The sequence below is a fragment of the Lactuca serriola genome, chromosome 6, assembly GCF_051521515.1.
Source record: "Lactuca serriola cultivar US96UC23 chromosome 6, Lser_US96UC23_V15, whole genome shotgun sequence".
Lineage (NCBI taxonomy): Eukaryota > Viridiplantae > Streptophyta > Magnoliopsida > Asterales > Asteraceae > Lactuca > Lactuca serriola.
The window spans coordinates 43,063,550-43,134,977 of NC_136413.1; the positions used below are offsets into that span (position 1 = coordinate 43,063,550).

Here is a 71,428-nt window from a genome sequence, read left to right on the forward strand (position 1 = left end):
AACCGGCTTAGATTTCATATTGATATACATATGCGGACTGTGAATACATAGCTTGACATGAGGATACGTCTTCGATGATTCGATGTGATGAAAATCGGAAAAGGAATTAAACAATTTGAGAACTGTATATGGTTTTTTCTATGGCGATGGTGTTTGCTCATATTGATTGAATTTGCAGAAAGACACATGGAATGGGAGCTGGACGCAAGCTGAAGTCACATCGCCGCAGACAAAGATGGGCTGACAAATCATACAAGAAGTCTCACCTTGGTAACGAATGGAAGAAACCATTCGCTGGTTCTTCTCACGCTAAAGGCATCGTCCTTGAGAAAATGTAAACCCTAAATCCTCAAATTCGTCTATTCATTTCTCAATTCCAAAACCTAAACTTTCTCCATTTTGACAGTGGTATTGAAGCTAAGCAGCCTAACTCTGCTATCCGAAAGTGTGCTAGAGTTCAACTCATCAAGAATGGAAAGAAGATTGCTGCTTTCGTCCCCAATGATGGTTGCTTGAACTACATTGAAGAAAACGTTTGTACCCAATTTTGTTATTTCAATTACAAACACTTGTGTGAATTCTTTCATGATGTGTATAATTTGTGATTGTTTGTTTGACAGGATGAAGTTTTGATTGCTGGATTTGGACGTAAGGGACATGCTGTGGGAGATATTCCTGGAGTTAGGTTCAAGGTGGTGAAGGTTTCTGGTGTTTCACTTTTGGCTCTTTTCAAGGAGAAGAAGGAGAAGCCAAGATCTTAAGTGATATTTCTGAGGAGGTTTTACTGGTGACTTTTGTCTTAGTTTTGATATGTTTGTTGAAGAGTTCAAATGGAATTGTGGTTTTAGATTTGTGTTTGCAGAGGGCAGACGATTTGTTCTTGTTTTGTAATGTGATTTTGGTAAACACAATTTATTTAGATAACTGTTTTTGCCTACTTTTATATCACTTTCTATTAGTGAATGTTTTTGCTTTTTTTTTGTGTTTGATTTGTTTGAAGTTTTGAATATCAGTATCTTGGTAGAAAAATTTTATATATTATATAAAAATATGTAAATACTACTTTTCTTTAACTTACAAAATGATGTTTTTCAAGTTCTTTTACCAAAGCCTTATTGGTAATTATCTAAACAAATTATCGATAAACAACGAATAAAGGTTAATGATATGTTAAAATATTTTAACCAAAAAACTTAACTAACACCAAAATGAAATGAATACAAAATGTTTTTGATATGTTAAAATATTTTAACAGGATATGAAACTTTATTTGAAAGTATAGCATCAGATTTGGGTTTAGACCTTTTTTCTAACAAAACAAACAACAATATTTGTCAATTTTCATCTAAAGAACTATGGTTCAAACAATAGTAAACTAAACATATCCTTACTAGCAATACAAAATCCAACATGACTTGTTACATTAAAAAAAACACTAGTTCATAACCTCTCTCTTGTTATAACCTTAAGGCTACCTAATTATATATAATTTGTAGCTAAAAGTACATTACCTCACCTTAATCATCAAACGGAATCGCCTTTTCCATTCTTTTTCTTTCCCTTTCTTGTATAGATTTTCCTTGGTGTTGGTGAATAATCAAGTCTGTAACTAATAAGAGAAGGTCCAAAAATACCAAACTTTCCAGCACTACTAAAAGCAGCTTCTGCATTTGTTTTTTCCTCAAACACAACTTTAGCACAACTACTCTTCTTCAACACTTCAGTCTCTGATTCCATCAAACTCCCATACACCCTAAATATCTCATTCAGATTTGTCACCGATGGAATGGAATCCAAATTTGTAAACTTTAGAATCAGTGCAGCAAACTTCTCTTTGCTTGTGGTTTTCAGACTTGAATCACTTATCTCAGATTTGGTTGACACATCATCAGACTTTGTTGACTCCTGAGTTTGGTCAACACGCTTCTCATCAACAGAATTGGAATTGGAATTGGAAGCGGAATCGGAATCCTTTGATACCTGGGACTGGAATTGGGATTCCGATTCGGATTCCTTCTTGGGAATGGGAATCAAAGGCGACAATGATAGTTTTTTAGCAATTCTACAGATGCTGTCACCAACCCCAAAGAGTCTTTTTGGTGTTGGAATCGGAATTGGAGCTGATGGCTTTCTATCTGCAATTCCATTCCGACTTTTTTTGCCACCATCTTTTGTCAGTTTCTTTTTTGGGATCGTATCAGTATCACCATTACCATTACGCATGCGTTTGTGTTTATGTTTCTGTGAATTCACACTATCAGAACCATTTAACTTTCTTTTTTTAGAAACTTTCTCTTCTTCGCTTACAGAAGCTGGTTTTTGTTTTTCATCTTTAACAATCTTCTTATCTTTCAACTTCCTTTTTTTAGATGAAACCTTTTCATCTGAAGAAGATGGTTTTGCAATTAGAGGAATCTCAGAACAATTCTCTTCTACTTTCTCATCTAATCCATCTAAAAAATAGCGTGTAGAAAATTGATGATACCCTTTCCAACGATAGTATGAGAATAACTGAGTATTAAGTGACAAAACCTGCAATTTGTTGAATCCATCAAACTGTTCTCTAGCTAAATCTTGCACAGATTGAACAACATTAGCAGGTTTGAAAGTGGCAACAGTAGAAAAGCGATCACCACCATTGATTCTACTATCTTCTTTCTTAATTCCAGCATTAACAAATGTTTGGGATTTGATTTTCTCATATACCTCTTTGGACAAGCAAGAACAGGATAATCCAAACTCGATTCGCCTCAAAGCTTCATCCAAAGCACAATCAACAGCATGAAGAAACTTTGTGCTGTTACTTTGGTTCACCATTTTTGAGAAATTCTTCCTAAATGGCTTGATTTTTGACTTCTCATTCCAAGCAAAGCTTTGGTCACCAAAATATGCTATGAGAAACCCTTTTTTCTTTGAGTATTTCCTTGCTACATCTGTTGAAGAAGATGGATCAAATATCTGTCCAGGCCACCATGGATAGTTCCTTACCTTTGCCCAAACCAGATCGGAGACCTTATACTCACCTTCCTTTTCCTCATCATTAACTTCTTCTTCTTCTTCCTTTTCCTCATGATTAACTTCTTCTTCCTTTTCCTCGTGATTAACTTCTTCTTCTGCCTTTTCATCTAGAACTTTCTCAACATTTTCTCTTTCAGCTCGAGAAACCCTAGAATCATTAACCGAATCATGAGCAACAGTACCACCTCCATCATGATCAGAAGACGGTTTCGTCGTTAGGGTTCCAGTATTCGATTCTAACAATTCATCCCCAACAGCAACCGCAACGTTAACCTCGTTACTTAACGCGGCATCACTGTTACTCGGAAGTTCAGCTGAAACAACAGCATCGGAACTCGATTCAATGGTATCAAGGTTCGTAGACATTAATTGACAATAACCTAAAAATCATAAAATGAACGATAAATCTAAAACGAACATATCAACGAATCAATCATAAGAAAAAGCCTGCAAGTAGTGTGTGTCAATAGCTGATAACAGTTGCGATTAAGCATACCTGGTGTGAATCGACGCGCGAAAATCTTCGTTGAGAGATCGAGAGAGTAACAGAGGGGTAGGGCTGCATCCACATCAACAGTGGAGACATTTGGACATGGCATTTAAATCAAAACTATTTTCGGACAAAATTAAATAGTGTATTTGATTGACTATTTTTATTTTTATTTTAAATATACCGTTGGTTAATTTCAAAGTGATATTTCAACAGCTTCGTAAATAAATTTTTTTATTGATATCTCGTAATAAACTAATAATTAATCAAATATGTTTGAAAATTTTTATTGAGAAATAATAGATTAATACAATATTATGACAACTTATTTCAAAAAACGTTTATGAGCTTTTGTGCATGATGGGTATTAAAAATTTAAAAGCATATTAATAAATTTGCAATAAGTTAAAGCTAAGACATAGTTGTTAAAGCTAAGACATAGTTGTAAAGAGGCAATAAAAACTCGTTTTTCCCAACAAAGTGTTTACGCGATTTAGAAAGGGGTTGAAACTAATGTTATCTGATTTTATTAAAGGAAAAATGAGGAAACGACACCACTATGTATTTTGATTTTATCATTTCAGTTTCTAAAGTCTTTTTCCTGCTTTTTAAGAGAATAAACTGTTTTTTGTCGGCTGTATTTGGTAACTGTAGACAAAACGAATGGGTAACCCAGCTATCCTTTTGACACATACAATGGCGTTTTAGTGGAGCAACCATTTGGTAAGTGGGGTATATGACACCACTTAAGGTACGTTGGCTCACCTTAAATATATATAGGTAAAAATATATATATTTTTTTCTATTTTATACTCATATATCTCCATTCTCCCCATTTAATAAAAGAACGACACCTCTTACTTTTTCTTCTGTACCATAAAAAAAACAAATTTCTTCTTTTACCGACTTTCAGACCAAGAAAAGTAGCCAGAGACACAATCGGCCAGTCACCGGAAGCCGCTCCAATCGGCCAGAAACGATATAGTGGACCCCGGTTAACTTTCGGCCTGGATCTGCCACTTGACACATAGGCATTGACTTTAGTTTTGGTTCATAGTCATTGATTTTATATATATTGTATTAATTCTTTTCACTTTAGAAAAATATATATATATATATATATATATATATATATATATATATATATATATATATATATATATATATATATATATATATATGTAACATCCCAAAATAAGGTACAATTATCATTCTTGAATCTTTCCTTTTTATGTAAAAATCAGTCCCTTAAAATGATAGGTTGGCAAGTCAGTAAGTGGGGCGTACGCATGAGTACGCACATCGTACTCATTCACAATGCAAATTACATTGGGCGTACCAATGGGTACGTTAAGTGTACTAGGCTCATATGCAAAACCCTGATATTTTCTTTGGTCCCTATACAAAGAATATTATGGTCTCATTTCTAGCCACCCTTATTAGCCTCCAACCCTCTCTAAGACCCTAATTTTGTTTTGTGTAGCCTGAGTGTGTGTTTTTGCAAGTTTTGAGTGGTTCTTGACTCTTGTAGAAGAAAAAGAAGGTTATAGAATAAGAAGAAGGTGTCATCCAGCTTAGAGATCCAGAAACTCCCCCCCTTTGTGCATCATTTTCAAGTATAAAGTTTATACATTGGCTAGTATTCTTCTAGATCTCTTTAGTGTAAGATTCATGAGTTTAAGTCCCTAAGTTTGGACCTTTAGGATATTGAGACTCTTCATAGAGTTTAAGTTGTCCTTTCATGAATCTTAAGGCACCTAGGTTAATAAAAATGCTTGCTTGATCTTTCTTTTGACCTCATGCATGAGTAAAGTACTTTAGAACAGGTAAAATGGTGTTTTAGCCTCTCCTAGACATGCAAAGGCTTAAAGCCCACAACTTTATGTATTAAGAGGTCTTAAATTAGTCAAATATATGGATGGAATGGTTGTCTTAACGGATTAAGACCTCAAAAGTGAGGAAATGGAAGTCTGTAGATTACGTTGTGCATACTCACAGCTAGGCGCAACATAGTCTGGAGGATCCCCATCGAGTGTTTAGTCTGATGGTACGCCCATCGTACTTGTTGGGTGTTGACTTTTGCTGACTTTGTCTTTTGGTCAAACTTTAGGGTTTTGGACCTAGGGAGGGGGGAAATGGTCCTTTTTGCCCCTATAAGGATTAACTGTTGACCTTGGACTTGTGAGTGGTTTGGACCTTAATTTTAATTAAGGTTAATTATTTTGTTAACTAGGCAGACTCTAGATCTGGCACTTCGGGTGCTAGGTTTTCGTGTCATCGGTACTAGGTGAGTCTCCTCGCTTACTCTTACCCGCGTGGAAGGATAACAGTAATATTATGACCAGTTAGGTCTAGTTGTTATGTTATGTTATGATATGTTATGTGTTGATATGATGTTTGTTGTAACTGGGGCTACTGACAGCCAACTGGGGGTTGTAGATAACCTCTCGAGCATGTTGTTAGCTCACTGGGACTACTGATAGTCCTAGGGTTGTTGATAACCCATAACTATTTATTTTACGCCGTGATGTATGTGGTATCTTGGGGAACTCACTAAACTTTGTGCTTACAATTCTTGATTTGTATGTGGCAGATACTTTGCAGGACCGCAGGAAGGCGAATGTCTGATTGTACACATACACTAGGAATTTATTACTGGGACATGATCTTTTGTACTCTGATAACTATGACACTTATGTTTTGAAATGATTTGTAATTGATCTGGTTGTAAAACTCTGTTTTTTGAAGTTTTAAAATTTGAAAATTTTGGTCTAAAATTTGAGGGGTTACAATTTGGTATCAAAGCCCTGGTTTGAGGGATTTGGATGAACCTTTGGGTGATTCCAAACTCAAACTGAGGGTTTGAACATTTTAAGAATTTAACAAGGAATGAAGACTTTTTATAAGAGGAAAACCCAGAGAAGCAGTGTGTACAATCGACCAGCGCTCGAGCGACAGTTTCCAAAAATACCTCATTGTTATCTTTAGTATTGCAGAGCAAAAATGTTGTATTATGAACAATTAGGATTGCATGTTAGCTAGGTGTAGGCTAAGGAATCTTGCCGAAATAGTATAAATGTTGCCTGATTATTGATGCCTTAGCCTAGGAATTCATTCCTTATGAAATGTTGGTATGTTGTTATGACCTGTTAGATTGGTATCCTGGTAGATAGGATGTTGATATGCTTAGTGATCTATAGATCTTTTTTTTTTTGCTGTAGACTATCATAATGTCATCTTGTATATGTGCACATGGTTGGTTGGTGGCTGAGGCTTCACTACTTTGTGCGTAAGTCAACTGGCCGAGATATTCATCCGAGATTCGGAGTTTCCTGGGTTTGGCATGCTATTATCGGAGGCTCATCAGAGATTTCTGCAAGATTGTTGTTCCTATCACCAAGTTGACCATGAAGGACGTTGCCTTTAGGTTGGGGCCTGAGCAACAGGCACATTTGAGACTCTACGTCAGAGGTTGTGTGAGGCCCCAGTGCCTTTCCCTCCCGAAAGGAGTTTAGATTTTGTAGTCTATTGTGATGCATCCATTGCAGGTATGGGCGTTGTGTTGATGCAGAGAGGGCATGTGATAGCCTACGCTTCGAGGAAACTGAAGCCCCATGAGACGAGGTACCTCACTCATGATTTGGAGTTAGTGACAGTGGTCCTTTACGAAGTGATATCGAAGATCAATGTGTTTGGTTTCCGAGTGTTGGACCGGATTGTGGTAGATGCGAATGACACTTTGAGAATCACAATACAAAGGAATTTTCTTCATATTGATTGCATAGTCTCACAATTGTTTTTGAATCCAAATTACATGTGAGGTGCATGCAACAACAACCATGTATTCTGCTTATGCAGTCGAAATCGAAACACAGGTTTGCTTTTTTTTTTATTGCTAGCTTACAAGCTTTCCATCCAATAATTGACATCCGCCAGTTGTGTTTTTTCGATCAAGTTGACATCCACCTAATCTGCATTTGAGAAAGCTTGTATAAAGAATCTTGTCTTCATTGGATACCATAATCCCAACGAAACTGTTCCTTTGAGGCAGTGAACAATATTCTTAACATCATTGAGATGGGGTTCTTTTGGGTTCGATTGGTATCTGGCACAATTACATACAACAAACATAATATCAAGTCGGCTTTCAATTAAATACAAAAGCAAAACTATCATGTTTCTATATGAGTTAAGTCCACATTAGGCTTATCCAACGAAGGATTCAAGCGATTGTTAACAGCCATAGGTACTTTCACTTTAGTATTATTCGTCATTCCAAACCTTTCCAACATGTTCCAAGTATATTTTTCTTGATTAATAAAGATTCTTTCCCTACTTTGACGAATATGCAAACCCAAAAAATTATTAATTATTCCCATCATACTCATTGTGAATTGACTTTTCAAGAGATCCTCAAATTCCTTAGATAACAAAGGGTCAGTCGAACCAAAAATAATGTCATCGACATAAATTTGAAAAAACATCAGGTGAAACCCTAATTTCTTTCGAAATAAAGTGGGATCAACTTATCCTTGTTTAAATTTAGCAAGTTTCAAAAAAATGGTCAAAGTTTCATACCAGACATGAGGTGCTTGTTTCGACCCATAGACTGCCTTATTTAAAATATAACGGTGATAAGGATACTTATCATTGACGAAACCAGGTGGTTGTTTGACATAGACCGTTTCCTCCAGAACTCCATTCAGGAATGCACATTTGACATCCATTTGATAAACATAGAAAACCTTATGCACTACATAAGCAAGAAAAAATTGTACTACCTCGAGTCTTGCAACAGGGGCATATGTTTCCTCATAATCAACACCTTCTTGTTGAGAATAACCTTTCACGACTAATCTAGCTTTATTTCGAATCACATTGCCTTCTTTATCAGTTTTATTAATAAAAATCCATTTTAAACCAATTAATGAAACATCCTTTGGTTTAGGAATTAACCTCAAAACTTTGTTTCGTTCGAATTCAGCCAATTCATATTGCATTGCAACAACCCAATCAGAGTGTTCTAATGAAACCTTTACTATTTTTGGTTCTATTTTTGAAATGAACATGTTAAACATACAGTATTCCGAATGAACATTTATCACTTCATTTTTGGCTCGAATCTGGGCTCATGTCAAGACACCGGAATTTGGATCACCAAGAACATGTTCTTTTGGATGATTTCATGTCCACTTATCCAACGGTGGATATGTAGGATCAAAATCTAAAGGCGTATCTTCAATAATATCAACCGCTTCTGAACCTTCTCCAGTATTCAAAACATTATATGTGACATCATGAAAATCATTAGTTTGAATAATGATGTTATCAGGATTCGATCCACTTGGCTCCTCATCGACCAATAGATTTGAGTTCTAATGCTCCTCCTAGACATCAGCATGGTCCAACACATGCTCCCCCTCGACTTGAGATGTAGTTCACATATGAACCCCCTTAATAGTCGAATCATGATTGTCATCATTAAATGTCGAACTCAAATGCTCCCCCTCTACTTGATCATCAGTCAAAATCAATACTCTTTCAACATTCACTCTTGAAGTTGATGTAGAATGCATGTCATTTTCTTCACCTGTTACAGTCAAATCATCAAATTGTTTCGATGCTTCAGGAACACGATTATCATCAGGATGGGTTTCAGCATCTATGGCTCTATCTGGAATTGCAAAAATCAAATCATAATCAATATCATAAGAATTCATGATTTCAGATTCATTATTTGTTTTAGCAATTATAGGTTTTTGAACGAAAGATTGTTCAACTCTTTTAACATAATAGTCATCGAATGTAAGATTGAAAATTTCTTCGATCTTCCTCGTTCATTTGTTCAACACCCTATAGGCAACAAAGTTGTGTGACTATCCCAAGAAGAATCCTTCATCAACTTTCGACTGAAATTTAGAAAGACTGACCTTGAGATTCATGATGAAACATCTGCACCCAAAAAATGAAATAATTTAACATTAGGTTTTCTTTTGTTCAGTATTTCATAAGATGTGATGTTAAAACGACGATCAACAAAAGAACGATTTTGTGTGAAACAAGCGGTTGAAACAGCTTCTGCCCAAAGATATTGAGGCGAATTCGCATACGTAAGCATGGTTCGTGCATCTTCACATAAAGAATAATTCCTCCTTCCGACAACACCATTTTGTTGCGGTGGGTAAGGAGACGAAAAGTTATGCGAAATTCCCAACTCAGACAAAAATGAATCAAAAATTCGATTTTTGAATTCTGATCCATTGTCACTCTTAATCCTTCGAACTTTATTCTTAGAACTAAAATCTATGTTTTTTATGAAGTTAATCATCACTTGGGCAATTTCAGACTTCTGTCGAAGAGAGAAAACCCAAGTAAACCTTGAAAAATCATCAACAATGATTAATATGTACTTCTTCTTATTGAGAATCTCAACAGTCGAAGGTCCACATAAGTCAATGTGAATAAATTGCAAAGGTTCAATGATATTTGAATCTATGGCAATTGGATGACCTTGTCGATGTTGCTTTCCCTGTTCACAAGCAGCACACAATGAATCGTTATCAAATTTTAAGATAGGTGAGCCTCAAACAATATCATTTGAAACCAGTTTGTTAAGATTTTTGAAATTAAGATAAGATAGACGTCACACATTGATGGAACACCCACGATAGGTTTCATTTCGAGAGTGAACATGTCACCTTTTCATTTCAAATAAAGTAACACCTCATTTGTCTATTTGTTGGAGATAATACTTCCTTATTCATTGAAAAGAACCTGATTACCAGTGTCCACAACAAGTTGCGAAAACACTAATCAGTTATGCTTTAAGCCTTCGACATACGCCACTCTATTCACTGTGAATTTTCCATTCGTTACATGGTCGTATCCTTTAACTTTACATTTATAGTTATTGCTAAACTTTACGACTCCTGCATTGTCCAGCTTTCGACAATCTCTCAAATTCTCCTTCCTCCCAGTCATGTGACACGAGCATCAACTATCGATGTACCAATTTCCATCATATTGATCATCGCATAATACATGCGATTAATCAGAATAATTTAGGTCCCCAAGACCTTTTGGGTCCTTGGACATTAGTTGGAAATGCATTGTGAAATGATGAACCTATAACACAACTACGAACTTTCGATTTGAAACTGTCAATTAAGTCAATCTCATTGGCTTTAGGAATCGAAATGTAATCATTCAATGAGAAAGGTTCAACATTGATTTTCACTTATTCATCCTTTTTTCTGAAATGCATCATTTTTCTTCTTAGGAATTTCTTTCAACTTCTTCACAACCAGATTTGACTCATGTGGCGAAGAACTTCCACACATCGAATCATTTAAGTAAGTCTCATAAGTAGTTTGAATTTGCTCTTGAGAGTACTTTCCCGACTGAACATGTTTTCCTTTTCCTTCCAACCAATGATTGATGTTTCTTACATCACTTATCCCTTTCGCAAATGATGCCTTCACCTGCTGCTTCAAATCAATGTTTGAAAAGTGTGGTTTTTTAGGTTTGAAAGGTTCATTTTTCTTTCCTTGAACTTCCAATTTCTCAAACTTTTGTTTTGAAAATAAACCTTTTTGTGGATTTTAAAAACGATTTTGGTATCGATTACTATAACCAACATTGTTATGTTGAAAAACTTGTTGATTTTGTTGAAAACATATTTGATCATAAGTTGGATTAAAATTCATTTGACCTTTGTTTTGAACAAAACGTTCATTTTCATGATTTTGACCAAAACCTTTTTGAAGATGATTTGAAACATAGCTTCCATTTCCATAATGTTCAACATTATGTGGTCGAAATTGATTTTGAACATTGGTTCGACCTTTTGGAAAACCATTTTGCTTTTAGGATGGCTTGTTTTGAAATGACGTCTTATTTTGAGAAAATGTTTGAACTTGTTCAGATGATTTTTGCTTAAAAACTTTTACATTTTTCCAATAAGCTTTGTTTCGTGCTTTGGTATTCGAAATACCTTCCTCACAAACCGATTTTTCTACTTTTTCTTTGAAAACTTGTGTTTTGGTCTTTTGAGGTTTTGAAACATTTTCATTGTTTTTATTATCAACACTTGATTTTTCCGTTTTTACTTCCCAAACAAGTTTTGGTTTTGTCGTTGAAAAGTTGTTGAGTTTTTGTTCAAACCATTTTCGACTGTGCTTTGATTCGAATAAAAACCATCTTTTGTCACTTATTTATTGTCTTCCTCAACTAGTTTGTTCAATTATCTAGATTCACCTTATCACCATTACTGAGGTGACAAATACTTGATTTTGAAATATAACATTATCTATACACTTGATTCTTGGATAGACTACTGAGTATGATTCCAGATAATGTTGACATTTTTCTTTCAACACCTTTGTGTACTCTTTTGATTCTTCATAGGCCTGTTCAACTACAACTCAAGGAATAGGTGTTTCATTCGAAACGTCATCCTCATCTCTCACATAGTCTTCTACCACAACACGCACAAACATTGGAAGTAGAAAGTTGATCACTGTTAACATTTGACATTGAATCATAACATATTTCTTTGCATTTAGCTATCGAATTGACATTAATAACAAATAATTATGAACAATCAACATTCTCATCTGCCTTAATTTCACTGATATTATCATAATTATCTTCAATATCAGTAAAATTTTGTTGAGAATCAGATGTCGAATTTTCAGTCATATTCAAAATTTTAACTTGTTCACTTTTAGTTAGAGTTTCATTAACACTATGCACAACATCATCAACATTTAAACATTCATTAATATTAACTATTCGACATGCATATGAATCATTAAGAACTTTGTCATACTCAAATATTTTCTTTTCACAATCATAAGAAGTTGCATCTACCTTTTTCTTTCTCATAAGCTAAGAAAGGAAGATGTTGTTCTTTGCATATATTAGATGAATGATGCAATTCAGTCAACTTAGCATACAAACGTTTAGCAAAATTACAGTAAATATTCCTCTGTTTAACTAACAACATGTTATCAGTCATAATAAAATCTCTATCTACTATAACATTCCTTGTTGAAACTCTAAATTCTCAATAACACTCTTCTTCACTTCCAATTTGTTTCGAACATCATATAGTAATGATTTCGATTGTTCAGCTTATCTACTCATGGAAATCAACATATCATTAAGATAGAAAGAGTATCATCAAAATTTGTTAAAATTGCATGATATTTATTTGAAAGAATATTAATAGATTAAAGAAGATTACGTACATTCGACGTCAATGGAGATTTGTCAGCACCTGTCGAGACAAAGCATCTTCTTGAGATTTTATCATCATCAGAACCACCTTCTTCGAACTGAGCATACATTGCACCATGCGTAGGATTCTCTCACTTCTTCATCATCAGACCCGAAGACCATATCTAATATGTAGCATCATCCTCGTCTCTTCTTTTAGCCATCAAGGAGATTCCTTTGGTTTGAGCCGTTATCTCCCCAATCTTTCTTGCATAGTATGCTTCGTCCTTCACTCTTTCCTTTTCAACATACAATCTTTTGCTAAGTGATCCGACCCATTGCAATAATTGCAACCATAACCCAAATCACCTTTGACCTTCATCTTTTATTCTCAACCACATTCTTAACTTCCTTCTTTTCCACTTTCGACTCGACCTTTACACTTCTTCACGATGAGTTATTCCCCTCAAACTCATTGTTGTTCTTATATTTAGTTTGAATGGCTTTTTGAAGAACTTCTTCACTTTGTTATTCGAATAGTAAGTCACCGCTTCATCTCCAGAGTTAACCAGAAAGCCTTCTTCCTCAGGTTTTTCTTCTTCATCATATTCGACTTCAGAATCCTTGGCAGTCACTTTTGACATCAGTGCCAATGGGCCACCCAATCTCAACTTTCCTTCTTCATCAATTTCGTTTATCTCACTTTCATGGGCTTTGGTTTTGATCATTATACAGATCAGCCAATGAATACCCATCGAAACTCTTTTGAGTTTTGATCATAAGGCTAATGTTTCTCCATTCTTTTGTCAATCCCATCAGATGAGTAAGATTGTACACTAGAGTCGAACGAGGAACACCATGTCGTGTGCATTTGAATATCAATTCGTTCAAACGATCATAATAAGACTCTATTTATTCATTGTCTTTTTGCTTGAACTCATCCATTTCCAATAAACATTGCTTCACAAAGCTTTTCTTTGTCTTTTCATTGCCTTGATATTTTTCTTTCAATGTGTCCCAAATCTTCTTTGCTGTTTTACAACTCCTGACGTAGTTGTAAACTACTGATGGAAGAGCACTGCGTAGTTCACGAAGACATTTCTTGTCATTTGCTTCTTGTTTACTCTCTCACAAAGCCATATTAGCAGAAGAACCAACAATTCCAACTTCTTCAAGCATGTTAGGACGATAATTTCCACTTTTGATGCATCTCCAAAGATCTTCGTCTATTCCATCGAGATAGTCCTCCATTATGTCGGCTCGCTGCTTGTAGTATTCATGAATGAGCATTGGAATCTTCATAGATTATCCAAACAAGTTCGAGAAACTCGACATCATGTCATAATGTTTATTAGATGTCTTGGACTGAAGACTTATACTAGGTCTTTTTCATTTATTTTAAAATACATGTGTACATTAAATACAACAAACACTGATAATACAGAGAGATAGTAATTAACTTACTAGTTAACACGCTCCGCCCCCTCCAGGAGAAGTCACAATTTTGACTATTTAGAAGTTTTTAGTTTCTTAATAAATATATCATTAGAAATAACTAATTGTTTATTAGATGAGTTATGAATGAATTAACAATTTTGATTAGCTCAAAGATTAATATGTTATATTGTTTATTAGATGTCACGAACTCCTAATTTACACTAGGTCTTTTCCATAATTTTAAAATACACGTGTATATTAAATACAACAAACATTGATGATACAAAAAAGAAAGTCATTGACTTAGTAGCTAACACGCCCCACCCGTCAAGGAGAAGTCGCAGTTTCAACTCTTGCCTTCATATTTTCATTTTATTCATTTTAAGTTATTACGTTTTAAAATAGTTATTCGTGACTGGCTAATGACTAAAATGATTTTTTTTTTCTGAAAAATTGTAGCACCTGGTTTCCGGTATGTGAATTTTATTTGAGCATTGCCCTAATTTAGCCTTAGACTCGGCGAGTCATAGGGTCCGACTCGCCGAGTAGGGACGAGACTCAGGACGCGTTTTAAGTAGGCGACTCGACGAGTCCATATCCTGGACTCGGCGAGTCACCGCTGCGGGATGAAACCCTAAGTTTCAAGGGTTTGCACCCTATTTAAACTCTCATTCTGTCCCAACTCGTCCCCATTCACCCCCAGAACTCCCCCTACATCGTTTTCCCTTGTTTCCTTGAGAGTTTGAGGTGTTCTTGGTGTGTTCTTGAAGGTTTTGAAGAGTAAGAGGAGTAGATCAAGAAGAGGAGAAGGAGATCAGCCATCCTTGTGTCATTTCAACATTTCCCTTGAGCCGGAGGACTCCCGGAGCAGCAGCAGTCAGTCGGTTCCCGATCAGTTCAGCAGCTACTTTGAGGTGAGTTACCTTCCAGTAACGGTGGGTCTAAGGCCTCAATGCCGACCCACCAGTAGGAGTTGTATGATAGATGATTGTCTTTGTGATATCATCTAAGTTCGTTAGTACCTGACATGTTATATGATAGCTTGATATGTTGTATGTGATAGTAGTAGAGTTTGATTGTTCGGACCGAAGGGTAGTCAGACACCCCAGATACGTCTGACAGTATGTGACGATATGTATGCATGCTGGCTTGTTATGTTATATGTGATAGTAGTAGTAGAGGTGAAATAGTCCCCGAGGATCGGTTGTTAGGACCGATGGGTAGTCAGCACCCCAGAATGGCTTGACACGGGTAAGACGGCACCCCAGAATGGCTGTATGGGTAGGTCGGCACCCCAGAATGGCCGTACCGGGTAGTCAGGCACCCCAGAATAGCCTGGCAGTATATGTGTTGTGTGTTTGTATGGTATGCGGTACGTTGGGGGAACTCACTAAGCTTTGTGCTTACGTTTACGGTTTTGTTTTCAGGTATCTCTGCATCGAAGGGGAAGGAGCCGGCGCGGTAGCGGCACGTCATACACACATTCTTCGGTTTCCGCATTTATGAGATTTACTGGGATTGTACTCTGATATTTTGATAGGATGTACGGTTTGGCTTTTGAGAACGTGGTTGCAATGTGTTATGGTGTGAACAAACAATGTTTCTTTTTATTTCGACAATGTTTTTATTATTAATGTTTTTCTAAAATAATATCAAAAAAAAAAAATGGGTCGTTACAAGTTGGTATCAGAGCCCTGGTTTGAGGGATTCGGACACGCCTTCGGGAGTGTTTGGACTCAAACCGAGGGATTGAAAGATTTTTTTTTAAAAAGAAATTATTCTTTAAAACCCGGAAAAGAGTCACGAGAAAGAGTAAAGTGTGTGACGTGCGCGACCGGCCGAGCTCAAGTAAGTATTCCCCATAGTACCCATACAAGTTTATGTTATGTTTATCAGCTTATTGAATATTGCATGCTAGAATTGAGCAAACAGCAGTAGGGTAGCCTGTTTAGGTTATGCCTGATAGTATGCGCTTAGCATCCTATCTTAAGTGTCGTTTCTTGTTCTAAGAACAGTTTTGGCTTGAGTCTGTTTTTCCTTATCCGAATGCTGCTTGCTTTGTGCTCGGTGGGATTCTGAGTAATGGGAGTGAGCCACTAGGTAAACACGTCACACCACATGTAATCAGGGTTGAATAATCCCAAGGTGTTGGGACTGGCCCTATTGCGCAGCTCTTGTTTGAGTCCAACCGTTGTAGGGACGGGCCTTTCACTTGAAGGATGATCTAATCCTCATCACAGGTGGTGGTGTTTAGGTGGTGGCTAACTGGCATTATGAGGAGACCTACAGCAGCTGAGGACCAGTTGTGTTGAACTTGAATTCTCCCTAGGGCGAGCCTAGGGTGAGAATATCGGAGAGTAGCAGTAGTAGAGGGGAGTTGGTGGAGTCGAGGAATTCCTCGGAGAAGGTACGGATAGATGTGGAAGGTAGTATGGGCCCGTACTACTGAAACCAGAGGATCCGTACCCGAGCCGAGGAAGGCCAAGACGAGACCAAGGAACCTGTAAGTAGTTGAGATCCCTCAGAAAGTAGCAGTACCACTAATGATTATTATTAATGTTTTGCAGAATGGTGGTACTTCGTCCGAGACCGGCAGATGGCGGGTCAGGAGAGGGGTCAGGTTCGGGACCTGGCACCGAGCCGATTGAGGAGAGGCTACGTGAGTTCATCACGTCGGAGATCACTAGGGGCATCCTTGAGTCGACCCCCATCATCTTTGGGTCGATCAAGGAAGGGATCGTGGAGATGATGGAGGATCGTCTACGGGCATTCAGGAGCGACTTGGCCTCTAGCCAGTCAGGATCTCGCACACTGTCCTTCAAGGACTTCAGGAGCAGTGGTGCGCCGGATTTCCATGGGGTGAAGGACCCCATTGTCGCCAGGCGGTGGATTGCGGATATCGAGTCCGCCCAGTTGATCAGCTTCTGCCCCGAGGGGTCGAAGGTGAGGTACGCAGCAGGGTGTTTACGGGACCGGGCCCGAGATTGGTGGGAGTCAGTGGGTGACTCGATGGGAGCCTCGGATATCGAGGCAATGACCTGGTCGGACTTTGTGGCTAGGTTCAGGGCAGAGTATGCGCCGGCGGTCGAGCTTCAGCAGCTGGCCAGGGAGTTCTTAGACATGAGGCAGACGACAGAGACCGTGGCGGAGATCACCGCCAAGTTTCGGGAGAGGGCTTTATTGGTGCCCCAGTATGCAGGTGACGAGGATATGAGGAGGACTCGTTACCATGATATGCTACGAGCTGACATTCGGGAGCATGTTAGTTTTTCGGCTTGCCCTACCCTGGACTCCATGATTGCCAGGGCTAGAGAGAGAGAGATAGATTTGGAGCACATCCGGAAACGGAAACTTGAGAATGGTCAGTCATCGGGGGCTTCGGGGAAGAAGCCCAAGGGATCAGATGGGAGGCCGAAAGGCCAGTCGGGACCGAGCCGCTGCGGGAGGTGCGGCAGGCCGCACGAGGGGGCGTGCAGGATGGGATCGTCAGGCTGCTACAAGTGCGGCAAGTTTGGGCATATCAGCAGGGATTGCACTGCTCCTGCGACCGTTATTCAGACATCGGAGTTGCTGTGTTTCCACTGCAACCAGAAGGGCCACAAGAGGGCCAATTGCCCCATGTTGACAGCCTCAGCGCCAGTGAAGGCGCCAGCTCCAGCGACCCTGCGGATCACGGATGGCCGTCAGGGCAAGGCAGAGGCTCCAGTGGTGAGGAGTCGGGCATTTCAGTTGACTGCCGAGGAGGCACGCGCCGCGCCCGATGTGGTGACGGGTATGATTCCTTCCTTCTATCTTTTATTTTACGTTGTTATGATATTGATATGTGCTCCGTGTGTATATATGTGTATTAGGATCGTTCCATGTGAACGGCATCCCGATTCAGGTATTGTTCGACTCGGGTGCATCCCGATCGTTCGTTTCTCTTGCTCTTAGCAAGAGATTCCATGAGACTTCAGGCGAGTTAGATTGCCCGTTAGAGGTAGAGATTGCCGATGATCGATCGGTGCGAGCATCGATGGTGTTTCGAGATTGTGTCCTGCGACTGTTTGAGGAGTGTTACCTGGTAGACTTGGTTCCCATTCCATTGCGTGGGAACAAGGTGATTATTGGTATGGATTGGCTGAGCCCTAATGGGGCAGTGATAGATTGCGCACAGCAGCTAGTGCGAGTCAAGACCCCAAGCGGGGGAGAGTTAGTGATTCATGGAGAGCGGCCGCAGTGTGGACCCACTGTGTGTTCAGCAGCGAGGGCTAGGCGCTACCTTCAGCAGGGATGCGCGGGTTATGTCGCGTACGTGATGGACACCCGGGAGGCGGGTAAGGCGACCGTGAGCGAGGTCCCGGTGGTTCGAGATTTTGCTGATGTTTTTCCGGAAGAACTACCTGGGATACCTCCAGAGCGACAGGTGGAGTTCAGGATTGACCTCGTTCCCGGTGCGGCTCCGATAGCCAAAGCACCGTATCGGTTGGCTCCTCCCGAGATGCAGGAGTTGTCTACGCAGCTGCAGGAGCTGCTGGACAAGGGATTTATTCGGCCGAGCAGTTCGCCCTGGGGAGCCCCGATTCTGTTTGTGAAGAAGAAGGATGGGTCGCATCGGATGTGTATAGATTATCGGGAGCTGAACAAGGTAACGGTGAAGAACCGTTACCCGCTTCCGAGGATTGATGACCTCTTTGACCAGCTTCAGGGCGCATCTTGGTTCTCCAAGATTGATTTGCGTTCGGGTTATCATCAGATGAGGGTCAGGGAGGAGGATATGCAGAAGACCGCGTTTCGGACGCGCTATGGCCATTACGAGTTTGTGGTGATGCCGTTTGGGCTCACCAATGCTCCTGCCGCGTTCATGGACCTCATGAACCGTGTATGCAGACCGATGCTGGACCGGTCTGTGATAGTCTTTATCGATGATATCTTGGTTTATTCCAAGACCCGGGAGGATCATGAGGAGCATTTGAGAGAGGTGTTAGAGACCCTGAGGAGGAAGAGCTTGTATGCCAAGTTCTCCAAGTGTGAGTTTTGGTTGCGCGAGGTGCAATTTCTGGGGCACCTCGTCAACCAGAACGGGATTTTGGTCGATCCGGCCAAGGTCGAGGCCGTGATGAGATGGGAGGTTCCGAAGTCCCCATCTGAGATTCGGAGCTTCCTAGGATTGGCAGGCTACTATCGGAGATTTATCCAGGATTTCTCCAAGATAGCCGTGCCCCTGACGCGGCTGACGAAGAAAGCCGTGGTCTTTCGGTGGGGACCCGAGCAGCAGGCTGCATTTGAGACGCTGAGACAGAGATTGTGTGAGGCGCCGATCTTAGCCCTGCCAAAGGGCGTAGAGGATTTCGTGGTTTATTGCGATGCGTCCATTTCTGGGTTGGGCGCGGTGCTGATGCAAAGGGGGCATGTCATTGCTTACGCTTCGAGGCAGCTCAAGCCTCACGAGGCGAACTACCCGACGCACGATTTGGAGCTGGGGGCGGTGGTATTTGCTCTCAAGATTTGGCGACATTACCTCTATGGGGTTCGGTGTACCATCTACACGGACCACAAGAGCTTGAGGTACCTCATGGACCAGCCGAATCTGAACATGAGGCAGCGTCGGTGGTTGGATGTGGTGAAGGATTATGATTGCGAGATCCTTTACCACCCGGGAAAGGCCAATGTGGTGGCCGATGCGCTTAGCCGCAAGGCGGCGCCGATCAGGGACGCCTGTTTGAGGATGACTGTGGTGACTCCCCTGTTGGAGCAGATTCGGGAAGCTCAACAGGAGGCTATCAAGGAGGAGCATCGGAAGAGCGAGCGCGTAGTAGGTCAGGTCTCCTCCTTCGATTATGATAGCCGAGGGTTATTGACACTACACCGTAGGGTGTGGGTGCCGTATCACGGGGGCGTGCGCCAGATTTTGATGGAGGAGGCGCACAAGTCCCGATTCTCTATTCATCCCGGGGCGACGAAGATGTATAGGGATCTTCGTCTAGACTATTGGTGGCCCTGCATGAAGCGGGATGTGGCATGGTACGTCGAGCGGTGCTTGACCTGCAGGAAAGTCAAGGCCGAACATCAGAGGCCGCATGGCAAGATGCAGCCGTTGGACATTCCACTGTGGAAGTGGGAAGATATCACGATGGATTTTATCACGAAGCTTCCCAGGACCGCGCGTGGAGTGGATTCGATTTGGGTCATCGTGGATAGATTGACCAAGAGTGCTCACTTTATTCCGATTCCGGAGAGCATATCGGCCGAGAAATTGGCCGACATCTATATCAGGGAGATTGTGGCACGGCATGGGGTGCCAGTATCGGTGATCTCGGACAGGGATGTGCGTTTTACTTCCAGGTTTTGGAAGAGATTCCATGACGAGTTGGGCACTCGTCTGCATTTCAGCACCGCCTTTCACCCGCAGACAGATGGACAGAGTGAGCGGACCATCCAGACTTTGGAGGACATGTTGCGGGCGTGTGTTCTGGATTTCGGTGGTAGCTGGGATACCTATCTTCCTTTGGCCGAGTTCTCCTACAACAACAGCTATCACGCGAGTATTGACCGCCCTCCCTTCGAGATGTTGTACGGACGGAGGTGTAGGACCCCGATATGCTGGGGTGAGGTTGGCCAGAGGGTTATGGGAAGCACCGAAGTGGTGCTCAGGACGACTGAGAGGATACAGCAGGTCCGGAGCAGGCTTCAGACTGCTCAGAGTCGACAGAAAAGTTATGCCGACAAGCGTCGATCCGATTTAGAGTTCCAGGTCGGGGATATGGTCCTCCTGAAGGTGTCACCGTGGAAAGGCGTCATCCGATTCAGGAAGCGGGGCAAGTTGGGCCCGCGATTCATCGGACCGTTCAGGGTCTTAGCCCGGGTGGGCAAGGTAGCATATAGGCTGGATCTGCCAGCCGAGCTTAGCCAGATCCACAGCACTTTCCATGTTTCGCAGTTGCGGAAGTGCCTAGTGGACGATTCTGCAGTAGTACCTTTGGAGGATATTCAGGTTGATGATAGCCTGAACTACATCGAGCGCCCAGTCGCAATCCTCGACAGGAAGTCGAAGGATTTAAGGAACAAGAGGGTGGAGCTAGTGAAGGTGCAATGGCGGCACCGCAAGGGTTCAGAGTGGACTTGGGAGCCGGTAGACGAGATGATGGAGCACTACCCCGAGCTGTTTCAGGATCGGGCAGCAGACTTCGAGGACGAAGTCTAAAATAAGTGGGGGAGATTTGTAGCACCTGGTTTCCGGTATGTGAATTTTATTTGAGCATTGCCCTAATTTAGCCTTAGACTCGGCGAGTCATAGGGTCCGACTCGCCGAGTAGGGACGAGACTCAGGACGCGTTTTAAGTAGGCGACTCGACGAGTCCATATCCTGGACTCGGCGAGTCACCGCTGCGGGATGAAACCCTAAGTTTCAAGGGTTTGCACCCTATTTAAACTCTCATTCTGTCCCAACTCGTCCCCATTCACCCCCAGAACTCCCCCTACATCGTTTTCCCTTGTTTCCTTGAGAGTTTGAGGTGTTCTTGGTGTGTTCTTGAAGGTTTTGAAGAGTAAGAGGAGTAGATCAAGAAGAGGAGAAGGAGATCAGCCATCCTTGTGTCATTTCAACATTTCCCTTGAGCCGGAGGACTCCCGGAGCAGCAGCAGTCAGTCGGTTCCCGATCAGTTCAGCAGCTACTTTGAGGTGAGTTACCTTCCAGTAACGGTGGGTCTAAGGCCTCAATGCCGACCCACCAGTAGGAGTTGTATGATAGATGATTGTCTTTGTGATATCATCTAAGTTCGTTAGTACCTGACATGTTATATGATAGCTTGATATGCTGTATGTGATAGTAGTAGAGTTTGATTGTTCGGACCGAAGGGTAGTCAGACACCCCAGATACGTCTGACAGTATGTGACGATATGTATGCATGCTGGCTTGTTATGTTATATGTGATAGTAGTAGTAGAGGTGAAATAGTCCCCGAGGATCGGTTGTTAGGACCGATGGGTAGTCAGCACCCCAGAATGGCTTGACACGGGTAAGACGGCACCCCAGAATGGCTGTATGGGTAGGTCGGCACCCCAGAATGGCCGTACCGGGTAGTCAGGCACCCCAGAATAGCCTGACAGTATATGTGTTGTGTGTTTGTATGGTATGCGGTACGTTGGGGGAACTCACTAAGCTTTGTGCTTACGTTTACGGTTTTGTTTTCAGGTATCTCTGCATCGAAGGGGAAGGAGCCGGCGCGGTAGCGGCACGTCATACACACATTCTTCGGTTTCCGCATTTATGAGATTTACTGGGATTGTACTCTGATATTTTGATAGGATGTACGGTTTGGCTTTTGAGAACGTGGTTGCAATGTGTTATGGTGTGAACAAACAATGTTTCTTTTTATTTCGACAATGTTTTTATTATTAATGTTTTTCTAAAATAATATCAAAAAAAAAAAAATGGGTCGTTACAAAAATAACGAAAAAAAGGGAACAAAAAAATGTTTTGGCTAAATGCAAACTCATACGTAAATGGTAGGGTTAAATGCAAATACTTACGTAAATATTGGGGCTAAATGCAAACTGTGAAAAACACAAAACCGATACGTCATAACAATATGTTGGTGACCGGTCAAGGACTCGAAAATAAAACGTTTTCTAAAATAGACAAAATTGCAAAAATGGTCCCTGTGGTATGCATTTTTATGGGGTTTTAGTCCAAACCCCGACTTTTTTTTGGCTATATGGTCATTTTGAGCTAGTTTCATCGCAAACGTGGTCCCTTGGTAAACTGAAATGACTTTAATACCCTTGGGTATTTATTTTTTATTTCTAAATTCATTTTTTTTAAGTTTTAATAATTATTTATTCATTTTAATAATTAAAAAATGAAAGCTCTCTCTCTGTCTCCCTCTCTCTCTCTCTCTCACACACACACACACACCTGGTCTTCTTCTTCTTCAAGAAAACCCACATCTCCATTAACACCAGAATTCATCTCAGCCTCCGCCACCACCGGCGACAATCGCTCACACACACATGAGAAAACCTCTATACACTTGACAATTTCCTCCTTTACCAATAATATTATCTGAAACTTTAACCAAATCATCATTAACCAGAATATAAATTCATATACATATAAAAAGGTGAAATAAACATGATGGAAACAGTGGAAGGAACAAATCGGGCTTGAAGTTCATTGTTGCTGCTATAACTTTTTGATATTTAAACAATCTACAACTACCCGAGTATTTTTCATGAAGACCCTTGAGTTCTTCAGGTAAGCTTATCTACAACTACACTATCACTCAAATCCGAGTTTGTAATTTGTAACAAATTTCTAGAGGGAAGCAACATAGAAATGATGGGTCGGTGGTGGTTATTCATAATGATCGGGATGGTGTTGATGAAGACATCATTAATAATTTCAGTTGCTAAAAAATCTGCCATAGATAATCTTTGAAAAAATAAAGCAAAATCCCCTTAACTGCTACATGAATCATCAGAGGAAGAAGATGATGGCAATTGAGATTATGATTCCAACTTTATAAGTGAAGCCTCAATATTTCGAAATGATGATCGTGATTCTGATTTCCATTAAACCTTAATCAACCATAAATCTACTCCTCTAATTCATTGCATTTGATAAAACTTTTGCTTATGCAGGGTTTGGAAGAAAGCAAGAAGTAGGAGAAGCATGATTCAATCCCCGTTAAAAAACCCTAACTAACTCCCTCATAGATCCACCCCTCCACTCATAGTTTCATTTTGCAAATCGAGTCAGATCCTTTCCTTACTGTTACCTGATTCATCAGAGGAAGAAGATGGGAGTTCCACTGTTCATTTTCCTCTTTGTGAACCACACCTTCATCTGTTCTTGATTCTTTTTTTACCAGCCATAGATAAAAGATGGAAACAATATGGGTTGGAGAAGAAGAACAAGGATTGGAGGTGGGTTTTTTTTCTTTACACACACACACACACACACACAGAGAGAGAGAGAGAGAGAGAGAGAGCCTTCTTAATTTATTAATTATTAAAATAAATATATTAGTATTAGATTTAAAAAGAAATGAAAGAAAAATGAAAGATAAATAACCCAAGGGTATTATAGTCATTTCACTATTCAGAGGGACAAAAAACGCAACAAAATTAGCTCAAAATGACCACGAATCAAAAAAAGTTGTGGTTTGGACTAAAACCCAAAAAAATACATACCATAGGGACCATTTTTGCAATTTTGTCTCTAAAATATCTAAAATATAATGACAAATAAGAAACAAAATAAAATTATGGTTAAAACAAAACAAACTTGTAAATATCAAAGGGATATATACAGTAAAGTCTTAATATTTTCATCAATTTGACAAGAAAGTCTTAAACTTTATTTTTTTGACAGTAAAGTCCAAATTACCGGCAATTTTTGACACTTTTACCCTTTTTCCCCGGTTAGCCGGTAATTAGGACTTTTTTGTCAACAAAATAAAGTTTAGGACTTTCTTGTCAAATCGTCAATTAGGACTTTACTGTCAAAAAAATAAACTTTAGGACTTTTTTGTCAAATCGTTCAAAATATTGGGACTTTAGTGAATATATAATTTTTTTGTTAGAAATTTAATGGTATGATACTCTTTAAGCATAAGAGTTATTGAAACATTATCTAATCAGCTAGATCCTATTGAAATCTTTTACGTTTGCTTCTTGTTAAATCGTTTTTTAATCTCAACAAACCGACATTGAAAAAATTGAGATAATCAAGAAAGAAAGAAAGAACCAGGGTTGTGTTGGCTTTTTGCAGTCTCAAAAATGAAGAAATTAGAAACCTAAAAAATTGAAATTGCCCTAGCTTTATACAAACACAAACAACACATGCCTAGTCAAAAGGGTGTGAATGTGGAGAAGGGAAAGAAGGGCAATTTCGTTTTTTTCGGTTTCTTATGTCTCCATTTTTGAGACTGCAAAAAGCCAACATAACCCTGGTTCTTTCTTTTCTTTCTTGATTATCTTAATTTTTTTCAATGTCGGTTTGTTGAGATTAAAAAAACAATTTAACAAGAAGCAAACGTAAAAGATTTCAATAGGATCTAGCTGATTAGAGAATGCTTCAATAACTCTTATGCTTAAAGAGTATCATACCATTAAATTTCTAACAAAAAAAATTATATATTCACTAAAGTCCCAATATTTTGAACGATTTGACAAAAAAGTCCTAAAGTTTATTTTTTTGACAGTAAAGTCCCAATTGACGATTTGACAAGAAAGTCCTAAACTTTATTTTGTTGACAAAAAAGTCCTAATTACCGGCTAACCGGGGAAAAAGGGTAAAAGTGTCAAAAATTGCCGGTAATTTGGACTTTACTGTCAAAAAAATAAAATTTAGGATTTTCTTGTCAAATCGATAAAAATATTGGGACTTTACTGTATATACCCCTAATAGTTTTCGTGAAATAAACCCTTTATTTTTTTTTAAAATTGGTCGATAATCGAAGAAAATTTAAATTGATCATTTCCAATTTCCAACATCTGACCTCCTCAGGTCCTCCCGCCAAAATCAAACGAAAAAGTTGAAGGAGACGGCGATAGAAAACCCTCAAATCCCGTTAGTTTATCTAGATTTATTGCACCGACAGAGAGACGATGACAATGATGAGCTCCGGGAAGCAAATATCTAGCAATGGAGGCGAAATCTCACAAATTTTGGCTAAATATTTCCCTCAAATCGACTATAAACATGCCGATGGGAAAAACAAGATGCAACTCACGAAGACGCTTCACGAACAATTTTTCTCCACTGCTGACGGATTAGACTTCATCTCTCAGGTCAGGTCTCCGTTTTTCTCTCTCTATATATATACATATATACCGAAATGTGAACGAAAACGGGAAAATCTACCATTGATTTGATTTTGGTGATTGAGGAGTGCCTGAGCAAACTTAAGCTGACAAGTTTAAGTGTTTATGAGGAGATTAAAAACCTTACAGCAACATCAATTTAAATCCCATAACCTTCAATGCTCGTGTTAAATTGCAAACCAAAACCAGGGTTAATTTTTGAATAGTTTTTTAGGCGTACATGATCTTTGCCATAATTGGAACTTGATAATCAGAATCATAACCAAAACACTGAAATTTCCTGTCCAAAATAATGTGAAGTTGCATCAATTGGACTTAAAACCACTCAATTGATACTGATACAGTTTACTTACAACATCTAGGTAAAGAAAGAAGACATCTTGTTCATTTTGCCACTTGATTTCCAACATTTCCGAAAGGTATGTATGCTTGAAGAATTCTACGATGCTTTAGAAAGAAACCCCAAAGAAGCTCTTCTATGCATGAGTGCAGCAGTACACACGGTAAAAACACCATTTTCTAATTTTCTTTCATCTTCTTATGTCATTAATGGATTCTAAACCTAATCACCAACTTCTACTGAAAGCAGACCCTTCACTCCAAATCAAACGATGAAGAGTTGGATGAAAATGCAAAGGTAAACATCCGCCTACACAATCATCCTGACTCCATGATTGCTTTAAAGAACCTGAAAGCAGCTTACATTGGTATGTAACATTTTCACAACATTGTTATACATACACAGATACACTGTAATCTATCTTTTACCTAATTAGTAAAACTCCACCATGATTGTGTTACAGAAAGGCTTGTTTCTGTTCGTGGCACTGTAGTAAAAGTCAGCACTGTGAAGCCATTAGTGATACAAATGAGTTTCACATGTTCCAAATGTGGAAGCACCATTGCACGTGATTTCCCAGATGGAAAATTCTCACCTCCTTCAAGCTGTGGAACACACGGATGCAAAAGCAGAATTTTTAACCCGATTAGGTCTAGTGCAATACCAATAGACTTCCAGAAAATAAGGTAAGATACTTTTCTTACTTTTCAGAATCTTTGTATAATCTTATGTCTCTCTTTACATGATGTATTTGTAATTTTTCTTTTAGAATTCAAGAGTTGTTGAAATCTGAACATCATGAAGAAGGTCGAGTGCCTAGAACAGTGGAATGTGAATTGGTTGAAGATCTTGTGGACATGTGTATCCCTGGAGATGTTGTAACTGTGACTGGTATTATAAGGGTGATTAATAATTACATGGATATAGGAGGAGGTAATAATACTATAATAATTTACTTTTCTTCACATGATATTACTTTTCTTATTCTTGAATCTTGATTGTTGGATGAAAATGAATTAGGAAAATCAAAAGGGAGGAATCAGGGGTTATATTACTTGTATCTAGAAGGAGTATCAGTTAAAAACTCAAAGTCACAATCTGAAGAAACAGAATCAGTGGCTAAAGCTACAGACTTGTTGGATTTATATTCTTTTAGTCAAAGGGATTTGGAATTTGTTTGTAAGTTTTCTTTAGAGCATGGATCAGATGTGTTTCGTCAAATACTTCAATCAATTTGCCCCTCCATCTATGGACATGAACTTGTTAAAGGTACATAAAGGACCAAAATTGCAATAATCAGCTATACTCAGGGACCAAATGTGTAACTTCCTCTATTTTGTTTCAACAGCTGGAATTACATTGGCATTGTTTGGAGGTGTAAGGAAGAATTCAATGGATCAGAATAAGGTTCCTGTTAGAGGAGACATTCATGTCATAATTGTTGGTATGAAGTTTATAAAATAAATAGAATGTTTAAAAAAAAAAAGAAAAAGTCTAATTTTAGAAATATTAGGTGACCCTGGACTTGGGAAAAGTCAACTCCTGCAAGCAGCAGCTTCAGTTTCACCACGTGGCATTTATGTTTGTGGGAATGCCACAACAAATGCTGGCCTCACTGTTGCTGTGGTCAAAGATTCAATGACTGGTGATTATGCTTTTGAAGCTGGTAAGTTTTTTTTTTTTTTTTTTTTTTTTTTTCTTTTTTCCGAGTAATTTACCATTTTGGTCCCTAAGAATAATTGATTTTTTCAGTTTTGGTCCCTGAGTATAACTGGTTTTGCAAATTTGGTCCCAAAAATATAATCATTTAACTTGGAATAAGGACCAAAATTGAAAGAATCCTCTATACCCAGGGACTAAAAATGTAACTTACTTTCTCTTTTTTCTTTAGTGTTTGGAAGATGTTTAACTAATTAAAATCACACATCTAAAGTATTTTGCTTTTTTTTTTCAATAGGTGCAATGGTACTTGCAGACAGGGGATTGTGTTGTATCGATGAATTTGATAAAATGACAGCAGAACACCAAGTTGGTTTATTTATTTATTTATTAATTTCAATATCAACATCACATACCCCCCAAAAAAAAGTTTTATTTATTTATTATAATATTATAAATTTATAACGACCAGGCTTTATTGGAAGCAATGGAGCAACAATGTGTCTCTGTTGCAAAAGCAGGACTTGTAGCAAGTTTATCAGCTCAAACAACTGTTTTAGCAGCAGCAAATCCAGTTGGTGGACATTACAAGTACCCAAATATTTTTAAATAATTTTTTATTTTTATTTATTTTTCAAAGTTGATTGCTATTTTTGGTTACAGCCGTGCGAAAACAGTGAACGAGAACTTGAAAATAAATTCCGCTTTGCTGTCACGATTTGATTTGGTCTTCATTTTGCTTGATAAACCCGATGAGTTACATGACAAACGAGTTTCTGAACACATCATGTCTGTAAGTCAACTCAATCGGTCAATCCCTTTATTTCTTTATACATATAAAAAAAAACATTATATTCATTTTTTTTGTTCTTTCTTGTAGTTACATGTAGCAAATGGTGATCATTCACAAACTATGAACAAACTTACAAGTGTTTCATCATCTCAAAGTATTGGCGAAACGAGTGGTTCACTTGTTTCAAGGTTAAGGCTTGATTCAAGAAAAGACATTGATTTTGTTCCGTTACCAAGTCCTCTTCTCCGTAAATATATCGCTTACGCAAGAACTTATGTGTTTCCAAGGTATTGTAAGTGGCAGAGTGGTCTTGCTGTCACGATCTACTGAGATTCAGCCCTGTGTCGCTCAGAAACTAAAATACAAACATTTTTTGGTATTGTGGTATCAGGATGTCGAAACCGGCAGCTAAAATTTTACAACAGTTTTATTTAAAACTAAGAGACCGTAACACGTCTGCTGATGGGACGCCGATTACAGCGAGACAGTTGGAAAGTTTAGTACGGTTGGCACAAGCTCGCGCTAGGGTTGAATTGCGAGAAGAAATAACTGTTGAAGATGCTCTGGTTAATTTTAAATTTATATGAAATTATAAACGTAAAACGTGGATTTTATGTTGAGATTTGTTTGTACTTGGTGTAGGATGTTGTTGAAATAATGAAGGAATCATTGTTTGATAAGTATGTTGATGAGCATGGAGTTGTTGATTTTGGTAGGAGTGGTGGGATGAGTTGTCAGAAGGAAGCAAAGCGGTTGTTAAGTGCACTGAACAAGCAATCAGAGAAAGAACAGAAAGATTGTTTCTCTGAAAAAGTATATATATGTTTTTTAGGATAAAGTGTTGTGTTGTTTGGATAAATTATAAATAATAATATTGTTATTATTTATTTTACAGGAAATGTTCAATTTGGCTAAAAAGATTGGGATAAGTGAGGAAAATTTTGACAGGCTTGTAGAGATTATAAACACTGCTGGGTTTGTAACTAAAAAGGGGCCAAAAACATATCAGGTAAATTATTATTATAAGATTAATGGATAACATAACAACACTATTTAATTGTGTAACACCATAAAATAAGCACCTATCCGATATTTTATATTTCTGTCTTTCAGGTGGTATCATCGTCCTATTCACGGAGTCAATTGTCAAGGTGAAATGGAAATGACCTAAAATGGTAAACTAGTCATTTTATTGTGCTTCGCCATAAAATAAGCAACAATATTTTGTAGACAACTTTTTTTTTAATCAAGTCTCACTTAGCATCTATGTAAATTGCAAACAAATATTAGATTAAATGAAAATTGTATAAAATGTATCAAAATGGTAAATTAGTCATTTTAGTTTAAATAGGGACCAAAACCACACTAACCTCCATATTGGTGTTTTTTTGCAAAGAAAAAAAATTAATATAAAAAAAGGTGGAGACCTAATCCAAAGAAGAATGCAAATATGCACTTTACTCCTTAATTAAATAAGAAAATAACCCCATTTTATCATTTTTTCAAAATGGCTAACAAGTTTGAAATTGGTCTTTTTGGAACAAAAAGCAGGAGCATATTTAATTTATCTTTCCATAAATCCTTGATTTGCACTAAACGTTTCCAAAAATTTCTCTCGTCCATTAAATACAAAATCTTTATCATCATTGTTTTTTCAACTCAAAGATACCTTATAACGCTCTTCACTTTTAGTATCTTTCTTTAATCTTTTGTTAGAATTCAGTTAAAAGAAGCATTTTCTTGCGTTTTCAGTTTTGTTCTTTAGATTTTGGTCATGTCTTTGAAATTTTAAAATAATACAATTCGCTTACTATCACCAGTTTTTAACTAAATTAGAGATTGCTATACACCATGTGTTTTCTCATTGATATTACATGCTATAAATATCTTAAGTATAAATGAAAAACCTCATTATATTACATATAATTATATATACTCTACAGTACAAGCAAATACATATAACACATAGCTTAACAACAAACAAACTCGAGAACGAGACAAAAAGAATGTCATCCAAAAAGCTGGCTGCTATTCTGTGCCTTGCAGCTGCCAAGTTTCATTAAACAAAAAAGTTAGCTTACTTATTACAATTTTGGCAAGATTTTTGAGATTGAATCATTAGATGAACAAATTACTTGTTTTTTTTAACCAAATTTTCTACTGAAACTGAAAAAAAAACTCTACTCTTTTTTATGAACACTTTTCCAAGAAAAGTGAAATTAGAGAGAGTGTACCTGTGTGATTGTAACTGTGTTATCTTGATCAGGTTGCAGCGTCTTTTCTAACAGATCGTACATCATGATCTTTTATAGATCTTAGGTACTCACCCTTTATCAGGATTCATACAAATCAATTCAATCATCTTATTCTTATATAATACTAAAATGATAATTAATTGATGTGTGATGAAAACTTTACTAACCTCAATCTGCCACATCCAATCAGGAATGGAAACAAGTAGAAACATCAACTCATTAAGTCATTAGTAAGAAGAAGTGATGAATTAAATCCATGAAAGCTAAAGAAACATTACCTGAGTTACTTGTCTGTATTTGTTAAGGTATGCCTTAAGTGGATTAACATAATCTTGAAACCCTAGTCTGTTCATTGCCCATATCAGATCATCACCATTAAGGGTTTGCCTCTTGTCCTTTCGACACTTGTCACTTGCCCTAAACATTCCATATACTTATTATTTGTGTTTGTGTTGATGAAAATGAAAACAAGAGAAGTGATATATATATATATATATATATATATATATATATATATATATATATATATATATATATATATATATATATATATATACGTACTCGCTGGTGATAAAGCTGATGAACACAGAAACACACTCGAGATAAGTCTGTTTAGCATCCTTCGCAATCTTCGCATCAACGGGTAACACCTTCCCCTTCTTTATGATCCGACGGACATTCGCAATCGGCAAGAACAAGTCCTCGTCCAGCCCCAGAACGTTCGACGACGGCGACCGAGGGCTCCGATCCCCACCCGCACCTCCTTTCTCGTGGCTCCCGCTCCCGCCGGAACCGCCTGGACTCGACGGAGCTTCTTCCGCCATTCCAGACGCCAAACCCTAGCCCAAAATACAACTTTCTCATCAAAATCGCTTGTATAAGGCACAGATTACAAGAGAAAATTTCGTCGATTTGAAGTTAACTTGTTGACTTACCGATTGAGGGAGAAATTTTCGTAAATTTGGGCGCGAGAAGGTCCCTTATGTAGTTATGTAACTATCAACACCGTTAGCTTGGTTTGGTTTGGTTGTATCTTACTAATATTTTACATAGAGTTTTGTAAGTGCATTTCCAAATTAGTATTACTTATTTTAATAAAAAAAACCATAAAATTAAAAAAATTATTATATTTTCATGTGTGTATTACTTAAACTCATGTTCGAATACCAAATTGAAACACCATTTTTTATATTGATTTAAATAGTTTTCAAAAGGTTTTATTGAAATTCAAAATAACATTTGTGGAAATATGGACTCATAGTCATTGTTCACAAAAGATTACCAGTTTGGAAGTATTTCAGAGATGGTTATTGAATCAAATTATCAAAACAACATTTCAAGCAACCACACAACAATCGTGACCTTCTAAATGTCCAATGCCTGTCACTTGAATACATGTAAAAATATAAGTTAGTCATTGAGAATACCTAATGAATAATAGCGTGATTTCATCTTATATTCCTTATACACATATATTTTGTTAATGGAAGCCATTAGATGCAAAGCAAGTGAGACAATGCCAAGTTAGGAAGTTTTTAGAAAATCTCACAGTTAGTTACACTGTCATGTAATGTTTTTGAAGGATATTACACAATGGTATAACTTTAGCTACATAGCCTAAAAATACAATTTTGTACAATTGATCCTTGCACTTGTTCCAAAGGCCCCTAATCATTTCATATGTCAATTTAAGCACTTTTTAGGTACTTTTGCACATCTTAACTTATTTAGTATTAAAAATCCAAAATTTCATAATTTCGACTTAATTCACAAGACCTATATGGAAGCTCATGAGGCATCCAACACTCATATCCACCGATAAGCTCTTAATGGTTTTCAATATCATCAAAGACATTTCTAAACAAGTAACAAAATCTTATTATACTTCTTAATTGTCCTAATAAGCTTTGGGATGTCAAATTCCATTGGATTCATGGGTTGTAATAAGTGATTCTAAAGTTTATGCAACTCAAAGCTTGTTTACAATCATTCATTTCCAATTAGATTCCAAATCCATTTTCATCATCTCATTCTTCCTAATCTAACCGTTCACATGATCTAGTTTTTCAATGAATTGATAATTCCAACTAATCTTGAATCCAACATTGGAATCATAATCATAATCTCATTAGTTGTCATTAACACCCTATATTAAGCTCTCATACTTAACTTACGAATCTAATTAGTGAATCACATGGATTTTATGATTATATAACTTGAGATTCACTGTTGAATCATTGGAACCAAGTTTTTTTAATTACCAAAACCATTCCAGCTACATTACTCAAAATTCCACCATAGATAGAGCTTCAAGTCTCCCAAATCCTCACCAAAATCCACAACAACCAATTATGATTTGATTCCATAGAGTTTAGGAGTTCAAATGAAACAACTAACACCATATTCAACAATTAACATCATATTAGGATCTAATTTTCAAATTTGGATATAGACCTAAATCCTAGATCGAGTTTTTTAGCAAGGAAAATGGAGGGTTTTCACCTTCCAAGCTCTTTGAGGAATTCTTCTCTTCAAACCCTAGTTCCTCATTCAATCTCTTTACTCCAAATCTCCATGAAAGTCTAGAAATCGTCAATGACAACCTCCTTTCTCTTTGGATCGTGACTCTCCACAATGGAGATAACACTATACTCAAACTTAATTACTTGCACTTTAGACTGTCAACTTTTGTATTTTCTAAAATGAACACCATTTAACTAGTACTTTAATGGAACTTATATTATTCACTCATTTGCCCCATAATTTCCTACTCGTAACAATTTAATCTTTACTAAGCCATGATAAACATTCTAGTTTGCTAAATTGATAGTTTTGGTCTCTCCTTCGATATTTCTTTACTCAAAGTTCATATTGTTTATTTATCAACAATGTTATTAAAACGTTTAGAATCTATTATTTAATTTTTTTTATACTTGACTAAAATATTAATTCGACCTTAAAACAGAATGTTACAACTTACAATGTTATTAAAACGTTGAATTATTGGTTTAAATTGGTTGAATTATTGGTTTAAATTGGTTGAAATGTGTGTTTTTTTTTTTTGGCTGAAAATGTTTTTTTTTTTTGGCTGAAAAGTTTTTTTTTTTTCAACAAATTCCCACGTTTGGTTGTAAAAACATAGGAAATTTAATCCTAAACAAAATTCAGCAAAATACCTTTGATCAAAGGTTTTCAGAAAACCTTTGTTAGACCCCAAGAATTCCAATTCCTTTAAAATCACCCAAACACATGCTTTAAATTCCAAGCTTTTTTAAGTTGCCAAAACATAAAATGAAAAACCTCATCATATTACATTTACATATAATTATATATACTCTACAAACAAATACATATAGCTTAACAACACACACACACACAGACACTTGAGATTAAAAATAATGTCATCCAAAAAGCTAGCTGCTAATCTGTGCCTTGCTGCTGCCAAATTTCAGTAATAAAAAAATATATTAAGTTTTAACCAAATATATTATCTAAATTTCTACAGTTATGGATAACAAAAACAAAACCTTGAGAATTAGAGAGACTACCTGTGACTGTGATTTTGACTTTGACTTTGATTTTGACTTTTATTGTGTGTTATCTTGATCAGGCTGCAGTTGTACCCCTTCCTTTCTAACAGATTCATCGTGATCTTTTAAAGATCTTAAGAGCTCATCCTTTAACAGGATTCATACAAATCAATTCAATCATCTTATAACAAAAAAAAATGTTACTTAATTTACTGTGAACAAAAAAAAACTTTACTAACCTCAATCTGCCACAGGGTTTAAGATTTTGATCCAATCAGGAATGGAAAAAAAAAAAAAAAAGAAGTAGAAACATCAACTCATACTCATTAGTAAGAAGTTATCATCATATAATTCATATCATATTCACAAATGCATGATCAAATCCAAAGAAAGAAACATTACCTCTCTGTATTTTTCTAGGTATGCCTCAAGTGGCTTAACATAATCTTCAAACCCTAGTGTCTCCATTGCCTCTAGCAGATCATCACCAGTAAGGCTTCGCCTCTCGTCCTTTCTGCAATTGTCACTCGCCCTGAACATTTTTCCATATAATACTTGTTTGTTTGTGTTTGTGTTGGTGAAAAGGAAAACAAAGAGAAGGGATTATATATATATATATATATATATATATATATATATATATATATATATATATATATATATATATATATATATATATACGTACTCGCTGGTGATAAAGCTGATGAACAGAGAAACACATTCCTGATAAGTCTGTATAGTATCCTTAGCAATCTTCGCATCAGCAGGCAACACCTTCCCCTTCCTTATGATCCGAAGTATACTCGCAGGGTGCATGAACAAGTCCTGATCAAGCCCCAGAACGTTCGATGACGGCGACCGAGGGCTCAGATCCCCACTCCAACTCTCGTCTGAACTCCACGGACCTTCTTCCGCCATTCCAGACCCAAAACCCTAGGCTAAAATACAACTTTCTCATCAAAATCAAATTAATCCCTTGTATAAAGGCACAGATTACAAGGGAAAATTTCGTCAATTTGGAGTGAAATTGATGACTTACCGATCGAAGGAGAAAAATTCGTAAATTTGGGCGCGAGAAGGTTCGTTGCAAGTAGTATCAACTATCAACACCGTTGGTTTGGTTTGGTGTGTTTCTGCCACTGTGCTACTCTTGTGTTTCTAGTCACTTTCTAGTTTCTACTATTATTCCAAATGAATATTTGTTTTTGAGAAGATTATAAATCTAACAATTTTTTTTAATGATTTTTCATTAAATAGTAAAAAAAATCAGAATTTTTCAGAAAACAGTTGGTAGGTTTTTAAGCTCGTCTATTTCCACTTAATAAATTGATTAATCTACTTCAAATATATGTTTTAATAACTTTGTATGATAGGTGCTAAGATGTTGTACCTTGGAAGAATCAATTTACTTCCCATTTCCAATTGTATCTCGCTATAATGGGCTACGAACTAGGCCCATTTTACATAAATCCCAAAATCAGAAAATTACTTTCATTTTTACACTTTTAACTTTAAAAAACTATCTCCATGGCTCAAGATTAATATTTATCAGAAAACTTTGTAATTTATTTAGTTAATTTATGTTATAATCATGTTTTTATACATTTAGGATATGTTTATATTGGTTATTAGCAAAAAAAATCGAGATGTGTTTTTTCAGAAGAAATCACATTTAGTTGTGAAGAAATAGCAGCTAGATGCCATGAAATCTTGGGTTGTACCTGTGGTTTTATACATATACGACTTGCATTATACACATCCAATTTACAAGCTCCTAAACAAACTTTTGCCATAGGATTTTGAGTAAAGTTCAAACTTTGTCTTTTTGTTTTGTGTTTGCTGAAAATAATGGATAATATCAGAATATTTTTTAATTTTCACCACTAGTCTAAAACATTTTCTTTAATTTTCACAACCGTTGAAAAACACTATTTACCATTGTTTAAGGATGTTTGGTATTAACTTTTTATTTCATATGCATTTAACGGAGTCATACACATGATAACGGTTGAAGGGACCACAACGGGTGGATTTAGAAACCGTAAGGATGTTTGGTATCAAATTTTCAAAATTAGGACAAAACCTGTAAAAATGTGCATATCTCAAGGAGTAAAACTATACTTTACTATAAATTAGTAAAAAAAATGTTTACAAAATGGAAAAGTAAATTAACATGATATAATAGAGTTCTTAAGAACAAATCCACAATTTTCAGCAAAAGTATTTAATCAGAATATCATTAGATATTGTTGGTGCAATGAGTTCGTAGATAACGATCGAGTAAACCTATAAAAAGTAGATTTTTGGAAATCTAAATGAGTTCAAAAAGTGAGACACAGGTTTGAAAATTCTGATAAAATTATTTTCAAAATAACTTTATGTTATAATCGTATTTCAATAATCAGATAATCATATACAATTTTTTTATTTTTGTGTGTGGTCATTAAAGTCAATATCTTGGTATTGAATTATAATGATGTACAAAATAACCACATTACTACAAAGATTATGTGACAAATAAAAGAGTTTTTGTCTTTCATCAATGGCACTAGGCTTACATTTAGTTGTTTTTTTCCTCAAAATTTGCCTTTTTTAAAATTTAATTTCATGTAAATTAATTCTAATAAAATATGATATGTATTACAAAATCCAAAGATTGGATTTAAAATTCCTCTTTTCTCATATCCAAATACAAGTCCTAAATTTCAAGTCTTTTTAACTTGATATAACAAATACTAAGAAGCCTAACTTTGGAAACACCTCATTATATATATATATATATATATATATATATATATATATATATATATATATATATATATATATATATATATATATATATATATATATATTACTACTACTACTCTGTCCCTTGCATTGGGACCATCAAGTGTTGACCCTGTTGCTGCCAAATTTCAGTCAACAAATTTAAGTTAGCTTCCAATTTCACCCAAATGCTTAGTGAATTCAATACAATGTAACCAAGGTAACAACTGGTAGCTGGTAGCTGATAGCTGGAAGCTGTAGCTTTTATTTGTGAAGAAGTGTTTGTCAACCGTAGTTGTAAGGTTTTAAGAGGTGTAAATGAAATATTGGATTATGAGTTTAGCTTTTTATTTAATTCGAGTTTTTAAAGTTAAAAGCTAAAAGCTTCTAAAATTCTCAAAACCTCGTTGTTGAACATATCCTTAATCTCTTCTTTGTGAGTTTTGATGCTTAAGGAGAGAGAGTGAAAGACAGAAAGAGATGAAATACCTGTGAGTCACCATAACTCAGACCCTGTGAATAAAAACCTTCATCATGCTCAGGCTGCAGCTGCACCCCTTCTTTTCTACCAGATCCCTTGGTGTCACCCTTCAGCAGGATTCATTTCAAACGAATCAATCATCTTATGAACAGATAATTAAATTAATCAACGTTGCTTTATGTGAAAATCAAACAACAAAGCTTAACTAACCTCAATCTGCCACAGCAATCCAATCAAGAATGGAAACAAGTGCAAACATCAACTGATTAGTAATAGTTACTTTACATCAAATCTCCGAACAGCTTGTAAAGAAACAAAACATTACCTCTCTGTATCTAATTAGGTATGCCTTGAGTGGCTCAATGTAATCTTCAAACCCTAGTGTGGCCATTGCCCATAACAGATCATCACCATTAATGGTTTTCCTCTTTTCCTTTAGACACTTGTCACTTGCCCTAAACATTAAACAGCCATTAGACTATACTTGTTTTGTTCGTGTTCATGAAAATGAAATTAACACAGAGAGAAAAAGTTCAATTACAATTTACAAATTGATATACTTACTCGCTAGTGATAAAGCTGATGAACTCAGAAACACATTCCTGAACAGTTTCTTTAGCATCCTTAGCAGTCTTCCCGTTAGCCGGTAAACCCTTTTTCATAATCCGACTGATATTCGCAATCGGCAAAAACCTGTCCTGCTCCCGCACGTTCGACGACCTCGGGCTCAGATCCCCACTCTCGCCTGGACTCGACGGACCTTCCGCCATTCCAGTACGAAAACCCTAAAAATACAAAATCATAACAACGTTTCTCAACAAAACAGCAAGATTCGCAGCTCTTTCATGAAATGAATCCCTATGAATGTAGAAAATACGAGGGTTTAACTACATACAATTGAAATTGTGGAATGGAAATTGAGAACTTACCGATTAAGGGAGAAAATTTCGTAAATTTTAGGCGCGAGAAGAGAAGGTCCCTTGTAAGTTGTATCAACACCGTTGGTTTGGTTGTCGTTGATGGTGTGTTCTCTGGTGAAGGGGTGTGATCAATGAGATGTGACCACGTGGTACTCGTGGTCTTGTCTTTTGTACTAGTCTTTTTAACATTCGTTACGACGCCGTTTATGTGCTTGGACGTTGCCAATACTATGACATTACACATGGCCAACAACCATCTTTTAAGAGAATTCCCTTAGTTAACGACAATGGTCCAACTCAACCTTCGTCTATTCAGAAAAATGACATGAACCTATTTTGTAACATTAATGATGCACTTAGCATTTAGCAAAGGTTTCTTGGGATATGTACGACAATAATGATGAATCCAAATTGGAGGATGAAAATAAAAATGCAAATGGTTGGAGAAATCGATGATCAGTTTTTGATTTTGATTTTTGATTCATAGATTCATAAATCAAACCCAAAAAAATCAAATGTATTTTGGCCGAATGGTGCTCAAAATCATTTAACTGGATTGATTCCACAAGATTTTGGAAAGCTCAAAAAGTCAAAAGCTTAATGAAGCTTTGTCTATCATGATTTGATTGAGCAAAATACCAGATGCGAGTGGAAGCTACACTAGCCTAGAGTACCTTGAACTACAAGTCAATTCCTTTCAAGGTTTGTTACCTATCATGATGAAAGATTTGAGAGGTATTAGGGATCTTGATCTTTATAGTAACAACTTTTCATGGCATATTTTGAGATTGTTGAAGCAACTAAACTTGTCTTCATTGAATCTTTCGTTCAACAATCTGGGTTCTATCATTTTTTATTGAGTAAATTACACGAATGGTCCCTGTGGTTTAGGGTAATTTGCGTGTTTAGTCCCTAAATTATTTTTTTAACTTGGAAGATCCCTACTGTTTGTTTTTGTTACGCGTTTGGTCCCTACTATTTGTTTTTGTTACGCGCTTAGTCCCTGTCTTACCTTATAAAAAACTATTATTTAAATAGAAAAAAATGGTAAGGTAGGTAAGCTAAGGTGAGGGGGGTGTGGTTGGAGGTGTTTATTTAAATAAATTAAAAAATCAATGGCAAAAATAGTCTTTTTAGATAAAACAGGGACTAAACACGCAACAAAAACAAACAATAGGGATCTTCCAAGTTAAAAAAATAAATTAGGGACCAAATGCACAAATTACCATAAACCATAGGGACCATTTGTGTAACTTTCTCTTTTTTATTTTATAAAACTTTAAACTAAATAAAAAAGTATAAAAAAAATACCAAGAGAAAAAGTTAATCATTTCAATTAGGGAAGGGACTACAACGAAACTAATGAAAATGATGAAATTTGCAATTTTAAAATCGTAGGGACCATTTAAAAAAAAACAGGACATACGAATAGACTAAATTTGTAGTTTTCTGTAAAATATAAAAAATTTTGAAAGAAAACCAACAATTTCTACTCCATAGTAGACTCTAATAAACCATTTTGGCCATTTCATCGTGGGTGTTCAATTTCGTAAGGCCAAAATTGGCCATAAATATGTTAGGCATTTTTTTATAAAAAAACACAAAAAAAAAAAAAAAAATTATAAGCTCTCCCACATAACTATGGTTTTTATAAATTTCTACCACATAAATATTATTATTTTTCCATAAAATATTGATGTTAAATAAAGCTTTTGGGAGCTTAGTCTTCTAACTAACTTTACACACTTAAAAATTAACCACTAATTTTAACAAACACTTCTTTATAAATAAAAGTTACAACTTCTAACTTTCAATTACTAGCTAGTTTGTCAAACACTCCTACGTCAATCCAGACTTATCATACTCCCATTATATACTTATATTATCGTTTAAAGTTTTGAATTTACTATTGTTTTATTTGCAATATATTTTTTAATTCAATTATATCGTTTATGAAAATACTCAAATAGCAGCCTCAGCCTCACAAACAAGAGAAGTAAACAAGTTATCATTATTGACATGGATAACCAATTTATTTGTCTAGATCAATAATTATCAGACACAAAAAGAATCAAGCTATATTGATATGTCCATTGTGTAAACATACCTTTACAGGTTTCCATGTTTAGATATTGTTAACTGTGAGAAAAGACAAACGAGAAAGGGTCGACATATGGTGATGTGATTGTAACCAAAATGACTTCATTTATTTCTTTAGGAGTCTGCCAGAGTGCTACTGCTATCCTTCATTTTCTTTTGTAACCATGTTTCATTAAATTCATCGTAGCATGAGTTTATTATTTGGATAGGTATATGTAAAATGACAATATTTTAATCTAAATCAAGTTTTTTTTGCGTTCTTATCTGGTGCCACATTTAATATTTTTCTAGATATATCATATTGTCATTTAGGTTGCATGCTTAGAAACCGTTTGATTTTTTTTTTCAAGTCATCTTCTACATTTTGCTTTAAGATCAAGCATGAACTTTCAAAAGAAAGACGTTATATATCATACTTATATCATATGGATGATTGTTATATATTTATAATTTATGACATTTAACTAATATGTTGGGCAGATATTTGATGTTGTTATATTAAATTTAATTTTTGATCGGATACATCATGAAAATCAATTTGTTTTTATCCCCATATAATATAAACTTGACATTTTTTGAAGTGGCGACGTATGTATGGAAGAAATATTCATCTAAATGAGATGTAAAAAACTAGATATCACTATTTTGTGACTTTATTATTTTTATTATTGTTGATGTGTTTGCCAAAGAGTTTTTGAGTGCCCAAAATATTTAACTTTAAAAAAGAAATTAAAGAAAATTTTTGTTTGAAAAAATGAACTTAAAACTTTTATTTTAAAACAAATACTCATAGGATCATCTGTAATATCTACTACTAACCATTATAGCGGTTAGTGACACCTTATCATTTAATCCAACCATTAAACCTATGAGATACCCACCGTTATATCTTTCTTATTCTTTTTACTATTAATTTTTTTAATTAATTAAAATATAGATAGAGGTAGAGAGAGGTAAAGAGAAATAGAGAGAAAATAAAGATGATTAAGGGATGTTTTGGGATTATTTTTTTAAGGTTAAAAGTCATTTTTGTAAAAAGATTTTTTTTCAGGTTAAAAGTCCTTTTTGCAAAAAGATTTTTTGACCAACGACTTTTTCCAAAAGAATTTTTAAAATGTGTTTATATTTGTTTTTAGGGTAAAAACCAACTTTTCAGTTTACAAAATCCCACAAGTTACAAAAATATAGAATTTGTGACTTTTGAAAAACCAACTTTTCCTTCTACACAAAAGTTATTTTAAAATATTTTTTCATTAGCCAAACATCTTTTGACCATTTTTTAACTTTTCAAAAAAGTTAAAAATGAGAAGTTGTTTTAAAAGCAATCCCAAACGTAAAATAAGTGTTGTGGTTAGTGTTCCCCACCGTAATTGACCACAAAAATATCCCACCACTAGCAGTAGCCACCACAAACACCTGGAATGATGTTCACATTCATGGTTAGTGACCATGTACACTAGTGGTGGGATACCATCCCACCACTAGAAAGGGATTCATGATATGTATTATAGATGTCTACTGAGAAAATTACTTCAAATAGCTTTTAGAGAGAAGTTTTTAGCATCATTGATTGAAGACTAATTGTTAAGGAGTCAAATTCTACACTGTAGGTACATGGGTCAATCCTAACACATAATAACACTATAATTTCCAGCTCCAAAATAAAAGTTATAATTTTCACATGAGAAATTAAATATTCTCCTACTTTTGTTCCTACAAATCCTCCTATCCAATTAAATAATGACATATGTCATATTTGTATATTAAAATTTCATTAAATAAACATTAAATGTTACACATATCACTATTTAATTGGGTAGGAGGATTTGTAGGAACAAAAAATAGAAGGATATTTAATTTCTCTTTTTCACATTTCACCTACCAACTATTTTTGTCAAATATTATTGAACCTTCTAAAATTATATTAGGTGGCACTATTAGAGCATCTAATCTTGTAGTCTAATCCCTTAACATGCTCATTCCTATATATGATCTTATCAAACTTGGATGCGTTATAAGTATTGACACATCTCTTGTTTTGATTTAACACAAATCGTTTCTTTAAAATGGTAATGTATGATGAAACCTAGAACCATGTTTGTACATATAAAATAGATTTATATGAAATGTAAAATGTAATTTTATTGTAGCTTTTCTATACAAGAAAACTCACTATATTTTGATTATTTTTTGTGGTTTAATCATTATGAATCAAAATGATTCATCAAAACCATCAAGTTTGACAAAAAAGAAAAATTATATATGTCGACCATTGTGATATTTTTAGCATATTAAAGTGGTTTACAATAGAAAAAAAAATCAAATCAAAATAGCTTTAGTCGAATTGAATTTTTTTTCAAAGTGTTCACTATGAATAAAAAACTATCATTAAAGCCAATAATTTTTAACAATTTTTTTTATTATGACTATTTTAACATTCCATAATAGGTCTAAGACTCACAATGGTAACCAAAGAAAAAAAAGTTTCAAACTTATGTTGTTTTACAAGGTCATTTTGATTTATAATGGTTAAAATGTTAATAATAACACTCTTTGAAAAAACTTAATTTAAAAAATATATATATATTTTAAATTTTTATGAGAGCGAAAAAGGTAGTAAAAGGTGGTATAGTTTTTAATAAAAAGGTGACAAACTGCTTTAGAATGTGTGTTTCGAGTGTCAGTCTGTATACACACTGTGTGCTACATGCAGAAATACAAGGTACAATTCAAAGGCCTTTTCATTTCATTCCCCATATAATCCAAAAACAATCCCATCATTTCATATGTATATTTTCATGTTTTGGAAACTCCACAGTGATGTTGTACTTGTACCCTTTGGGGAAAAACCAGGACAAACAGTCAAATAGTAACATCTCAATTCTCATCTCGTCCTTTTACTATTCATCATCATCATCACTATCTATCTATCCATGGGTAATTTCGACTTTTCACTACCTACTACATACTTGTACCTTCACCTTTTCCACTCCTACATTCCTGTACATGTTGAACTAAGAATCCTGATGATGCTGCAGCAGCAGTGTAACTAGGGGGAGCAATTCCCAGATTCAAATCCATTGATTCTTCACTGTTGCCTGTTACAAATTAATAAAAATCATCATGAATTTTGAATTTTGATGAATTAATTAGTATTATTTCGTCTTTACCACCATTGTTGATCTCATCTTCATCTTCATATGAGCTAGGTTCAAAGTTGGTTACTGCTTCTCTTCCGTTGGATTTTATAGCAGCTTTATCGTAAGCCCTGATTATTTCAACGGAATTTAGAATAAGAGAATTGAAAAAGGGAGAAAGAAGATTGGGATTTGATCGAACCTTGCAGCTTCGATTTCAGTGTCGAATAATCCAAGGTAGATGTACCTAAAAAATGTAAATTGTGATGAAAATCGAACCGATTTTACTGATTGAAGTTCATGTTGTTCTTACTTTTTTCCGAGAAATTGTCCCATTCGAGCTTCCCATCGACCACATTTGTGCAGGGTAACTCCTCTGTACTTTGAGCTTCCTCTGGAGAATCCAGTGCTTTGACGACGAAGAACATGAACGAATTCTTCTTTTGTTAAGTTTTTGATCTACAAAACGTAATTTGATTCGTTAAATTCGTTGTATACGACAGCGATTCAGTATGAATATGATCGAAGATTTGTTGATAGGTTAGTTGAACCTGTTTAAGATGTTCATGGTAATCGTTTACGTTGAAATTGATATCAGCGTTTAATCCTCTGAATCTAATAGCAGCTTGATCGTATGCCCTGTAATGAAGATCAATTTCATATACTAATGAATAGTGATGCTTTAAAAATTAAAAGGTGATGCCATTAGAGAATTATTTACCTTGCAGCAGCATGTGCTGTGTCAAATCCACCTACAAAATCAAGTACAGAGAATTTCCCGATAGAACAATCAAATCAGGGACCGATGGAAACAGATCCAAATTGAAATAGAAAGAACAAAGAGAATCAAATGCCAAATGGTAAATAGTGCTCAAAATTACTTACCTAAATAAACTTGTTTCCCGCAATCCCTACAGAAATCAAAGTAGTGAAAGATCAAAATTATGTAAGAATGCCATGTATGATCAAACATTTTCAATTTATTATCTGGAGCAGAAGATATCTGCTCAGTTAAACATTTGGAGATTAAAATTGTAATCGATAACTAACCAAATGTGCGATTCCCATCTTCCTGTTCTTCGATAAAACGTAACACCGCGATATTGAGAACTCCGAGACCTAGGTCCTCTCCTGTTCTTCTTCATTTGCAGGAAATCCTGCTGTTGATAATGGTGTTGCCGTACAATGAATTCTCTTTCATCCACCGCACTGTGCCGCCTTACATCGCCATCTCCACCAACCTCCGGGAACAGCTGCTTGGTTACGACAATCCCCGACCTAACGTTCTCATCGTCTTCTAGAGTACTCGATTTAAGGATGTCAAAGGCATACTCGACATTCGAGCACAGATACGTGTTCTCGTCGTCTCCTCCGGCGTTGCTTGCTGTCTCCACATTGACGACGAAAGAATTCGAGGTGACACCGGAGTATTCCAATTGAACTCCGCTCCCGTTGCCTCCGTGGACCTTCAGAAACTGATTCCCGCCTTCAGCCACGTACTCCGACATTAAATTGCTCTGATGAAGATTCAGATTGAGGTCTAACATCATTTTGATCCTCCTCGGTCCACAGAATTCAGCTTCAATAAATTCGTCACTCCGAACAATCTGATAGCTCCAAACAATCAGAAATCTATATAGTAAATTAAGTTATAGTCGAAACATGTGCATACAAATTTTAACACAATATGAAATTCAGAGAGAATATGGCTTATACTTCACCGGAGAAAGTGGAAAGACGACAGATGAAGCAAACAATGCTGTTAAATGTTGTCTGCCTTTATTTTTAGAGAGAGAACAACTTTAGAGGTGCGATTCGTGTGTTGATAGCGAATGAAAGAAAAAGCAAAGAGAAATGGAGTCGTTAAATTGTAGGGACGATGGGACGTGTGTGTGTGTGTATGTGTGAAGGAGGAAGACAACCCACTACCGGTGGCGCGTGGCGCGTGGAATTTATATTGTTTGGGATTGAATTTTGGAAACATTGCATTTAGTTATATAGGGTTAAATCATACATTAGAGAAGGAAGAACATAAAAACGTGGTCCCTTTATTTCTTCAAATGTTTGTGTCGCATATGTTCATATAAAGATATTTAAACGTTATATATTAATGGAAATATGGTTGTTAAATGTATTTCACACTAGAAGAACACTCTCAAACAAAGAAAAAACACTTTTGCAATGATAAAAATGTATTTCACATTGTGTGAAAACATTGATATTTATGGAAGAACGCTTCTGCAATGATTGAAAACAATTGTTTTATGTAACTTCGCAAAGTAGATTTCTGTGAAACAAGAGTAGAGATAAAAATTGATGTCATAGTGATTGTTGAATTGTTAATTGTTGCAAGTGTGTGATCCGAATAAATTTTCTCTACCTTAAGGCTGGTAGGTGTCATATCATACATATCACACTTTTGTATTATCATTTCATTTTTTCTCTTATCCTACAAAAATGGTGCCACAATACATATTTTTATGCACAAAGTACTACATTTAAAGGATGAGCTTTTTTTTTTCCATGCGGTAAAGTTGTAACACGCGGTATGCATACCACACTTTTGTTTGGGGGGTCGGTGCGGTGTTTACCACATACCGCACTCAGAGGCGGATGCATGATTTCGTAGTCTGTGTTGTTGATGACACATTATTTTACGTAGTGATACAATAGTAAAAAAAACAAAAAAAAAATTGAAAATTTTTACACTGCGTCTGGAAAAAACAGGTATTACCGGTGCTACTAGTTATGGGCACCATAGTGGAACCGCCCCTAACCGCACTATACCGTGGTATGCGGTACACGGCACACCGTATGGTCTTTTAATTTTTTGTGGTAAAAGTTTCATTAAGTTGTTAGAAATACATATAGATTACGATAAAAACATGTTTCTATTACGACAATGCTTGATAAAATTGACAAGCATGGACGGAAGCTACATACATTAAACTGGTCCTCACCTATCTAAATTTCAATATTTTTTAAAAATTATATAACTGTTTTTAGAAACTACATTGTAGTATTGGAAAAGTTAAGAACTTACCTGATTTTCAATGAGAAAACCATGTGTTTTCTGTTTTAAATTGTCACTTATCACAATTCATGTTTTCCAGTGTTCTAATTGTTTGCAACAATTTAGTTCATATTGTTAGAGATCTAAATGTTGTATATTGAAACGTATTTTGATATACACGTTTAAACATGCTAAAAAGTTTATGAAGTTTAAAAAAACATGCAAAAAGTAAGCAATCACGTATTGTTGAATTACAGGGTTTTCGTGAACAGACAGTGATAGAATTATTATTCAACCAAAAAAAAAGATGAACAGATTTAAAAGATCGTAAAAATGGCATGACACAACTTAATCATTCTTATTAGTCATAAAGAGCATGATAAAAGTATGTGTCAATTCCTTATAATTAGCTTGAATTTAAAGCTTGTTATATCTTTTGAACTTTTCTTTAGGTACTTGAGCTTGTTCAAATAAAACCACTATGAATTTATTATCCAACATTTGATATTCATCATCTCACTTTGTTTTCCGAATTTTAACTATAACATGCAGACCAAAAAAACATGATTTCTTATTAAGATTACGTAAAATAACTAACAATGTTCCATTTTCTTTATTTTACAAGAATGCTTACCCAGTCACCCTCGCCTCAATTCTCCAATGCGTGTTTACATAAAAATAGAAAGAAAAAAAGCATGTTGCTCATGATTACATGCAATAACTAACAACATTCCATTTTCCTTAATATATACAAGAATAAAAATAAATAATTGACAAAAAAAAAAGATTAAAAAGTTTATATCACATGTTAAAAAGGGTTGAAGTTATATTCACCCACTTTTTCGTTAGTTTCTTTTTAAATTATCAAAAATTAATTTGTTAAATCTCCCTCTCTAATAAAAGAGTTCTCTCTGCAACGTGTTCCTTCAAAAATCAAGATTCATTCAGTGTAAAATACCATTTTGCCTCCTCCTTAATATCACAAAGTCGATTACATGTTCATGTCATATGATAGTTGTAACTTGTAACTGATATGTGATATGTGATTTGAAAAACATACCCGATTCATGTTAGTAAAAACTGTATTTCTTACCATATTCATTATTCTATTCCATCTTCTACAAACGTTATTACCCAGGTGTTAACGGTACGTTCATTATATATTTTATGACTTTGTTTATCAATATTATTAATCCCAATTGTAACTATTTCATATATATATATATATATATATATATATATATATATATATATATATATATATATATATATATATATGTTTATGCGGATTCAAAAAGGAACATATATAATGTTCAAGCTAGAGAAAAAAAATTATATTTGGATAACAAAAAAATATAGGACCGAATCAATCCTTACAACTTCAGTGACATCACATGTTTTAAAAATGAAGAAAAACGGTAAGCTACTTAATTGATTTTACACTTTTTATGTTTCTTTTAAATATATAAAATAAAATTTCTTACATCATCCATTTATCAATATTAATCCTCATTAATATATTTTTTTTTTTTGTATTTATCATAACAATTTTTTTTCTAGACAAATCGAAAGGAGTTGTCCATCGAAATAAAAATGTATTCGCATCTAAATCAAGTTCAAATATGTCAAAACGATCAACGTTACAAACTCCTCATTCACGTCTAAATGTTAGAACTCCATTATGTAACATTTTCTATGATAACTCATTTATTTTACCATTTCATTATATATATATATATATATATATATATATATATATATATATATATATATATATATATATATATATATATATATGAGCTAGGTTATAATGTGGATGGACAACTATTGTGCGGACGTGTGGAAAATGTTATTCTATGAGAATTACTAAAAGAATAAGTTGTTTACCAATTTGACTACGTTCAATCTTATACAACTATCATCATTTTCATGCATTTTCACTAATTTTTATTCATTTTTGTTCCTACACATCGTTTTTCCCTCATTTTCAATCTTACAGAATACGACTCAATAAACATTCTGACAGAATGAAAATAATAATAAAAAGTCTACAATAACCTTATAGACGATTTAATTATTGAGAATGTGTGAGAATGACAATAATTATATAAGATTGAACATATTTATATTATTAAACAATATATTTTTTTTGTCATTCTCATAGAATAACATTGTCCACACAATAGATGTCAATCCATATTTGAACCTAACTCATATATATATATATATATATATATATATATATATATATATATATATATTATTCTATCATATTTAACAATGTATATCTTCAAACTTTTTTTCCCCGGCCATGATATTTCCAATAACAGTTTTGAATCACCTCTACCAAATATCAGACAATACTCTGCATTTTCAAATCGTGTCACATCCAGCAACTCATCTACAATAACATCAAGCTATCATCGGTTAGGTTAACTAATCCAAATCATAAAAATAAAAGAAAAAAAAATGCAAATTTATCTCTTATTCCAATAATTGGTCTAAGATCCGATGAATACAACAATGATGGCCAAAATGATCAAAACATACACCCCGGTATATCGAAAGGTAATTTTTATAGAAATATTTAATTACATTTGTTCATTCAATCCTTTTCAATTATATACACTTACATGATTAACTTTTTTATGCCAATCATAATTAACAGATTATTTAGATTATTTAGATCATGGTGATCAGAGTGTTGTATGCCAAACATGTTTTGCAAAATTATGGAAAAATGAATCTGTCAGATGTAATTATTCTCTATGTCGTGCTTATGGAAAGTTGAACTACCAAAGTCAAATAATGCACCTCCAAGTTATGAAAATCTTTATAGATCTTTAGATTCTAAAAGCAAACACTTCATGAAGAACATTTGTCGTTACAATTCTATGATTTCTTTTACGTCAATGGGTGACAAAATTGATTCATCCATCAATAGAGAAAATGCTTCATACATTTTTAGACTTAGTGGTCAAAATTATCATAGTATTGGAAGCCTTTTACCAGAACAGAGATCTAAACCAAAATTCTCTTAGTTGTACATATACGATACCGATAATGAGATCGCAAATAGACAAACATGTATTTGGTATACTTTTTGCAATTATTTAATTAATAAATGTCATATTTATTAGCATCGGTATCTTTATTTATCGTATGTTTATACGTTCATGTTACTTGCAGTGGAGAAAATGAACGATCTACATCAAATTCTTTTGTCGTTCATAATGATATTATACAAGATTTGAAGTTGATGTTAGATTCAAATAACGTCTTGGTTCAGTCTTATAGAATGGTAAGAGACTGTTTTCATGAAAAGCATCATGTTGATATCAAGTTGAGAATTATTGGAAGAAGGGAAAAAAATGGAAGGAAATATAACCTACCAACCGCTTCTAAGGTTTTCGATTTAATTTTTGGAGATATTGGTGATTCAATTGATAATAGAGATATTGTTGTTCAGACTTTATTTGATTCCTTACGATGTATTAGTGAATTTCATCTTCAGTCCACTACTGTTTCCATATGGTGATGATCGTTACAGAGTTGACATATCGCATCGAGGTATACACCTTCAAGCAACAACAAGTGGCCCAAATGTACAATGAGAGAATTTTTTTCTTATAGAATACAGGATAGGGATCAATGTTGTTCACTAATTTTTAATTCAGAAAGGTTGTTCCAACAGTTTTTGGTAGATGCTTATACCATGATTGAAAGTGAGAGAATACATTACGTAAGGAGCAAACAACAAATTATTAGATGTGAGTCTTATGAGAATTTAAGTAATCAACAAGGTTTCAAGAATAAAGATATATCCAACGTCGGACAACGTGTTATCTTACCTTCTTCATTCATTGGCGGTGCATATGATATGATGCAAAACTACTTGGACGTCATGTCGTTATGTAATGGTTTGGATATCCTTATTTCTTCATAACCTTTACATGTAATCCAAAATGGCATGTTTCTTCGTAACACTGCACTTCATCTAGAAGATAGACCTGATATCTTATGTAGGTTAGTTAAGATAAAGCTTGATGCTTTTATTAAAGACATAAGGGAAAATGAAATTTTCGGCATCGTTCAATCATGTATTTAAAGTTGTTGAATACATACATTTATTTTATTAATTTTTTTTTGATTTATTGACATTTTTTATTCTCTGTGTAATATATTTCATCTAATACAAATCATATGTTATCTCTAAAATCAATTTGTAGTGGTCTATACAATTGAATTTCAAAAAAGAGGTTTGCCTCACAGTCATATTTATCTGTTATGTATGCTGACTCCAAGCGGCCTACTGTTGAATATATTGATCCGATTATTTCCATTGAGATTCCAAACATCAATGAAGATCCATAATTGTATTCACTTGAGATCGAATCCATGATTCATGGTCCTTGTGGAGCAGAAAATATGAATTGCCTATGTATTGCTGAATATAGTGAATTCATAATCTAAGATATAAGGTAATTTTTAATATATTAATGTGATCCCCTATAATCGACGCTACGACCGTAAATGTACTCCTGATTACGACACTTCATTGGACGTCGAATAGTAACTTATATGGAAGGTATCTTGTCGGGATTGTAGCTAGCAATCGCAGGTGGGGTTATTATGGCCCCCGTATAGCTCTATGCATAACTTCCTAGCTCTCGCAAGATTAACGATTATAGGTATTGGGGATATGCAAAATTTAATCAAGGTTTTTGGATGAATAACCAACTCACTAACGTATTAACCATAGGATTTTATCTTTTATCTTTTAATCTTTTATTTTTATCATAATTACCCATATATATATATATATATATATATATATATATATATATATATATATATAGTTATTATCGTATATATTTGTATTTGATAATTATATTTATGATCTCATAATTATATATATATATATATATATATATATATATATATATACCCTAATTATGGTTATTTTTACAAGATATTTGGGCAACATAATATTTATGTACAATGCATATCCTAAATCTTGTCTAGCATAACTCTTAGGTACTTAAAGTTTCCTATGGATTTGGCCATTATAACATCTAGGTATTACCTACTCCTAGATTATCGAGCATCATATATTTTAGACACAGATCATAGCTTAAATCTAGGCATAGCATCTACAATTATACTATCCTAAGGTATCTTGCTTATGATAAAATGACTTAATGTTTATAAGATAAATATTTATAAAATCATTTGTTAAACATGTATCCCCCTTGAAAACATTTTAAACCAATAAAATAGGGGTTGTGAACTCACACTAATAGTGTATCGAGGAACACACGAACTGTTGCAACCGGAGTTTCTTGCCATCAAGAGGGTATTGAAATATAGAGAGAGAGTTTGGAGATTGTTTTGAGATGAAAAATCAGGAAGCAAGCACCACTATTTATAGTGATGGTGCGCGTTGGGCACTCTGCTACGCAGCGTGCACTCGCTTCGTGGCCCATGTAAATATTGTCACGTATCACCCTTCTGGTGGTCCACATTTCCAAATATTCGACGAATCTAGGTCAGATGTGCGCGACGGGCATGATATGCACATTTACACACACCCTTTAATTCTTTTTAAAAATTCATATTTTTTTCATATGAACTTTGTTTCTTACCCTCTTTATATATTTGTGTAGCTCTCTCCTAAAACTATAACTTTCCTTTAGGTTGCATCTTCTAATTTTAACTTTCATTTTTAAACCACATTTTTATATTTTATAAAAATCCTATCTCCTTTATACGACTTTCATTTTTGCCTTTCTTCCTTCTCAAGTTCTTATCTCATGTTTTTCTACAAATTTCCTTTTTTGTAGTGTTAGTTGAACTCAACCGCTCTTTTTGCTATTTTTGACGTCAATAGTGTTATGAATGAGGTTGGGTTTTATTCGTCATAAATCATAACTCTTCCAATCAGAGTTAGATTTTCTCGACGCTTTTAATTTTTGGGATCATTAGGTCGCATATTTTCAAAATACGCTAACCAATTTAACTTTCTGATTACTTTATTTTCGACTCAACTTTCCATATTATCCTTCAATATAGGAAGTTTTTGTCTTTAGGAGTCAAACCTAATTCCTAGTAACAATTAATGACGGAAAATTCTCAATTGTTACATTAAGCCACTACTTGGGACTTTCCAGAGAGTCTTCCCTCACCTAAAGGATAATAAAAATAGGAGTTTTTTAGTCATGCATGTCCAATGCATGACTTTAACACTCACTAGGTCAAAAGAGGGGAAAATGAGATCAAAACTCATGCTTGGAGTCTAAAACCAACTCTAAAACTTAGATCCAAAGCTTATAATACAGAAGTTGTCTCAATGTGTAACACCCACTTTCGAATCACTTCATTATTCGGGGTCGCGGCCCGATCATCAGTTATCATAAGGCTTGGGAGCTTGGGAAAGAAAGGATTTGGCCCTTTGTGGATGAGGATGTTAAAGTCTAAGTGATCCGAGTGTTGAATGGTGTTTCGGAGCCTAAGGGCATAATCGTAATTTGTTATCTCGGTCCTTTATGAATTTTGGGTTTGGTTCGGGGAACTTAAAGGCTTTGAAGGGTTGCTAAAAGTGTAGGGCTTCTCGTCACCTTTCTGTGGATATAAAAAACGTCGAAAACGGAGTTGAAATGAAGAAGTTATGGTCGTTTGAATTTGGAGTGGTTCAGAGTTGAAACATTGAAAATGGAGTTCTCACGGCGTGAGATGCACCTGATGTTCAAATTTTCGGGTATTTAAAGGTATAAGATGATCAAGGTTGCTCCTCCTCAGTCTTCTTCACTCCTAAGACTTTTGGAAACCCTAATCTCAGCCCCCAGTGAAGTTCTTGGTCATTCTTGGTGTTATTCAAGAGATTTTGGGTCTTTGGAGCCCTTTGAGGAAGAATAAGATCATTTGTCATGCGTTTGTTAGCATCATGGCTTCATCATCACCTAGTTGTGGAGCTTTTGGACCTCTGTAAGTCCTCAAGCTTGTGTCTTTCCTCTCCTTGCTTCCTAGATCTAAGTTTCCATGTATTTTATGGCTTGTTATGTTGGTTAGCATACATGGGATCTGTGACATCCCCAAAATCTCGGCCAGAAAAGACCGGTTTCATTTATGCTTTTTAAACATTTTCAGAGTAAATCCTTTTGATTTTAAAAGAGATGCAGAATTTGTTCCCAAAAACAAAACATGATAAAATATATTTTTATCAAAACATTTCATGAAGAAATATAATTTCATTCCATAATCAAAAACCCGGGATGTCATGTTCCGATACAGACCATAAAGCATAAACGATAACATTACAAGTCATTCAACAAATATATACATATACAGACTTGTAAACAAAACAACTTGATGATTATCCATCTTATGCCCTCGCGCCATTTCCTGTAATACAAAGAAACTGAGTGGGTCAGGCTTGGGAGCCTGGTGAGCATATAGGGTTTTCAACCCACAATAAATAATTAAATTAATTTTCATCAACCAACAATAACCCAATTATCCATTCCCGTTATTCTCACTTTATGTCCCTAAAATAACTAACACAAGGGACCTAGTCTAAGAATATTTCATCGGGGCGACAACACATGCATTCGGGGGTTTCCCGACAATATATGTCAAATAAGGCAACCATGGGGGGGGGGGGGGATGGAGTACAGCGAATGAACACCCAAGTTCATTAACACCTACAGGTGGCGAGCCTGCTAGTGTTCCACATGACTGTCTAGAAAAGTCTGTGGTCGTCATCTAAACTCCGCTAGATGACTAAATCAAAACAACATCGAGGCCTCTCATCTGTTTATTACACACCAACTATCTACCCATGTTCTACCCAACATATTAGCAGATAAAAATATACATTTTTTATACATAGTTTAAAACCTATATAACATGCTTTAATCAATACGTATTCCACATAACAGATGAGACACACACACATAACACGTATTTCATAGAGAATAAATCAGATCTATGAGATAGAAGAGAGTGAATATACATTCACACATATAACAACAAAATATATACACATAGCACGTATTTTATATAAAATACTTCATAATAATGTGTTGGAAGAAAGTAACTACACACTCACTTGATCAAAAGATGATCGGACAACATTTCGGCTTGCAGAAGTAGTGTTTCTCCGTAGATGTGGAAGATTTTCACAAAAACCGGGCTCCTCGCGGGTAGGACTTCGGCTCGGGAATAACGCTCTTCGGGATCCTCGGGACTTCGGATCTTGCTTCGGGGATCGGGAATGATACCGGGGCTTCAGGATATGATTGGCACGCAAATCGAGGCAAAAAATAGAGAGAAGAAAGAGTTTGAACAAGAGAAAATGGCTGATCTCGATTTCTATTTATAAGTTGGGGGTCTAGGATTACGCTGGGCGTAATTTCAATTTACGTTGGGCATACTCAGTACGCTGGGCGTAACTTGGTTACGCTAGGCGTACTTTGACGTCACTGCATGCGTCAATCGGTGGCACTCGAGTATTGGTCAGGCAACTTGCATCCTCCTGAGTACGCTGGGCGTACTCAAATTATGCTCGACGTAATTTGACTCGTCAAACTTCTAAATTGCGTAGATTTTGTATACGAGCTTCGTTTTTGATGTTCTTTATATCCACGCGTAGGTGAGACTACGCTCTACAACTTTCGTTTAGACTCCGTCGTCGGCTAGTTTTGATTTTATTTTTATTATTTATTTTTAGTAGACCCGGACAGGAAAACTTCGTTATAAATTCATAACTTCTTCGTCCGACGTCCGTTCTCGCCTAACTTTTCATCGTTTCGCTACTAACAACGAGATCTTCGATTCTCGTTTAGATTGTTTCGGCTATAAACCGCTCGATCTCAAATCGAGTATTCGGGCTGCATACCGCTTAAGTCGAAACTTCAGAAAATCATAACTTCCTCATACGAAGTCAGATTTGGGCGTTCTATATATATTCGGAAACCTCGTTTCGGCCAATACAACTTTATGCAAAGATATCGAGTTTATTTTACACTTAAATTTTGACTCTCATTTTATTCTTAATTCATTAAATTATAATAATTAAGAAAATAAACACATCATTCACATAATACTCAAATATTTCATCATTAATACTTCAAAAGAGTTACAAGGGTTAACCTAGACTATTACATCAACGAAAATGCCTAGCCTGGAAACGCGGGCGTTGCAATTCTCTCCACCTTAGAATGATTTCGTCCCCGGAATCACACATCGACAAACAAATGCGGATAGCGACGCAACATGTCACTCTCCGTTTCCCAAGTGAGATTTGGCCCATTCGAATGTTTCCAACGGACAAGCACTAATTCGACCATCTTGCGTCGAAGCTTCTTAGTCTTACGGTCAACAATTGTCTCTGGTTCTTCAATTAACCTCTTGTTTTCATCAATCCTCAATTCAGAAATTGGAATTATATCGGGAACTTCTCCCATGAACTTCCTCAAATAACACACATGAAAAGTGTTGTGAATTCCATTCAGTTATTCTGGTAGTTCTAGCTTGTAAGCTTGGTTCCCAATCCTCTGAAGAACTTTAAACGGTCCAATAAACATTGGACTCAACTTTCCCCTTTTACCAAATCTTATAAGTCCCTTCCACGGCGAGACTTTAAGCAAAACCGAATCTCCAACATCAAAAGTCATCAGTCTTTGCTTTTTGTCAGCATGGCTCTTTTGACGATCCTGGGCTGCTAACATTCTCTCCCTAATTATTTTCAACTTTTCAGCAGTTTGATGTACTATCTCTGGTCCCATAAATTGCTTTTCCCCAGCCTCAAGCCAACAAGACGGCGTACGACACTTCTGTCCATACAAATCTTGATAAGGTGCCATCTTAATGTTCGAGTGAAAACTATTATTGTAGGAAAATTCTACTAAAGGTAAGTGTTCATCCCAGTTGCCTAGGAATTCTAGGGTACATGCTCTCAACATATCTTCAAGTGTTTGTATTGTTCTTTCGCTCTGACCATCAGTCTGTGGATGGTAAGTTGTACTTAAACACAACTTGGTACCCATTTCCTCTTGTATACCTTTCCAAAACCTCGAGGTGAAACGGCTGTAACGATCCGAAACAATCGTTAACGGAACACCGTGAAGCCTCACAATTTCCTTCACGTAAGATTTTGCAAGCTTTTCCATAGACCATTTCTCATTGGATGCTATGAAATGCACACTCTTAGTGAATCGATCAACGACCACCTAAATCATGTCGTGACCATTCTTTGTTCTGGGCAGTTTAGTGACAAAATCCATAGCAATGTCTTCCCACTTACCCATAGGTACAGGTAAAGGTTCTAAACTCCTGTACGGTTTTTGATGTTGTGTCTTGACTCTCGCACAAGTCACACACTCCGCCACATACTTTGCAACATCAAGCTTCATCGTTGGCCACTAGTAGTAGGGTTTCAGGTCCCTATACATTTTAGTGCTGTCAAGATGAATTGAGTACATGGTGTTGTGAGCTTCTTCCATCATAAGATCTCTGACTCCTCCTATCTTAGGTATCCAAATCGGATCTTGGAACACCTTCAGTCCATGACTGTTTATACCGAACACCAACGTTTTACCCAAACGTTCCTCCTTTCGGTCATTCTTCTCTAAAGCTTCTTCTTGAGCTTTCTTTATATTCTTTACAATTGTCGAGACAACTTCTATTCTCAACGCCCTTGGCCTTTTTCCTTCAAGATTGACTTTCCGACTGAGAGCATCAGCAACAACATTAGCTTTACCAGGGTGGTAAAGTATTTCACAGTCATAGTCCTTAAGTAACTCTAGCCAGCATCGTTGCCTCATATTTAATTCTTTCTGACTAAAGAGATATTGGAGACTCTTATGATCAGTGAAAAGTTTGCACTTCGTGCCATAGAGGTAATGCCTCCATATTTTCAGAGCGAAAACTACCGCTGCCAACTCCAAATCATGAGTAGGGTAGTTCTTTTCATGCTCCTTCAACTGTCGAGACGCATATGCTATCACCTTTCCTCTTTGGGTCAAAACACAACCCAATCCAACCCCAGACGCATCGCTATAAACAACGAAGTCTTCAACTCCATCGGGTAGAGATAGAAGTGGTGCCCCACATAGCCGCTTCTTTAGCTTCTCGAATGCTTCTTTATGCTTATCACTCCAAGCATAAGTAGCTCCTTTGTGGGTCAAATCTGTTAATGGACTAGCGATCGAAGAAAAGCCTTGGATAAACCTTCGGTAATATCCGGCTAATCCTAAAAAGCTTCGGATCTCTGTGGGGCTTTTTGGCTGTTCCCACTTCATTACAGCTTCAATTTTTGCTGGATCGACCATTATCCCTTCCTAGTTGACCACGTGACCCAAGAATTGGACTTCTCGAATCCAAAAATCACATTTGGAGAACTTTGCATACAACTTCTCCTTCTTCAAGACTTCTAACACTTCTCGCAAGTGTCTGCCATGCTCCTCTTGCCTTTTCGAATAAATCAGAATGTCGTCTATGAATACTATCACGGATTTATCAAGGAACGGATTACAAACCCTATTCATTAAATCCGTGAATGTTGTCGGAGCATTGGTTAGTCCAAACGACATAACCAAGAACTCATAGTGTCCATATCGTGTTCTGAATGCAGTCTTCTCGATATCCTGCTCTCTCACTTTTAGCTGATGATATCCTGACCTCAGGTCGATCTTTGAAAAATAACTTGAACCTTGAAGTTGATCGAACATGTCATCAATCCTCGGCAATTGATATCTATTCTTTATTGTTGCCTTGTTCAACTCTCTGTAATCAATGCACATTCTCATACTTCCATCTTTCTTCTTTACGAATAACACCAGAGCTCCCCAGGGTGATGAACTAGGTCTAATGAAACCTTTTTCCAATAACTCCTTAAGTTGCATCATTAGCTCCTTCATCTCCGTCGGTGCTAATCGGTAAGGTGCTTTTGCAATTGGCGTGGTTCCTAGTAACAAGTCAATACGGAATTCCACTTGTCGATCATGTGGTAATCCAGGAAGATCTTCGGGAAATACCTCCGGATAATCACACACCACTGGAATACTCTGCATCACCTTCTTTTCCTTCTTAGCATCAATCACGAATGCTAAATATGATGTACATCCCTTGGTCAAACACTTTCTGGCTTTCATTAGAGAAATGATTCTAGAATTTACCCTGCGTTTGTCCCCACACACCATAAATGACTCTTTCCCTGACGGGTTTACTTTTATTATCTTCTTTCTGCACAATATCTCGACGTCATTGGCACTAAGCCAATCCATTCCCAAAACGATGTCGAAACCATTAAGTTCGATAGGCAATAATTCCTCGTGAAACTTATTCCCATTCAGGTCGATTAAGATGTTTTTCATACGATGGCTAACAGGTACAAACTTGCCACTAGCTACTTCGACTAATAAAGCATTATCTAGTCTATCAACAGACAAAGCTAGTTTTCTACCAAACTCATGCGAAATAAAGGGGTAGTTCGCTCCAGAATCAAACAAAATTTGAGCAGGTAATTCATTAACAAGAAAGGTATCTGAAGCGACATCAGCTTCATCTTTCGCAGCCTCAAGTGTCATCTGGAAGGCTCTCGCCGTCGGCTTTGGTGGAATGTTGGGCTTTGCTGCCTCCTTTTTCTTCAGACAGTCTTTTAAAATGTGCCCCTTTTCATTACAACCAAAACACATCCTTTTGTTGTTCGGACACTCATTGGCAAAATGTCCAATTTTTCCACACTTGTAGCAGGTTACATCCTCACTACACTTTTCAAAGTGCTTTTTCTTACACTTATCACACCATTTCACTTCGCCTCCTTTTCCTCCACCAAACTTTTTCGAATCAGATTTCAAAAATTTGCTTTTCTTACCGGAACCAGATGCTCCCTTAAACTTTCTCTTCTCACCAACCTCAACCTTGTTGGTGGTTCTTGTAACATCCCAAAATACGAGCCAAAAATTTCATTTTTAAAACATGTATTTAGCAAAACATTAGGAATAAAACGCTCAACGATCATATCATTTCACAAAGATATTGCATGTCTAGAAAACATTTTTATAAAACGTAAAAGTGTCAGAGTACAAATCCCCAGGAAGATCTCATAATGCGGAATACAAAGCATGTGTGTGATGTACCGCTACCGCGCCGGCTCCTTCCCCTTCGAAGAAGAGGTACCTGAAACCAAAACTGAAAACTGTAAGCACGAAGCTTAATGAGTTCCCCCACTGTACCACATACCATATAATCACATAACGTATATATACTGTCGGACATATCTGGGTGCCCGACCTACCCTTTCGGTCCTTACGACCGGATATTGCCGGGCATATCTAGGTGCCCGACCTACCCCTTCGGTCCTTACGACCGGATACTGCCGGACATATCTGGGTGCCCGACCTACCCCTTCGGTCCTTACGACCGGATATTGGGGACTATTTCACCCCCTACTGCTACCACATAACACATATCACATAGCATCATATCATACTAGCACATAAACATAACACAGGTAGTAGCAACCCTAGATGAATATCACAGAGACCATCATCTATCGTACAACTCCTACTGGTGGGACAGAATTGTGGCCGTAGACCCACTGCTACTGGAAGGTAACTCACCTCAAAGTAGTTGCTGATCTGTGTGGGAACTGACTGTCTGCTGCTGCTGCCGCTCCGGAAATCCTGCGGCTAAAATTCCCACAAAACCCTTAGTTAAATACTGCTAACCGACCTCAGGGTAAAATGACCATTTACCCCTTACCAATCAAGAGTCAAGTCAAAGTCAACTGCCAGTTGGCCCGACTCGCCAAGTTGACTTGCCAACTCGCCGAGTCCCTATCCCTTTGTCCGACCATAAACCCGTCTCTACTCGTCGAGTTAAGCATTGACTCGACGAGTTCTCCTTCTAAACTAAAGGCCAATAGTCCTTCATCTTACTCGCCGAGTTGTATGAACAACTCATCGAGTTCTTCTTCATCCGAAGAACACTCTATGCTGAGACTCGCCGAGCTGTATGAACAACTCGCCGAGTCTGTTCTTGAGGCAAGAAGATTGCCTTGAACTCGCCGAGTCATGGCATTGACTCGCCGAGTTACTTCATGAGTGAGTCTGGCTTCCGACCCACTGAGTCACACCCCCATGACTCCGTACTCCAACCCGCAACACGAAAAAGGGGAAAAACTCGGGGACTCGCGACTCGACTCGTCGAGTCAGATGAACGACTCGCCGAGTCTGCCACATGCAAATACTATACACGCGATTCTGCTTGAATCCAGCTCATGCTATTCATAGATCTGGGTTTCTTGGGCCTGATTAACACGTAAAGTTTCCAACTTTACGTGTAAATAAACACCCATGAGGGTTTTAGGGCTCAAAATGCACCAAAAGAGTAGATCTAGGGCTTTCATGCAATATGGCTCCATAAAGGCAGTAGATCCAAGCTCCTGGAGCTCAATCATGCTTAGATCTAGAGGCTACACAACTTATTACGAACCCTAAACACAAACAAGCTTGGGAAAAGGCTCAAGAAGGACTTTCATGGAGCTACAAGGGACAATAAGCATGAAAACAGAGGGAAACTGAGTTATACCTCAAGGAAATCACTGAGATAACACAAATATGCCTGGCTTCCTTCTTTTCTTCTTGATCTACTCTCCTTCCCTCTCCAAATCTTCAAGAAAACACACCAAAATGCTTCAATCTCACAAGGAACAAGGCTTGAACGAAGTATAAGGCTCTGAGGGTGAAGGGGGCGAGCTTAGGGGCGGATAAAAGGGTTTAAATAGGGTGCAAACCCTTGAAATTTAGGGTTTCATCAGACAGCGGGGACTCGCCGAGTCCAGAATATGGACTCGCTGAGTCGCCAACTTAAACGTGTTCCGGATCCCGTCTCTACTCGGCGAGTCGGACCTACAACTCGCCGAGTCCAAGGCTAAAAATGAAAAACACTAAGATAAATTTTGCGTACCAGGAACCAGGTGCTACAAATCTCCCCCGCTTATTTTAGACTTCGTCCTCGAAGTCTGCCGCTTGATCCTAAAATAGCTCGGGGTAATGCTCCATCATTTCTTCCACCGGCTCCCAAGTCCATTCCGAACCCTTGCGGTGCTGCCATTGCACCTTCACTAATTCCACCCCCTCATTCCTTAGATCCTTCGACTTCCAGTCGAGGATTGCGACTGGGCGCTCAATGTAATTCAGGCTATCATCAACCTGTATATCCTCTAACGGCACCACCGCTGAATCATCCACGAGGCACTTCCGCAGCTGGGAGACATGGAAGATGCTGTGGATCTGATTGAGCTCGGGTGGCAGATCCAGCCTATATACCACCTTGCCCACCCGGGCTACAACCCTGAACGGACCAATGTATCTCGGGCCCAACTTGCCCCGCTTCCTGAATCGAATGACGCCTTTCCAAGGCGACACTTTCAGGAGAACCATATCCTCGACCTGGAATTCTAGGTCTGATCGACGCTTGTCGGCGTAACTTTTCTGCCGACTCTGCGCAGTCTGAAGCCTGCTTCGAACCTACTGGATCCTCTCGGTCGTCTTGAGCACCACCTCGGTGCTCCCCATGACCCTCTGGCCAATTTCACCCCAACATATCGGGGTCCTGCACCTCTGCCCATACAACATCTCGAATGGGGGACGGTCAATACCCGCATGGTAGCTGCTGTTGTATGAGAACTCAGTCAAGGGAAGATAGGTATCCCAGCTACCACCAAAGTCTAGCACGCATGCCCGCAACATATCCTCCAAAGTCTGGATGGTCCGCTCACTCTGACCATCCGTCTGCGGGTGAAAGGCGGTGCTAAAATGCAGACGAGTGCCCAACTCATCATGAAACCTCTTCCAAAACTTGGAAGTGAACCGCACATCTCGATCTGATATCACTGACACTGGCACCCCGTGTCGCGCCACTATCTCCCTGATATAGATATCGGCCAACTTTTCGGCCGAGATACTCTCCTGAATTGGAATAAAATGGGCGCTCTTGTTCAATCGATCCACGATGACCCAAATCAAATCTACTCCTCGCGCCGTCCGTGGAAGCTTTGTGATAAAATCCATCGTAATATCCTCCCATTTCCACAACGGGATATCCAATGGCTGCATCTTGCCATGCGGTCTCTGATGCTCGGCCTTGACCTTCCTGCAGGTCAAACACCGCTCGACGTACCACGCCACATCCCGCTTCATGAAGGGCCACCAATAGTCTAGGCGAAGATCCCGATACATCTTCGTCGCCCCTGGATGAATAGAGAATCGGGATTTGTGCGCCTCCTCCATCAAGATCTGGCGCACGCCTCCGTGATACGGCACCCACACCCTACGGTCTAGTGTCAATAACCCTCGGCTATCATAATCGAAGGAGGTGACTTGACCCACTATACGCTCACACTTCCGATGTTCCTCCTTCATAGCCTCCTGCTGAGCTTCCCGAATATGCTCTAACAGGGGAGTCACCACAGTCATCCTCATGCAAATATCCCTGATCGGCGCCGTCTTGCGGCTAAGCGCATCGGCCACCACATTGGCCTTCCCCGGGTGATAAAGGATCTCGCAGTCATAATCCTTCACCACGTCCAGCCACCGACGCTGTCTCATGTTCAGATTCGGCTGATCCATGAGGTACCTCAAACTCTTGTGGTCCGTGAAAATGGTACATCGAACCCTATAGAGGTAATGCCGCCATATCTTGAGGGCGAAGACCACCGACCCCAACTCTAAATCATGCGTCGGGTAGTTCGCCTCGTGAGGCTTCAGCTGCCTCGAGGCATAAGCAATGACATGTCCCCTCTGCATCAATATTGCGCCTAAGCCCGAGATAGACGCATCACAATACACCACAAAAGCCTCTACTCCCTCGGGCAGGGCTAAGATTGGCGCCTCACACAATCTCTGCCTCAGAATCTCGAACACTACCTGCTGCTCAGGCCCCCATCGAAAGACCACGACTTTCTTAGTCAACCGTGTCAGGGGTACGACTATCTTGGAGAAATCCTGAATGAATCTCCGATAAAATCCTGCTAATCCTAGGAAACTCCGAATCTCGGATGGAGACTTCGGAACCTCCCATCTCATCACGACCTCCACCTTGGCCGGGTCTACTGAAATCCTGTTCTGGTTGACGAGGTGCCTAAGAAACTGCACCTTGCGCAACCAAAACTCACATTTGAAGAACTTGGCGTACAAGCTCTCCCTCCTCAAGGTCTCCAAAACCTCTCTCAGATGCTCCTTGTGCTCCTCCTGCGTCTTGGAATAAACCAAGATGTCATCAATGAAAACTATCACTGACCGATCCAGCATCGGTTTACATACGCGGTTCATGAGGTCCATGAACGCGGCAGGAGCATTGGTGAGCCCAAACGACATCACCACAAACTCATAATGGCCATAGCGCGTCCGAAACGCGGTCTTCTGTACATCCTCCTCTCTGACCCTCATCTGATGATAACCTGAACGCAAATCGATCTTGGAGAACCAAGATGCTCCCTGCAACTGATCAAAGAGGTCATCAACCCTCGGGAGTGGGTAACAGTTCTTTACCATTACCTTATTTAGCTCCCGATAATCTATACACATCCGATGCGACCCGTCCATCTTCTTCACAAATAGGATCGGGGCTCCCCAGGGTGAACTGCTTGGTCGAATAAATCCCTTGTCTAGCAGCTCCTGCAGCTGCGTAGACAACTCCTACATCTCGGGAGGAGCCAACCGATAGGGTGCCTTGGCTATCGGAGCCGCACCAGGAACTAGGTCGATCCTGAACTCTACCTGACGCTCCGGAGGTATTCCAGGAAGCTCCTCCGTGAAAAAATCAGTGTAGTCTCGCACCACTGGAACCTCGCTCACCGTCGCTTTACCCGTCTCCCGGGTATCCAGAACATACGCGACATATCCCGCGCAACCCTGTTGAAGGTAGTGCCTAGCTCTCGCCGTGGATCACCAACTCTCCCCCACTTGGGATCCTGATCCGCACTAGCTGTTGTGCGTAATCTATCACCGCCCCATTATGGCTCAACCAATCCATGCCTATAATCACCTTGTTCCCCCGTAACGGGATGGGAACCAAATCCACCAAATAACGCTCCTCAAATATCCTCAGAACACAATCCCCGAACACTGCTGATGCTCGTACCGATCGATCATCGATCTCTACCTCTAAAGGGCAATCCAACATGCCCGAAGACTCAGTAAACCTCTTGCTAAGTGCAAGGGAAACAAATGACCGGGTGGCTCCCGAGTCAAACAACACCTGAACTGGGATACTGTTCACATGGAACGATCCTAACACATGAACACAGGGCACATATCAATAACACAACATCATAAAAAAATAGAGGGAAAGAATCATACCCGTCACCACATCAGGTGCGGCGCGTGCCTCCTCTGCAGTCAGCTGAAACGCCCGGCTCCTCATCACTGGAGCCTCTGCCTTGCCCTGCCGGCCATTTGTAATCCGCAGGGTAGCTGGAGTTGGCGCCTTAACCGGCGTTGATGCTGTCAACTGGGGGCAATTGGCCTTCTTTTGGCCCCCTCTGGTTGCAATGGAAACACAGAAACTCAAACGTCTGCATCACAGGTGCAGGGGCGGTACAATCCCAGCTGAAGTGCCCTGACTTGCCACACTTGTAGCAGCCTGACGATCCTATCTTGCACGCTCCCTCGTGCGCCCTGCCCCATTTCTTACAGCGGTCCCGCCCCTGTTGGCCTTTCGGCCCCGCACCCAATCCCTTGGGCTTCTTTCTCGAAGCCCCCATAACATGCCCCTCTTCCGCCTTCCTCTTCCGGATGTGCTACATATCTATCTCCTTCTCCCTTGCCCTAGCAATCATAGAGTCCAGGGTAAGGCAAGCTGAAAAACTGACATGCTCCCAAATATCAGCTCGTAGCATGTCATGATAGCGGGTCCTCCTCATATCCTCATCACCCGCGTACTGGGGCACCGGCAACGCCCTCTCCCGGAACTTGGCGGTGATCTCCACCACAGTCTCCGTTGTCTGTCTCATATCTAAGAACTCCCTGGCCAATAGCTGGAGCTCGACAGCCGACACGAACTCTGCCCTGAACCTGGTCGCGAAGTCTGACCAAGTCATAGCCTCCACAACCGAGGCTCCCAACGAGTCACCCACAGACTCCCACCCATCCCTAGCTCGATCTCGTACACACCCCGCTGCGAACCTCACCTTCGACCCCTCAGGGCAGAAGTTAATCATCTGTGCAGACTCAATGTCTGCAATACATCGTCTGGCAGCTATGGGGTCCTTTGCCCCGTGAAAATCCGGGGCACCACTTCCCCGAAAGTCCTTGAAGGACAGTGTGCGAGATCCCGACTGGCCAGATGCCATGTCGCTCCTGAATGCCCGGAGGCGATCCTCCATCAACTCTAATATCCCTTCCTTGATCGACCCGAAGATAATGGGGGTCGACTCAAGGATGCCCCTGGTGATCTCTGATGCGATGAACTCGCATAGCCCCTCATCTACTGGTTCAGAACCAGATCCCGAACCCAATCCCTCGCCTGTACTGCCAACTGTTGGCCTCGAGCGTGGTACCACCATTTTGAAATACACAAATAATAACCGTTAGTGATACTGATACCTCTGGAGGAATCACAACTACTACAAGTTTCCTGGTCTTATCTTGGCCTTCCTCGGTTCGGGTACGGATCCTCTGCTTTCAGTAGTACGGGCCCATACTACCTTCCACATCTATACGTACCTTCTCCAAGGACTGCCTTGACTCCACCAGGTCCCTATCACTACCACTGATGACCGCTATACTCATCCTAGGCTTGCCCCAGGAAAATCTCTAACTCCAATCGACCCGGTCCTCAGCTGCTGAAGGCCTCCTTGTAATGCCAGTCAACCATTACCTGAATACCATCACATGTGATGAGGCTCAGATAATCCTTCGAGTAACAGATTCGTCCCTATAACGGTTAGACTCAAATGAGAGCTGCGCAATAGGGCCAAATCCAGCACTCTAAGATTATTCAACCCTGATCACATGTGACGTAACGTATTCACCTAATGGCTAACTCCCATCACTCAGAATCCCACAAAGCACAAAGCAAGCAGCATTCAGACAAAAAGGGAACAATCTCACGCAAATCCGTTCTCATAGAGAGAAACTGAACTAGCATACAATGCTAAACTCATACTATCAGGCATAACCTAACATGCTATCCTACTGCTGTCTACTCAATTCTAGCATGCAGTTTTCATACACTGAAGCACATAAGGGAGGAACATAAGGCATCACTCCTAGATCCTTAGTCCTATTCTAGCATGTTGTTCTACTGAAACTGATAAACATAACATAAGCTTGTATGGGTACTTTGGGGAATACTTACTTGAGCTCGGCCGGTCGCGCACATCACACACTTTGTTCTTTCTTACAACCCTTTACTTAGCCTTTTAGAAAACATTTTCTCTTTCTAAAATCTCTTAATCCCTCGATTTGAGTTCAAACACCCCCGAAGGTGTGTCCGAATCCCTCAAACCAGGGCTCTGATACCAACTTGTAACATCCCAAAATACGAGCCAAAAATTTCATTTTTAAAACATGTATTTAGCAAAACATTAGGAATAAAACGCTCAACGATCATATCATTTCACAAAGATATTGCATGTCTGGAAAACATTTTTATAAAACGTAAAAGTGTCAGAGTACAAATCCCCAGGAAGATCTCATAATGCGGAATACAAAGCATGTGTGTGATGTACCGCTACCGCGTCGGCTCCTTCCCCTTCGAAGAAGAGGTACCTGAAACCAAAACTGAAAACTGTAAGCACGAAGCTTAGTGAGTTCCCCCACTGTACCACATACCATATAATCACATAACGTACATATACTGCCGCACATATCTGGGTGCCCGACCTACCCTTCGGTCCTTACGACCGGATACTGCCGGGCATATCTGGGTGTCCGACCTACCCCTTCGGTCCTTACGACCGGATACTGCCAGGCATATCTGGGTGCCCGACCTACCCCTTCAGTCCTTACGACCGGATACTTTCAGGCATATCTGGGTGCCCAACCTACCCCTTCGGTCCTTACGACCGGATACTGGGGACTATTTCACCCCCTACTGCTACCACATAACACATATCACATAGCATCATATCATACTAGCACATAAACATAACACAGGTAGTAGCAACCCTAGATGAATATCACAGAGACCATCATCTATCATACAACTCCTACTGGTGGGCCGGAATTATGGCCGTAGACCCACCGCTACTGGCTTCCTTCTTCTCTTCTTGATTTACTCTCCTTCCCTCTCCAAATCTTCAAGAAAACACACCAAAATGCTTCAATCTCACAAGGAACAAGGCTTGAACGAAGTATAAGGCTCTGAGGGTGAAGGGGGCGAGCTTAGGGGCGAATAAGATGGTTTAAATAGGGTGCAAACCCTTGAAATTTAGGGTTTCATCAGACAGCGGGGACTCACCGAGTCCAGAATATGGACTCGCCGAGTCGCCAACTTAAACGTGTTCTGGATCCCGTGTCTACTCGGCGATTCGGACCTACAACTCGCCGAGTCCAAGGCTAAAAATGAAAAACACTAAGATAAATTTTGCGTACCAGGAACCTGGTGCTACAATTCTCCCCTTAATGATGTTCTCAACAGACTTGGCAGCCCAGATAGCTGCCTCTAGAGTAGGTGCCTGACGCACTGGCACTGCATACTCCCATGGAAGTCCTTTTGCCTATCGGTCAACCTTTGTCAACTCATCTAGCACGATGCGCAAAGAAAACTCCATCTTATCGGTAAAGTTATTAGTGTATTCATCAACTGACATGCTGCCTTTCGTCAATGTCGAAAACTTATTCTCCAACTCCAACAAATTTTGAGCCGAGCAGAACTTGCGCTTGAACTGCGCCAATAATTCTACCCACGACAATTGCAGTGGCTCATTAGGGCTTAAAGTCTTTCCTAGAGTGTTCCACCATCGAACGAATCCACCTCGGAACTGACGCACTGCATAGATAGTCTGCAACTTGCCTCTGCAGCCACAAGTCATGAAGGCTAACTCCATTTCTGAGATCCAATCCATAACTCCAATCGGATCCTCCTTTCCATTGAAGGTCGATGGTTTGTAAGTTAGAAAGTCCTTGTACTTGCATCCCATTCCATCATTCTTTCCGTCATGGTTGTTTTGCCTAACTATCGGTGGGTTGGCTTGACCAACAGACCCACTGAAGTTTCCACCTTCCGAGTGCCCTTCATTTAATTCAGGCTCATCCACACGAATTGACAGTTATTCATGATTTTGTTGAAGCAACCGCCTAGTCTCCTCCATTTGACGATCCAACATCGTTTGAATCATCAATTGTACACCAGCCATTGTTATCGGCTCAGGTGCTGCTGCTACGATAGGTATTTGCTCAATCACTGGTAGTTGATTCCTGTTTTCATCAGCATTTCCAACTCCACTTCTTGTTCTCACCATTTTTTATCTACACATCGAATAAGGTGAAATTAGATCCTCATTCATGATAGATATTCAAATCATCCTTATCACTCCGAAACGTTTACATGCTAGTTCTAAATTCGTAGACGTACGCTTAGAATCCTACACACATAAGGTTTCCAGATCCGGTCGGCAACAGACCATAGATCCGAACAAATAATATCATATATGGCAAACATATAACATTTAGCACATAAAAGCATTTTAGGCAATTTTCCTAAAATAAACTAGTGCTCGTGTCTAAAATATAACAGACACACATCTCAAAATTTCACTTAGCATTGTAAGTTTAAGTCTAGAAATCCTACAAATTCCTAGTTCGCTTAAACTAATACTCTGATACCAACTGTGACATCCCCAAAATCTCGGCTAGAAAAGACTGGTTTCATTTATGCTTTTTAAACATTTTCAGAGTAAATCATTTTGATTTTAAAAGAGATGCGGAATTTGTTCCCAAAAACAAAACATGATAAAATAGATTTTTATCAAAACATTTCATGAAGAAATATAATTTCATTCCATAATCAAAAACCCGGGATGTCATGTTCCGATACAGACCATAAAGCATAAACGATAACATTACAAGTCATTCAACAAATATATACATATACAGACTTGTAAACAAAACAACTTGATGATTATCCATCTTATGCCCTCGCGCCACTTCCTGTAATACAAAGAAACTGAGTGGGTCAGGCTTGGGAGCCTGGTGAGCATATAGGGTTTTCAACCCACAATAAATTATTAAATTAATTTTCATCAACCAACAATAACCCAATTATCCATTCCCGTTATTCTCACTTTATGTCCCTAAAATAACTAACACAAGAGACCTAGTCTAAGAATATTTCATCGGGGCGACAACACATGCATTCGGGGGTTTCCCGACAATATAAGTCAAATAAGGCAACCATGGGGGGGATGGAGTACGGCGAATGAACACCCAAGTTCATTAACACCTACAGGTGGCGAGCCTGCTAGTGTTCCACAGGACTGTCTAGAAAAGTCTGTGGTCATTATCTAAACTCCGCTAGATGACTAAATCAAAACAACATCGAGGCCTCTCATGTGTTTATTACACACCAACTATCTATCCATGTTCTACCCAACATATTAGTAGATAAAAATATACATTTTTATACATAGTTTAAAACCTGTATAGCATGCTTTAATCAATACATATTCCACATAACAGATGAGGCACACACACATAACACGTATTTCATAGAGAATAAATCAGATCTATGAGATAGAAGAGAGTGAATATACATTCACACATATAACAACAAAATATATACACATAGCACGTATTTTATATAAAATACTTCATAGTAATGTGTTGGAAGAAAGTAACTACACACTCACTTGATCAAAAGATGATCGGACAGCATTACGGCTTGCAGAAGTAGTGTTTCTCCGTAGATGTGAAAGATTTTCACAAAAACCGGGCTCCTCGCGGGCAGGGCTTGGGCTCAGGAATAACGCTCTTCGGGATCCTCGGGACTTCGGATCTTGCTTCGGGGATCGGGAATGATACCGGGGCTTCGGGATATGATATGCACGCAAATCGAGGCAAAAACTAGAGAGAAGAAAGAGTTTGAACAAGAGAAAATGGCTGATCTCGGTTTCTATTTATAAGCTTGGGGTCTGGGATTACGCTGGGCGTAACTTGGTTACGCTGGGCATACTTTGACGTCACTGCATGCGTCAATCGGTGGCACTCGAGTATTGGTCAGGCAACTTGCATCCTCCTGAGTATGCTGGGTGTACTCAAATTACGCTCGGCGTAATTTGACTCGTCAAACTTCTAAATTGCGTAACTTTCGCATACGAGTTCCGTTTTCGACGTTCTTTATATCCACGCGTAGGTGAGACTATGCTCTACAACTTTCGTTTAGACTCCGTCGGCTAATTTTTACTTTATTTTTATTATTTATTTTTAGTAGGCCCGGACAGGAAAACTTTGTTAT

At 37.8% G+C, this 71,428-nt stretch overlaps 6 protein-coding genes and 1 long non-coding RNA gene across 12 annotated transcripts in view; 2 read left to right on the forward strand and 5 right to left on the reverse strand.

Annotated features, from left to right (window-relative positions):
* Positions 1-943, forward strand: part of LOC145058427 (small ribosomal subunit protein uS12) — a 1,332-nt gene extending 389 nt beyond the window's left edge. The window contains exons 2-4 of the mRNA XM_079006334.1: positions 179-334; positions 407-533; positions 621-943. Of these exons, the coding sequence (XP_078862460.1) occupies positions 179-334; positions 407-533; positions 621-761 (424 nt within the window). The 3' untranslated portion in view covers positions 762-943. The remainder of the gene's footprint in view (positions 1-178; positions 335-406; positions 534-620) is intronic.
* Positions 944-1,356: 413 nt separating this feature from the next.
* Positions 1,357-3,621, reverse strand: LOC145058283 (PWWP domain-containing protein 5-like). Of its 2 annotated transcripts, none has more exons than XM_079006209.1 (2): positions 3,515-3,621; positions 1,357-3,332 (listed from the first exon to the last, which is right to left on the reverse strand). In XM_079006209.1, the coding sequence occupies exons 1-2, from the start codon at positions 3,615-3,617 to the stop codon at positions 1,525-1,527; spliced, it is 1,911 nt and encodes a 636-aa protein (XP_078862335.1). In that variant the 5' UTR covers positions 3,618-3,621; the 3' UTR covers positions 1,357-1,524. The 2 variants fall into 2 exon arrangements, with proteins under 2 accessions (XP_078862335.1, XP_078862334.1); XM_079006208.1 differs by having other exon boundaries at positions 1,357-3,398.
* Positions 3,622-25,639: 22,018 nt separating this feature from the next.
* Positions 25,640-30,086, forward strand: MCM8 (minichromosome maintenance 8). The gene is made up of 16 exons (XM_079005948.1): positions 25,640-25,939; positions 26,335-26,475; positions 26,562-26,679; positions 26,776-26,998; positions 27,082-27,245; positions 27,333-27,581; positions 27,661-27,756; positions 27,826-27,978; positions 28,270-28,340; positions 28,444-28,562; positions 28,635-28,764; positions 28,852-29,051; positions 29,156-29,330; positions 29,407-29,577; positions 29,660-29,773; positions 29,878-30,086. The coding sequence occupies exons 1-16, from the start codon at positions 25,757-25,759 to the stop codon at positions 29,917-29,919; spliced, it is 2,349 nt and encodes a 782-aa protein (XP_078862074.1). The 5' UTR covers positions 25,640-25,756; the 3' UTR covers positions 29,920-30,086.
* A 566-nt stretch (positions 30,087-30,652) lies between these two features.
* Positions 30,653-32,061, reverse strand: LOC145058028 (nuclear transcription factor Y subunit B-1-like). Its single transcript, XM_079005949.1, has 5 exons — positions 31,955-32,061; positions 31,581-31,858; positions 31,298-31,436; positions 30,999-31,192; positions 30,653-30,810 (listed from the first exon to the last, which is right to left on the reverse strand). Exons 2-4 carry the CDS (start codon positions 31,841-31,843, stop codon positions 31,088-31,090), a joined length of 507 nt encoding a protein of 168 aa, XP_078862075.1. The 5' UTR covers positions 31,844-31,858; positions 31,955-32,061; the 3' UTR covers positions 30,653-30,810; positions 30,999-31,087.
* A 2,195-nt stretch (positions 32,062-34,256) lies between these two features.
* Positions 34,257-34,907, reverse strand: LOC145059007 (uncharacterized). Its single transcript, XR_013686597.1, has 3 exons — positions 34,789-34,907; positions 34,568-34,696; positions 34,257-34,457 (listed from the first exon to the last, which is right to left on the reverse strand). It is a non-coding gene; the product is annotated as an uncharacterized LOC145059007 (long non-coding RNA).
* A 2,148-nt stretch (positions 34,908-37,055) lies between these two features.
* Positions 37,056-38,881, reverse strand: LOC145059695 (nuclear transcription factor Y subunit B-1-like). Its single transcript, XM_079007503.1, has 6 exons — positions 38,726-38,881; positions 38,361-38,581; positions 38,095-38,251; positions 38,007-38,012; positions 37,805-37,903; positions 37,056-37,454 (listed from the first exon to the last, which is right to left on the reverse strand). Exons 2-6 carry the CDS (start codon positions 38,564-38,566, stop codon positions 37,410-37,412), a joined length of 513 nt encoding a protein of 170 aa, XP_078863629.1. The 5' UTR covers positions 38,567-38,581; positions 38,726-38,881; the 3' UTR covers positions 37,056-37,409.
* A 4,651-nt stretch (positions 38,882-43,532) lies between these two features.
* On the reverse strand, positions 43,533-45,904 carry LOC145058877 (APETALA2-like protein 3). Of its 5 annotated transcripts, none has more exons than XM_079006752.1 (9): positions 45,675-45,904; positions 45,004-45,560; positions 44,839-44,864; positions 44,675-44,705; positions 44,505-44,592; positions 44,267-44,412; positions 44,156-44,200; positions 43,987-44,084; positions 43,533-43,914 (listed from the first exon to the last, which is right to left on the reverse strand). In XM_079006752.1, exons 2-9 carry the CDS (start codon positions 45,501-45,503, stop codon positions 43,778-43,780), a joined length of 1,071 nt encoding a protein of 356 aa, XP_078862878.1. In that variant the 5' UTR covers positions 45,504-45,560; positions 45,675-45,904; the 3' UTR covers positions 43,533-43,777. The 5 variants fall into 5 exon arrangements, with proteins under 5 accessions (XP_078862878.1, XP_078862880.1, XP_078862877.1 ...); XM_079006754.1 differs by having other exon boundaries at positions 45,004-45,585; XM_079006751.1 differs by having other exon boundaries at positions 45,670-45,904.
* Positions 45,905-71,428: the final 25,524 nt, after the last annotated feature.

What these genes read in the sequence shown, in the direction of transcription:
- LOC145058283 (XM_079006208.1), bottom strand. Translation starts at nt 3,617, where the DNA reads ATGCCATGTCCAAATGTCTCCACTGTTGATGTGGATGCAGCCCTACCC. An exon ending in CGCGCGTCGATTCACACCAG is followed by an intron (nt 3,399 to 3,514) that starts GTATGCTTAATC and finishes TATGATTTTTAG; the next exon opens with GTTATTGTCAATTAATGTCT.
- MCM8 (XM_079005948.1), top strand. Translation starts at nt 25,757, where the DNA reads ATGACAATGATGAGCTCCGGGAAGCAAATATCTAGCAATGGAGGCGAA. An exon ending in GATTAGACTTCATCTCTCAG is followed by an intron (nt 25,940 to 26,334) that starts GTCAGGTCTCCG and finishes TACAACATCTAG; the next exon opens with GTAAAGAAAGAAGACATCTT. An exon ending in CCTGAAAGCAGCTTACATTG is followed by an intron (nt 26,680 to 26,775) that starts GTATGTAACATT and finishes ATTGTGTTACAG; the next exon opens with AAAGGCTTGTTTCTGTTCGT.
- LOC145058028 (XM_079005949.1), bottom strand. Translation starts at nt 31,843, where the DNA reads ATGGCGGAAGAAGCTCCGTCGAGTCCAGGCGGTTCCGGCGGGAGCGGG. An exon ending in ATCAGCTTTATCACCAGCGA is followed by an intron (nt 31,437 to 31,580) that starts GTACGTATATAT and finishes TGGAATGTTTAG; the next exon opens with GGCAAGTGACAAGTGTCGAA. An exon ending in AATACAGACAAGTAACTCAG is followed by an intron (nt 31,193 to 31,297) that starts GTAATGTTTCTT and finishes TGGATGTGGCAG; the next exon opens with ATTGAGGTTAGTAAAGTTTT.
- LOC145059695 (XM_079007503.1), bottom strand. Translation starts at nt 38,566, where the DNA reads ATGGCGGAAGGTCCGTCGAGTCCAGGCGAGAGTGGGGATCTGAGCCCG. An exon ending in ATCAGCTTTATCACTAGCGA is followed by an intron (nt 38,252 to 38,360) that starts GTAAGTATATCA and finishes TTTAATGTTTAG; the next exon opens with GGCAAGTGACAAGTGTCTAA. An exon ending in TGAGTTATGGTGACTCACAG is followed by an intron (nt 37,455 to 37,804) that starts GTATTTCATCTC and finishes GAAATTTGGCAG; the next exon opens with CAACAGGGTCAACACTTGAT.
- LOC145058877 (XM_079006752.1), bottom strand. Translation starts at nt 45,503, where the DNA reads ATGATGTTAGACCTCAATCTGAATCTTCATCAGAGCAATTTAATGTCG. An exon ending in GGACAATTTCTCGGAAAAAA is followed by an intron (nt 44,201 to 44,266) that starts GTAAGAACAACA and finishes TACATTTTTTAG; the next exon opens with GTACATCTACCTTGGATTAT. An exon ending in AGATGAGATCAACAATGGTG is followed by an intron (nt 43,915 to 43,986) that starts GTAAAGACGAAA and finishes AATTTGTAACAG; the next exon opens with GCAACAGTGAAGAATCAATG.